The 72089-nt window shown below is 43.1% G+C and overlaps 1 protein-coding gene across 1 annotated transcript; it reads right to left on the reverse strand.

The window, feature by feature from the left end:
* Positions 1 to 28080: 28080 nt before the first annotated feature.
* On the reverse strand, positions 28081 to 50981 carry RUBCNL (rubicon like autophagy enhancer). Its single transcript, XM_072850196.1, has 16 exons — positions 50872 to 50981; positions 50120 to 50228; positions 47813 to 47921; positions 44813 to 45481; positions 40432 to 40517; positions 37088 to 37295; positions 36116 to 36220; positions 34778 to 34820; positions 34281 to 34413; positions 33747 to 33892; positions 32866 to 32930; positions 31526 to 31764; positions 30704 to 30765; positions 29268 to 29421; positions 29052 to 29142; positions 28081 to 28523 (listed from the first exon to the last, which is right to left on the reverse strand). Exons 2-16 carry the CDS (start codon positions 50189 to 50191, stop codon positions 28411 to 28413), a joined length of 2295 nt encoding a protein of 764 aa, XP_072706297.1. The 5' UTR covers positions 50192 to 50228; positions 50872 to 50981; the 3' UTR covers positions 28081 to 28410.
* Between the last annotated feature and the right edge of the window lie 21108 nt (positions 50982 to 72089).

The following is a 72089-nucleotide window of genomic DNA, read 5'->3' on the forward strand; positions in this document are numbered from 1 at the left end:
TATACATTACTTAAAGCTACCTGAACCTGAAAGAGAAGAAGGACCCTTTACAGGTAGGATCAAGAAGTACATGTCACTTTTGAGAGAGAAACTAGATGGATGACATGGGTTGACAATCATAAAATGGCATTATGGGAAACGAGATCCTCAGAAACACAGCATGCCACTTGTAGCCTCTGGAGGACTACAACGGCTACATCCTGTTGCATTAGCGAAATAGTGGAATTATAATGTAACAAATTAATCTGCAATCTTGATTTGGCATTGAAGTGACAGTGAAGTTGAAGGTACAAGACCTAAAGCACTCAGGAGAAGGATGCTGCTTCTGAACAGTTTTGGGTTGAGTACACTCCAGCACAATGAGAAGCCTGTAGTCTCTGTACTGCAAATGGTAGCTATGGAAGAAGGCAAACTACTGCCATTATTGTAGGCCATAATCCAGTTCTACTCACAGGCCCCTTTTTTCTGTACGTGAAGATTTACTCTTCTCCCATCAAAGGAAAAAGAAAGGAAGTGTTTGTAAAGAACCTGCAATCTTTATATCTTTATGCAGATATTCATGAGTTAATTGATTACTGTGTGAGAGCTTTGTCTGAGTATGGCAACAGAGGATCTCAAGGATTAGATGTAGGAGGTTTGCAGAACACTTCTCATTCAGTCTCTATTTTCCAAAGTTGCTTTCCCCTAAGAAGTTCTGTAATGCCTGACATCCTTTTTTTATATCATAGATTCTAATGATGCCCCTGATGGCAATAGTGTGGAGGATGCTTGGGAAACTAATTTCCATTTTATAGCAAGCAAGCAAGATGAAGAGGAAAAACTGATGTCTGGGTCCCAAGTGGAAGTATTATGTTGCTTCTTGTGCCAGAAGATTGCTCTTAGCCTTCAGGTATATCCTTTAAAGATGCATTACTCATGTTGCTGTGTTTAATAGTCAATAGCAGCTTTCATTCAAAGTATCTTTTGGCTTTGTAACCTCATCCACGGAAAAATGATCTTAAATTTCTTACTGAACCACTGCATGAAAAAGAAGTGCTTAGAATTATTTAAAACTCTTTTGTTAACGTTAGAGTAGCTGTAGGGATAACTGATTTACGTTATTTTCTTCTACAGTTCCCTTGCCTTAAATTCTCCATTGTTTATTTCTTCTTTTCTTTTGTCCCACCTTGTTTCACCATTTCCTCTGTACTTTTGCTGTGTCTCATTTTCTTTCTGATGCATCTTGCATAATTTTCAGGTCACTTGCTCAGCACCGTACCTCTTGCCAAAGTGTAATTCAACCCAAATTATGTCAGCACCATACAAAGTAGTTGTCAGATGTGGAAAATGAGAGAAGGTGCCTCTTGCTTTTGGTAAGGAACCAGAGATTTAATATTTCATGGTTTCTGGGAATTTGCCTGTTGATCTAAACTTTCTCCGTTGGTGGGTCTGAACCAGCAGTTTAGTCTCCTAGCTGAACAAGAGGAAGCTTCACCCGAACTCCCATTCTCTGCCAGAATTTATGTTTCTGCCTTCAAGGAGGACAAAAATCCCTGGCAGCTGGCATGAGGAAACGGTTTTCTAAGCCACCTTTATATAAATGGTTTGTAGGCTTCACCCAACTGTCTGCTGCAGGCTGCCATTGGAATAGGAGTTGCTATCTGGATAAACAAGCTCCTCCTCAGAGGTAGATAGTGGATTTCAGGTATGGACTTTAATGTCTCAGAATAAACATATCTAGTGAGAGGGTGGATGAGGAATAACTGATAAGGGATTTTGGGAATAATTCTAGCTGGATACATTCTGCTTTAAATGAACCTCAATCTTAAGCAAATGTTCTGTGTAAATTAACCGTAAATATTCCATTCCTTTTTCCATGACCTTGAAAGAATTGGTATTATTGTTCCCTTTCCTGTTCTATGATCTAGAAAACCTGTTGAAATGTCAGTATTCACAGTACCTGAAATGTTATGCTGTGATATGGCTGTGTTTGGAAGCTGTGATAAGAGGTATCCCATGTTGTTGTAGCAATATGGCACAAATTCTCTCTGATACCTATTTATTTTGAGGTTCTTTGGTACCATATGTGTTAGAAGTTTAATTATCAAATCAAACAGATTATGTCACTTTATTATCCATTTCTACAAGTGTGACCAAAATGGAAACTGGCAATGACAGAGATGGAAATACCAGAACCATCATCACAAGCAAACAGTGCTGGGAGTTCTCTTTCTTGGTACTACAAAAAACAATTATTGATTTTTCACGTTCTTGCCAGCAATATCCTTATGTGGGTGTAGAGAAAAGTATTTATAGGTCTTTTTTCCCTTTGCTGAAAAGTGTACAGTATATCAATTACTCAGCTGTATAAATCATTCCCAAAGCATCCAAATCAATGGAGCTACTCCCCACTTTACCAGCTGAGATCCTCAAACGACCCCCCCTCCTTATTTTATTCAACTTCTCTACACTTTGCCTACTGTTTATTAAGAGAATTATTTGCTAACACTACTATCATTTTGCTGGCTTTTTGAGAGGGGAAAGACTAGTCAAGTCATTTTTAGTAGACAATCAGGTCTTGCCACATGCTAAAAAGATTCTTGGTTCATGGTCATCACTGGTGAAATCTTCTTTGCTGTGCTGCATCCATTCTTCTTTTGAGGCAAGCTACTTAAATTATTTTAAATTACTTAAAAGTATTTAAATACCACAGCATTGCCGCAGCCTTATGAGGGCCTATTCACCTTTTGCATGTTGCAGAGAGCTCGAGGCTAGCCTTGAGTGGGCTGACACCTCCACACAGTGAGATGCAGCTACATGCAGTCAGTGCAGCCTTGCCTCTCAGCTCATGTGCAGCCCTGCACTGTCATGGTTGTGCTGCGTCCTTTTCTGGAGCAGGCTGACTTCAGTTGTTCCTAGAGTCTCCCCACTGCTGCCTGAGGTCTGAGATACTTTATTACGAAGTATACATGTCTTATAACTTTATGCAGCATCTAAACGCAATGACCTCTGCAGCTTTGCTAAGGCTTCCAATAAGGGAAATAAAGGTTTGTCATACTGCATTTTTTTTTGTCTATGGGAGAACTGAGAGACCTGATGGTTTGCTGAGGTTGGGGTTCTGTTCCTGAAAATCCACCATGTCCAGAAACTCCAGAAGTCTGTGTCACTGTGTGCTGCTCTGCTGTACAGCAGTGAAAATCTGTGCATAAAGAAATTTCAGAGTCATGTGTACAGAAATTAGCAGAGTCATGGCAAACATTAATAGAAAAATTAAAACTGGGGAGGGACCTCATTTCAGAGCAGTATTCTGGTGTTCCAGATACTTCTTGGCCACCATTAAAAACTGGTCCAAAATTTTCCAATTAAATTTAATTATAAAAGTGGTCAACACTTTCAATTTTCTTTTAAATGTCTGTCTTCATTTATATTTTGCAAAACACATTTTTTATTTGTCTAAGGCACATTGCCTTTGAAATGTCAGCTTATTTATTAAAGCAGAAGTGTAGATTCATAAAAAGATTAAATAACAATAATATCTTCCTAAGTCATCAAGACATTTCAATTTGCTCAATACAAAACAATCCTAAATGTTATTGACATTGCTTTCTTTAGGGAACAGGAAATAGTTTTCAGCATCTTAGAAACATGTTAGATATGAAGATAGGTTTTCATGCAACTGTAGAGTAAGTCTTGCTTTTGTGCTTTTGCAAAAGCAAAAGCAATACTTTAAGTAAGTGATATATGACCATAGTTTGTTGTTGCTAAAGAAACACCACCCTAAATTTGCCCTGCTTTTAAGCTTTTATGATCCCATCAGCAGACTAGGACCAAAACATCCAGCCCACTATCTTGCCCTTGGAGGAATCAAAGAAAGATATCTGTCTGAATGGGGAATGTGACCAAAGAGCCAAATTCCCCCTTGTACACAGGGCCCAGAAGCTGCTGCCTCCAGAGCACTCTCTGGAGAGGGGAGGAAGGCCAGAGATGCACCTCTTCTCCAGAAACACTGACTGCCAGCCCTCCTGCCTAGGCCCACCAAGGAATCCCAATGCCATCGTCTGCTTTAAGCCAAAACAGGACAGATTTCCAGGGTTCAGCTGCTGTTTCAGGTACTCTGACCATTCACACACTTAGAAACAGAAATGATGTGAACTGAAAAAGGGAAGGGCTTGCACATGAAGCAGAGCCACCACAATTCACACAGCTCAGTAAATATCTTGTCAAGATATTTGTTCTCGGGGTTATCATATTGCTTAGAAGACAAAGTACTTCTGGTTTTGCTTCTACATCCCCAAAGGTAGTTATTTAAAATCAGAAGGAATTGTTGCAGCTGTTTGCTAAATTAGTGAACTTTGTTCCATATGAGGCACAGACACTTGAGAACTCTTATCTGTTGTTCATGAATGACACAAGTTTGAAACAATTCATCAGCATAACAAATTTGAACTCCATGACAAAATCCTTCAAGTATCTCAGGCTGTCTTGTTCATACTACATCTCTTGAATGTTTCACAGCTACCAATGAGAACACCTGCACTGGATTTTCATTTTTGCTGGAAATATTTTTCATCTTTAGAACCACATTTTGTGGATTTTTGTTTACATCCAGAAGAATTTTCATTTTGGTTTTTAATTTTAATGAAGTATCGACAATGCTCTTTGACTACAGTCATCTGCTGCTACCCTGGGAAATCTTCAGCACTGAAGCATTGTTTTTCTTGCAAAACAGATTCCAGGAATCTAAGAAAATTCTGAACTCCAATGCAGTATATAAATTCTCTTTCATTATAATAATCTTCATTATTTACATTCATGTACCTATTTATTGTAACTCTTAGATTTTATGATAGTGTATTGGAACCCTTAGATTTAGATTTGATGACAGGCAATTTAATAGGTAGTGTATGTTGTATAGATACACTTTATTGTGTATCTGTTGTGAAAATTATTAAGTCTGGTTTACAAGGAACTAGATGCTAGATTATCTATATTAAAGTGTATTTGAGATTATATGTGACAATATTTAAAATATTATCTCAACATCTATGTCTTTTGAGACGATGTGTGTAACAAGAAGTGTATACTTTCCGGATGAGTCATAATAATGCAGAAGCAGTGTTCTCCTAGCAGAGTTTGTATAAAATTTCCTAGGTTAGAAATGAAAGAAAGAGTTTAATAAAGGAGCAACAAAATGAAAATGAGTTTCACCGCCTGGGCTCTGGAGACGTTTTGGATTGCATGTTTGGATGGTTTGGATCCTCTCTAGAGGGTAAGTATAGTCCAGAACTTGACCAGGCTGCCTGAGCTAATATATCCAGTATGCCTTAGGAAGGTTACAAAGGGAAGTCTTAACACAGTTTGAACAACATGGGAGAGTGGGATAAAAAGAAAATGCAAGCCAAAAATGACAGAGCTTAGAGGCAGCCACAGAACCGGGCCACTTATTTCATGGCATGATTAGGAAAGCTTGCACCAGGGCACTGATAAGAGAGAAGACCTTGCTGCTGTCAATGATTGCAGGTGTAGAGCTTGTGTGTCAGTATCTGCTTTATTACATGTTGGTTCCCTGATCATCTACGTTGCAAAAAAATTCATTCATCGCCAGTTTTTCTTGGTGTGAGCAAACAGCTTCCTCTACAACAAAACTCTACTGTAGTGCTGCAGGTGGTTCATTGCAGGATCCCAACCTAGTAAGCAGTACAGACAAGACTGCACATGATTTGCCCCCCTTTTCCACATTAATTGAATGCTTTAGGGCTTGTCGCCCTCTACCCTCCTGTATGCTATTGTATACACTATAAAGACATCAGTAGGGTAGGCTTCAGGAAGTGTCCTCACTTTATTTCAGGCTCTGCAATCTGAAAAGAACCCTGCCTTGCAAAATCATAATTATGCATGAAAGCAGAGAGGATACCATGGCCCAGTGCTGTGCAGTATAGGTGCAGTCTGCTCTCAAGCAGGTAAGCAGTCAGTGTGCACATATGCCACTCTTGTACCTCATGACCTGTGGCCAGGGATTGCTCCTTGAGTGGATAAATTTAGCAGAAGGATCAATTCTGGACTGTGTCCACCCTGAAAAAGAGAACAGGTTATTTGGATTTGATGGAAGGGAGTAGGAATGACAGTGAAGGATTTTGTGGCAAGGGGCAGGGTGGGCTGGGCTTTGAGATGCTAATATGGACTTCAGGCATATCTTTGACACTGCTTAAGCTGACTCCATCCACAGAGGAATCAAACTCTATATTTCTGGCTTTGTTCCATGATAAATCTGTGAGCCCTGAGGAATTGTTCTTAAGGATATTATGTTTTTGCATTTAAATGAAAAGGCTGAGAGGTTTCTTTATGCAGCTGGTCCATTTTTTATGGATCTTTTAGGCATACTTTTTGTCTCACCTTCCAGACCTGACCCCTTTAATGGATGCCTTGTTCTACCTAACTTGTCATTCAATAATTAACTCTTCTTTCCTACAGAGGTATGTGCTGCTTATTTTCCATTACTTCACTAAAATGACGTAAGGCTGAAATTTTACAGTTTAAATACAAAAAATAACTTTCAAAGAGTCACGATTTAATCAGTGAGGCAAATGGCATAGCACAGATACTTAAAAGAAATGAAAAATAATAATTTACAATATTCAACTTCTTTACCTTTTTGGTTATTTGTAATTTAGTAAGAATCACGGGAAGAATCACCGAAGTCTTCATGGCTGCCCTCCCAGGCTCATATTTGCTCGCATGGGTCTTCCTGTCCCTTACCCACAATCTTCCCCCAGAACTGAGCAACCTGTAGCTACAATTCCCAGTGACCTCAGTCTGGCCAGCTCGCTTAAGGTATCCAGACGTGATCTGCAGCAGCTAAACACCTTCAGTTACTGGGGAAATCTAAATTAGATCAGGCTTAGTGTAAACAGAATCACTAGGAATGAGTAGCTACTAAAATCTAGAAAAGCTTTAGTGAACACAGGCTGACTATATATTTTGCAAACACTTGGCAGTTTAAGCAAATTCCTGATGATGCCAACAGATACGTCCATTTTAGGGGACTGTGGACATTTCCCTGCTCCTTCTTTTTACAAGCCTGGGATAGCACACACTGTGGTGCTATCTGATACAGTGGTAGGTAGCTGCGTGGTTACGTGGTCGCCCCTGTTCAGGCCCAGGGCTGTGTCTGCCTTGGCAAAGGCTGTCCTTGGACAACTTACAGTTGTAGATGCAGGCTGGAAGGGAGCTCTGGAGGTCATCTAGTCCAAAGCCCAGCACCAGTGTAGACCTTCACATGTCTCCCTCAGGAGCACAGGGCTCTTGAGCTAAGGAGCTAAACGAGTATTTTTCAAACTTTTCTAAAATGTGATCCTCCCGCTCCCTGCCTTTCTGACTCACCATCTGTATGCTGCCAACTATATAAGACCTTAAAAAGTCAGACGAGTAACTTAAATGAAGGTGCTTTTAATAGTCAAACCTCTCTTTTGAAAACTTTCACTACTTCTTTCGTGGGTTTGATCCATGATTTGAAAAACACTGCCCTTTCAAAAGCAGGAAATATTACCAGGTTGTTTTTTCAGGTCTTTTTTAAATGCTGACCAAACAAAATATTTTTCTGATTTCCTTTAATATGGTTTTAGCAAAAACATTCTTCAAGCAGACATTATAGAAATGGAGAATTTAATCTAAAAAAGTTAGGATGTGACACCAGGAACAAAACCAAGGCTTATAAAGGGAAATGCTGGACAGTCTTTACACCCAGCAGCCCTAGCAGCTCTGCTTTGCAATTCCAAATCACACTGTTGTAAGTGATACAGTAAGTGATTGGCAATTGTATCTCACACTGTATCTGCAGTAATGCTTACAGTAGTTAGCTATATCTATGTATACACTATTTGTACTAGCTAATCTTACAATATTTATTTCCCAGTTCTTCCCGACATAGTTTACTGATACTAGGAATACAGAATACTTAGAACTGTGACATGCTTTGTGATGGACAGACATTGTTTTTTCCACTCACTGTCCCCTTCCCTCCTCAGGTGTTTAATATTAAAACCTTACAAGTCCTGGTGCTCCGGAACAACTCCGTCAGATAAATCCCTAATGACATTCACACACTGAAGTCACTGAAGAAATGTACGGTTTCCTTCAATTTGCTAGCACATCTTCCATCTGGGTAAGATACTTTTTATTAACTGAGAGGATTGCAGCATTTATAAGCACAAACAAGGATTTCTATCTTGACCTACATTATAATCATTCACTAATTTCCATTCTAGCCATACAATTAACCCAAACAAAAAAGACTTTCTCATAGCAGTAGAAGACAGAAGTACTGAAAGTTAATTATAATGCTGGCTAAAATACCTTGCCATATTTAATCTTCACTACATAAATGTGTTAGTCAGCTGTGGCTCATTTTCAGTAAATAGACATTCTAGCTGAAAACATTTTGAGAAGGAATGGTCTTGTGGCTTACATTCTTAACTCTACTGTCTGCCTTTGTGTAGGTAGGTAGCATTTTAAAACTTAGTCAATACATTAAAATTTGACTGTCCTGTGGAGATTCTGGAGTACAGAAGCAAAAGTCCCTTTTTAGAGTATTTTGGAATGCTAAGACCTACCTTCATCCTCCTGCCTTTAGATATTTAATTGAGGCACCCATCTCAACATCCACACTGAGTGGAGAGAATACCTCTAGAGGTCATCTCAGCTCATGTAAGAGCTGAACTAGTTTTGGATGCTGAAAATAGGCTAAGCCAACATACTTTTCCATACTAGGTAAAAACCATAGAGGCCTACACACTGTGCAGCAGTTAGAAATGGTTTGAGCTGCAGGGTTGGACTAGATGACCTCCAGAGGTCTCCTTCAGCCTAAATTATTCTGGCTCCATGATTCTCTGTCATTTGTGTTTCTAATTCATCATTCTGTTTTCTTTCATTGTAGGTTGTTTTTATTAGAAGATCTCTAGTATCTGGACATTGCCTCTAATGATATTAGCTTTATTCCTAATGACATCAAGAACCTTGGGTATATAAGCAACATAAAATGAAACCAGACTGTACATCGTAATGCTGTGGACCATACTTGGATATTAATTGTGTTGCTGAATACATGAGGAAGATTCACTGCAGCCTCTCTCCCCCTTCTTAATCCTATCCTGTGTGAGAGGCTCATTTAAACAAAAACAGTAAATGATAATTGCATACCTGAAATAGCTGTGGACAGAGTAGAACCAGCCACTATTTGCAAGCATCTTGATGATAGCCGTAAGTCAAATATCCCTATGCAAAATACGATCATTCTCCCATTGGGACCATATATGTGCACATACACTTGATTTGTATGATAAGGAAAGAGAAAATGTGTTTCTAAACCACGTGTGGTTGTTTTCGAGCAGTGTGAAGTCTTGGTGAGGTAAGAATTAAAATGTAGCTCTGTGGAACCCCCCCAATAGAAACTGTAGAAAAGGAATTATTCATACATGAGACTGTCTTGCTCTTTGTTGCCCTTAATGTTGATGTTCTCTGTGTACATGTCTAATGCATTCAGATACACCCATCCCTGTCTTTCTAGATAACCCAGGTGTTTAAATTATAATTAGGAAAGTATTGTATATACAATTGTGTCTTGAATGTAAAGTGCACTGTGAGAAACACATAGCATTTTATATATAAATGCCATCTTGTTTTATTAATTCATCAAATGGGAATTAGGACATTATATAACTGTGGTCAAGGTAGGATATGGCGTGAACAGCCTGTAAATGCCTGGTGGTCCTTAAAATTCCAGAAAGCTCCAATGTTTGAACATTGAAGAGAACCAGCTCTCTGCTTTGCCATCTGGGATTTTGAATCTTCCACTAAAATTCCTCAGAATAGATAATAACTTCATACACCCCCTGTTGTGGAATGCAAAGATTCAGAACCAACCTCAGAAGCTCGCTCATCTGGCTGCCTTTTGCTTCTCCAGAAATAACCTAAAGGAAAGATACATAGACATCATGGAAGATATTAAAAAAATATTGGATGAGTAAGTGATAAAGAAATATGTCCTGTTCCCTTGCCCCCCCGAGGAGTATTGTGAGCAAGAAATATGCACAGATGGTCTAATCAGTGATTGTACAAGCATTAGGAGAGTGGAAGTTCATACTTGGTCTACTCTTTCACATGAAATTAAAGTTGATCAAAGGTTGCTATTACATAATATGGGGTATGTCATGGTTTCCATGCAGGTATGCTCAATTCAGATTTTGAGTGTATCTGAGTGAACGTGAAACTACTTTTAAGGGAGATTTATCAGGCATGCAAATACTTTATTGTATTTAAGGTTCCCAGGATTTTACACTGTCACCCTGTGACAGGTACGCTCCGCCCCCCGATAAAGCTCGGGGCTTTTGGAATGGTGACCACCGGCTTTTCCCGCCTCATTTTTGCACCTTTTGTGCTCTGCCGTGCCCCAGGCACGTACCCACCTCGGCAGGGGAGCAGGAGAGGTGGGACCCCTCGGTCACCAGACGGGGTCCACAGCCAATGAGGTGCCCTGGGTCGGGGAAGCTTCTAGATCGTGACCAATTATGACCACAGCTCAGATCGACCCAGGGTATAAACGGGGCACTGCTGGAGACCCCCTTTGAACGGTCTTCTCAGAGCAGCCGGGCTGTGTTTGGGACCTGTCCCCTCGGGTTGGGACGCTGCCTGAGGAAACTTCCCGGGACTGAGTGCCCTCACCTCCTGTGGTGAGTGATTTCTTCTTTGGATCGTCATTCTTGTGTGTATTGTCGTGTAGTAACAATCCCCCGACTGTGATGGGTTTGGATCTCGAAGCTGTTACGTGTTGTTAAATGTTATCGGAGTGTTGATTGATTTCAGTTTACCCCTGTTTCTTACTGGTTTCTGTTGTGTGGTTTTGGCTGTTTTGTGAAGTAAAGTTGTTCAAACTTGTCCCTTGTTCGAGTTAATTTTAGTGTACCTCCGTGACACGCCTGTCCTCGAGACAAAATGTGTGTTGCAGCTTCATGTTGTGGCTGCGTGTCAAGCCAGTCAGTTCAGAAGGGAGATGGACCTGAAGCTCACAGCTGAGACAAAAATGGTATCAGCTCCATTTCTGGGAACTGCAGAATCACTTTCTTCCCTCTCTCTCCACCCCACTCCACTGTACAGTACATCTTTCTATTTTTGACTTGTCTGTCTCGTTCTTCCTCACGGGAGCCATGCAGACTGTGCATTAAGGCTAGAGTAATTACTTCTTTGCAATAGTGTGGGCCTCTGCTAAAATGGAGCTGAGGAAGTTTAAGCACCTTCTCCAGTGATGAACCATAGTCATTTTGAGGCCAAATAATTTCTTTAATTTGCATTTGTGAGTGAGGAAGTTGAACTGCTGTGGGTGTGTATATAGTCTTAGAGGGGTGACGCAAAGTTTTTGACACAGTTTCTTCCCCGTTGTAGTTTTACTGTCTGTGATTGCTGCAGTGGATCTCGGTATGGCAAAGGACTTTGGCTTGTCTGACGTTACAGGAACATACTTAGATTTGGAAGGCTTCACTTTTCTTCCATGCCTGCATGCCATAGAAACTTCATGTCTCAGACTGAGGCTTGACTCCAGTACTTTGTGGAAAGTCATCTGGATTACAGCAGAGGAACTGCGAATGGGATAAAATAGTTAAGAAATACAAGGTCTTGTGTTACGTTATTCTGTTGGACCACCTGGGACTCGGCTGGAGTGATGGGATCACTTGCTCTCTACTGTAGCCATATCTTTCTTAAAGTGCTTTCAGCTCTGAATGGTCTGTTTCGTACCAATGAATATATAGTGGAATCAAAATGAAAGGCAGACTCAGCCCTATGTAAAATCAATGAAGTTATATGCTGACCCTGTGTTTCCTCCAGTGATACCTGGCAAGGGATCAGTTTCTTCCCCACTGATAGCAATATGTCATTTTACATCATAATACTTGTCACTGCTTTAAAAAAAAGGATGACTTTATTCCTGGACTACAAATTACATCTAGGACTGATTCATCAAAACTGCAACATTTTTGCAAGCTATACAAAGTTTTATAAATACATTTTGGTATTTCTTGTAAATATGGTTTTTTATACATAGGAAATTTATACGTTTAAATATGTAGGTAAAAAAAATAATATTTTTTAATGAGTTCCAGTCCCCAAATCTGAAATGCCTGATGTTTTTCTAAACATAAAAATCAAACAAACAAAAACCCCTTGCCTAAGTGACTACATGATGAAGACAGCCTGCAACAGAACGGGGATCAGAGCTCCAACTTCTGATTTGGTACCCCTTAACCACAGTACTGTTCAGTAAGGGCTTAGTTGATGCTCTGTGTTGTTTCCCACATCGTATTGGTGTTAAGTGATACAACATAGCAAAACAGTGAAACTCAACTGCCATTTTAATAAACAAAACTCAAAACCCCAAACCCTGGATTTTATTATCATTCACGTAACAACACAGATGCAGAATAATCAAGTGCAACAGATTTTCATCTTTTGGTTATATGACAAAAATCTAGCATTTTTTCATGGCTACGCTTCAAGGGTTTTGTTCTGATCTCTGTAACAACCATTGTACTTGTGCCTATTCCAAGGCAAACATTTTTTATGTTCAAGGACTTTTATCACAGGTCTGTAACGGACTTTGGACACTGATGCACTGAAGTCAGTGCCTGAGTCTTCCCTGAGTGTGGAACGCCTGCAGCTACAGCCGGGACCAAACAGGGGAAAGGGACTCTTGCCTTATCTTTCTGGTATGGCCCCATGGGACTTGCCCAAAACCTGGTGTTTTCCCAACCTTGAGCTGGAAGCGCCTTGGGTTTGTTGTGTGTCTTAAGAGCCATTCAATATTGTGTGACTTGAGGTTGGAAAGACTGGTAATGGCTTTTCATAGAAGTTGTATACACAACATATAAAGGCAGTTGGGATGCAGAGACAGAAAAGGGAAATGCTAAGGGAGAGATGAAAAACTGATGACACAGGCCTTCTTTGTACCCAAGCACTCCTATGGACAGATGGACATCTCTGCTCCAGTGATGAGAACACAGAGTTTGTCCCAAAATAATTGTTGGATAAATTGCACCAGTAGCATCAAGGGCAGGGCTCAACACATGGGCCTCCTGCTCCTATGAGCATTGGGCCACAAAGGCAAGCGCCTTCTGCTGACTTCTCACTCTGGCCCCATGAATCTTGCATGCCTGATGACAGCTATGTAGCTGTAGTAGTCCCCCTTTCCCTCCCCATCACCTCTTCTGCTTTCCACCACACATCACTTTATTCCTATTGACTTGTGGCTGGTGAGATCTGCTGCAATATGGTTACAAGGAGTTGAAAGCACCTCAGCCGAAGAAGGAATGCTTTTCACCTCCTGGTAAGTGCTCCAACCTCTGCACGGTTGTGCAGACACAGCTTCCCTTCTCCCCTCCTCGTCGGCAATTTCAGGTGAACTCAGTGTTGTTTTTGTGTGGTTCCCACAGAATGGTGACCGATCAAGTGTGTGCAGCAATGAGGCGTCAAGTGCCTCGGGGAGCTGCAAGGAGAATTTAGGTGCCCGTGGACAAAGGCCAAACCAAGGATGCAGCTAGGGTTCACACAGTTAGCTCAACGCACCTGAAATCTTGTTTCTGTGGAGCTGAAGGATGAAAGTAACTTTGTGACTCTGCACTTGCTATACTAATTATAGTAGAAAACTTGAACCGCTTTGTCTCTGCTGGGATTTTCACTGGAGTCAGTTAATTCAGCCGAATGTTCTCTCAGTGCAAGTACCCAGCTACAGGCTGCCAGAAATGGGGATAGGCAGCAGTGTGGACTGGGAGCGAAGTCAGAGAAATATAAATGCAGAAGTAGAAATGGATGTAGCAGAAAGAGAACTGAAAGAGGGAATTCAGAGGTTTAGTAGAACTCATTGAAAAGAGAAGATATGAGTGAGTTTATGCAAATGATAATAAGCATTATTCAAACACAGAAAACAGGGAAATGTGTCACTTGCATGAAGATTGCCAGTAGCCAAGTGTTAAACCTTCACATACAGAGTAGAACATTGATTTAGACACCACAGCAGTTTCAATGCCTACTGTGGAGCAGGTGATCTGAACAACCACCCCATCATTTTGAGAGGAGCAGGAAGGGAAAAGCTCCATGATACAGAAGGAAGGGAAATTTTTATTTTTCTTTAAAGTTGTTTGGGACTGATGTAGTCCAGAGGATTTGTGCACGCTGAAGAGCCCATGGCTGAAATTCAAAATAATTTCAAAGCATCACCAGATCCAGGAACTAGCAAGATCCTCAGTAAACTTACCAGCAGCCCTTGGCTTTCTCTCACCTGTTCCTGGCTGCTCACGGCGAGGAAAATGAACTCTGGCACTGCAGAATACAGTAGGTGCTTCTGCAAAGGGGGATGCAGGCACAGATAAACATGGACACATACCTCCTGTGCTCTGGGCTTGGAGTTGGCTGGCAGAGGAGGAGCTGTGAGCTGCAGTTACATTGTCTTCCATGCAAATTGATATTATTATTATTATTATTATTATTATTATTATTATTATTATTATTATCTCAAGTGCAGCAGTGCTTCACGCTCTGGCTTCCAAATGAGAGCTGGGCTGTGCCAGGCTAGCATGGAGGAGGTGGTATGTGTCAGTTCCTGCCTGAATAGATAGGCCTTTGTCCTGGTTTTGGCTGGGATAGAGTTAATTTTCTTCCTAGTAGCTGGCATAGTGCTGTGTTTTGGATTTAGGATGAGAATAATGTTGATAACACACTGATGTTTTAGTTGTTGCTAAGTAGTGCTTACACTGGTCAAGGACTTTTCAGCTTCCCATGCTCTGCCAGGTGCACAAGAAGCTGGGAGGGGGCACAGCCAGGACAGCTGACCCAAACTGGCCACAGGGCTATTCCATACCATATGGCATCATGCTCAGTATATAAAATGGGGGGAGTTGGGCTTGGGGCAGCGATTGCTGCTTGGGGACGGGCTGGGCGTCAGTCGGCGGGTGGTGAGCGGTTGCCTCACTTGTTTTTTTTTCCTGGCTTTTGTTCCTCTCTCTCTCGTTTTCCTTTACATTACAATTTTTTTTCCAATTATTAAACTGTTCTATCTCAACCCACGAGTTTTCTTACTTTTGCTCTTCAGATTCTCTCCCCCATCCCACCATGGGGGAGGGTGAGCGAGTGGCTGTGTGGTCCTTAATTGCCAAATGAAGTTAAACCATGACAGCCTTTAAGGAACAGTAGTCCTGTGCCTTACAAAGAAAAAATGTTCACTAACGTTGAGCTGCTCTAGGGATATCTTCAAGCAATTTCTTCCATTATTTTAGGAATGGTTGTAAAGCTTCCCAGGACTAATTAATAGAAAGCATCTCCAGACTGAAAGAGCTCCAAATGCATTCAGGATTTCTGGACGAGACTCACAGCCTCTCCGCCAGGCTCCGGGCGCAGAAGGCTGTACTCTGCATTGCTAACTTGGCAGCAGCAGAGAGAGCTGGCGCGCGGTGTGTCTTTCACAAAACGTGAATAGTAAAAGGAGCTAAAGGAATATAGGAATAGAGGTGGGCAAGCTTGGAGATGGGAGAATGAGGAGCTAGAGCTTGAAGCAAACACATGGTGCAGCTGTGTTCTTCAGACACGAGAACTGCTGGTGTGTGTGAGCACTGCTTCCCCGGGATGAACGTTTTCTCATCTCCAGCTTGGGGTGGCTCTGCAGACTCACCTTTGGAGCAGAGAGCAGCACGAACACAGCAGTGCAGCATTGCCGAGGTTAGCACTCTGGGTTCTGCCCCTGGTTCTGGGCAGGTTTTGCAGTTTATGGGGCTACAGCTACACTGAGGCGTGTTTGCACAGGCTGGTGGTGTCCGTTAGGGCTGCATGGGCCACGTACCTGCAGGGGTACTGAAGCACCAAGACAGCGGTCACTGTACCTTACCGTGCAGTGCGGAAACCTAAATTGAATTATGTACAACCAGCCCCCTCTAGTGGTACTTTTCCTGTGACGTTTTAATGCTTTGTGAAACTGGGTTGGGTTTTTAGTTTATTTTATAGCTATAGCATGGTGTGACGAGATAGTGACATGATCGAGGTTTAAACTGTTTGAATCGCTTATAGTTTCTCTTACGTGGCAGAGCAAGGCATGCAGACCAAGTCACTTTCTGAAGTTTCTGTGACGGAGTCAAATGAAAATTATGATCAAACCGTTCAAACGTGAACAAAGCTGTTGCTTGGGAATACACAGCTTTTCAGTTCAACACTAATGCTTCTCTCATCTCCTCTGTGAAAGTCTTCAAGCCTCATTTGCCTTCGTCTTCACCCAGGGCACTTCCAAACACACCTTTAAATGTAAAGCTAGCGTTAGAGGAGATCTACCCCTAAAACTATACTTGAGCGTTTTACTAGCAGTATTTATTGCAGCTGTTGTGGTTTAGGCCCAGCTGGCAACTATGCACCACACAGCCACTCGCTCACTCCCCTTCCAGTGGGATGGGGGAGAGAATCAGAAGGGTAAAAGTGAGAAAACTCGTGGGTTGAGATAAAGACAGTTTAACAGGTAAAGCAAAAGCTGCGCACGCAAGCAAAGCAAAGCAAGGAATTCATTCACTCCTTCCCATGGGCAGGCAGGTGTTCAGCCACCTCCAGGAAAGCAGGGCTCCATCAGCGTAATGGTGACTTGGGAAGACAAACGCCATCACTCCGAACGTGTCCCCCTTCCTTCTTCTTCCCCAGCTTTATATACTGAGCATGACGTCGTATGGTATGGAATAGCCCTTTGGTCAGTTTGGATCAACTATGCTGGCTGTGTCCCCTCCCAGCTTTTTGTGCACCTGGCAGAGCATGGGAAGCTGAAAGGTCCTTGACTGGTGCAGCAACAACTAAAACATCTCTGTATTATCAACACTGTTTTCAGCACAGATCCAAACCACAGTCCCATACCAGCCACTATAAAGAAAATTAACTCTATCTCAGCTGAAACCAGGACAGCAGCGTAACTTAAAGCATCTGACCCACATGCTGGAGCACAGGCATCATATTTTACATGTGATGGCCTACATACAAAGCTCATGCTTACACAGTTCCTCAAAGAGAGGACTGGAAAAGCTTAAGATTACAGCCAGCTCATGCTGGGGGCCTCAGTTTGATCTTCCCACTAACTCAGGATTTTGAAATTGTGTAGCCTGGAGGCAGAGGACAAAGTTTCGGTGAGGTTAGAAGAAAAATCATTACCTTGTTTTATCAAAAGATCATTAAAAATATAACTCTGACTTTTACATCGTGTTTAGATGATAGCGCAGCAATGCCTTATTACCGGGTAATCAGTACACAGCATTCCTGCTTCTCAGATGTGGCCCAATTTGGAGACGAGAGGTTGTAATTCAGCCAAAGTTAAACTTGGCATTTCTTGATGGTTTTGCATTGGGCCCTGCTCCTTTCAACATGTACATGTGTCTGTGCATGTGTGTGTGTGTACCAGGAGGTGTGTGTGGACATACCTGTATGTTAGAGGCAGGGTTAGAGGGGACGGAACCTTATTATTGCAAGTCCTTTCTCAATTCACTGCTCCAGTCAGCTGGAAGGTGGCTTAAGGGTGCAGGTAATATGGATGGTGTAGTGAGACACTCCGAGAACTCTTCCCTTTGCATGCAGAGGATAAGGTAGCTGTGAGCGACATAATACACCCATGCACTGATTTTGCACAGCCGGTGGGGAGGATTTGGGCCACAGATAATAACTGACAGGCATGTTCTCTCCCATTGCTTAAGGAGGAAAAGCCAATGCTTGAGGACTGCGTACTGCATTCCTTGGTTGTGTGGCTACACCTGTGGCATTTTGTACCTGTAAAATACAGACAGGTTCCTAGGCCAACACACAGGGCTGGGTGTTGGACCAGCTGCAGCGCACGGTGCAGTTGCCTGGTCCGTTCTGGGTTCTGGAGCGTGCCCTCCTCCCAGGAAGCCACCACTTGCCGCAGCCCAGTTGTGCGTTAGGCAAGCACAGGAAAGATGTGTGCGCAGGGAGAGCGAAATAAAGCTTACAACAGGAAAAACTGCAACGATCTGTGCTTAACAGCACCGTACTGTTGCCCCATCAGATTTACAAAACTCCCAACAGATGCTTCTGCTGTTCCAAGCTTTGGCTTTTCACTCTTATTTGCTCCTCATTTTGTCCTCTCACTGATCTCAGCACACTTAGCTATTTTCTCGGCTATTCCTGTCGCCTGCAATAGCCCCATCTCTATGCCATCTACGCTGAGCTGTCTCTTGGAGTCCAGCTGAGCAAGCATCTCACACCTCTCACAATGAGGAAAACTGAGGTTTCTGCTGTATTGATTGAGGCTGCGGAGGGAAGGGAGGTGGTGAACAGATGGTGGTGACAGAACAAGTCACTGCTCTCCTTGGTCTTCCTGCCTGTGAACTGTGCCAAATCCCTTTGGAGGTCAAGGCACATCTTTCTGATCAACATGTGAAACACACCCCTCTTCATTCCTTTCTTACCTTTCATCTTGGCTTAGGGCAAAGTCCTCAGGCAGTACACAGGGCAAAATTTAAGTGATGTCTTATTTTTCAGTGTCCCGTTGCCTGTGGCTGAGAAACCCAGGACCAGGCATGATGACATACCTACTTGTGCAGGCACATAGCTGACCATTAAATACCAGACTGGCCACCTGGGGTTTCTACAAGCAGCTTACAACCATCACATGTAACTAGAAGCTCAAGCTTACGTATAAATTTCACAATTTCCTACAGCACCAGTGCGTGAACCGCCACATGGTGGGTCATATGCCATGGCAGAGCTTCTTGCTTGAGTGGCACCGTGGCACCCTCACCACTCAGCCTCAGTGCAGCCCTGGGACCTCTGTCTCACTCTGTGACTCCCAGGTGCCAAATGCCGTAGCACTGCATGTCATTGTGCAAATGCAGGGATCACACACACACACACATACACACACACACACACACACACACACACACACACCCCCCCCCGATGCCTGCTTAGCTGAGAGGCGGGAGGGGACAAAGATTTTTTTGCAAAAAGCAGGAAATCCCTGGATCAGCTTTTATTTCACTAGGGTAGAAAGAGAAATGATTCAGTGTCAGCAACTTTCCTCTTGTTCCTCCTTCCCCTGACTCAGGCAGAACTCTGGAGAGAAGTCCAGAAGTCCTGTGTAGCCACAAGTCACCTATTCATTAGACAGGGTTTTGTAAAACGTCCTTGGTCAGTCAGGATGAGTTAGCAGCGAACAGTAAATACCAGCTGCCCCCGGTCCCTGCATGAGCAGTTCTTGAAATGATCTATGACACAGCAGAGTGGCAGGACCAGCAGGTAAGTTTCATGCCATCTGCTGTCAAATTTGGATTATAGGTTTTGTTTGAGAAATCTGCCCTTAGGCACTGCCATGGTTTCAGCATTTGTTTTCTTGGTAAGACCCAGTGCACATAGAAGACTGGAAGCACCAATGGACTTGTGGACTTGTAGGCGCCCTACGGACAGTCAGATATTACAGCACATGTGGTCACAGCCCACCTTTGAAGACAAAGCAGTGTCATTTTTTTCATGACACACGGTAAATGGCATTTATAGATCTAGAGCAGATGTGACTCCTTGGATGATAAAATCTGAGGACTTACAATCAATTCCTTTTTCTGAGAAAAAAGCATGTGCTTGTGGTCTGTCCTCAGTAGGATGTGGGAAGCAAAAGTGTGAGCTAGCTCAGTCTTACACCATCAGAAAGAGTTTTTTTCTTGTAAGCTTGACTAGAATTCTGACTTCCTTGGACTGGGAAGTTATGTCGGTGAACAAGGGTCAATGGGAAGCAGAGTCATAGTTAAGTTGTTGAAAGGTGTTTCAGGCTTCACTGGCAGTCAGGTCAAGTTGGAAGAAAGGATGAGTCGTGAAAAGGTATTTGCCAGATAGCGGTGGGGATTTCAGTCATGGAGAAAGTGAACTCTCTTAATAATAGTCAAAGGCTAATTCATGTGATATGTACTGGAAAATTAGAGTTCTTCGGGTTGCTCCTCTGGAGGAGGAACAGGGATAGAGAGCAGGGGAGTACTTGGGCCTGAGATGAGTGCCCAGGAGAGACAGTGGCTGGAGGCAATAAGCTGCAGGCACCAAGGTACACACCTTCTTGGCAGGTAAGGTGTGAAGGAAGGAATGCTGAAGGCTCCGGACAAACACTGGTGGCAGATGCCAGAGGAAGAGGGGAGGACATGCTAGAGGGAAAAGGTGTGGCTGTGGAAACTAGGAACCCTCGGGAAGGTAGGAATTGAACGATGTGTCCGCAGGAACTCAGAGAGGAAAGGATGGGGTAGGATGGTCTGAAGAGTTTCCCTGTGGAAAGGAGATCTGGGAAGACAAAAACGTGAGGAAAATTGCTGGGAAAATATGAGAGTAAGGTCATCATATTCCTTTGGTGAGTACTCGGCATGTGGAGACCGTCATGGAGACAGGCCCTGGACCCAGCATCAGAGGCCAGATCCAGAACCAGTAGATGGGCTGTTTGTGGATTTCCCCATCTCCTGGCAGGAGCAACTGGAAGGTTGACTTGGGGAAGTGTCTTGGCCATCTCCAGCCAGCACTTGCTGGAGCAGCAGTTGCACACATTTGCTCTGTAAAAGGGGAAGCGCATGTGTTAACTAGCCAGAAAGCAGCATATCCTACACACTTCCTATTTTGAAATAGGAAGTGTGTAGGATATGCTGGTAGTTATTTCTGCTTTCCCATCAGTCTGTCAAGTACAGAAATCCTGGGGATCGGGGTCAGGGGAGTCCAGCCTGTCTAACTCTGGTACAGGCCTTGGGGCTGATCACTGGGACCTACTGAAGGAGCCCTACTATAGTGAACGCAGTGCTATTCAACAAGGAGAGTGATCCAGGTGTCTTCAAAGGCATTTAGAGGGGAGTCTGGGGCAACCAGATCCTCCACGTTAAGCAGACTCTGAGAGGGAAGGTTGATGAGTGGTGCTGTTAACATGTTGACTAATAAATTGATGAAACATAAGAGAATCGAATTTTTCTTCACTATGGGGGACAGGGCCTCTTCACCCTTCTCTGTGCATTTCATCCTTCCTGAGAAAGTCTGTCTCCATCACTGTTGTGTCTCTCAAGGTTAGAGAAGAAAGATGCTCCTCTGCCCAGGATGCTGGTCTAGATCTGGGGTCTGCTTCCATCTGTACCATCAGCTTCCTCAGGGGTGTTTCAGACTTGGCTCGCCTGCATTTTGCTATCCACAAAACGATGCAAACACTTTTCTCCAGTTGCTCATCATATCGTCTCATCATATTTTCCTACTTCAGTGAGTTCTCAATCGTTTGTTACACTTCTACATAGCCCTGGGGCTCTGCTTCAGTCATAGGCCCACAAACTTTTTTTCTAGCATGACACAGCACAACATGCTGGCCATGTTAGTGCTGTGCTGGCACAGGAAAATGCTGTGCCAAAGCATTTTCCTGTGAGAGGAATGTTGCTATTGCAGCCAGATGTTACCAGGGTCTGAGTTAGCTTAGGAAATCCGCTGTTACAGGAGAAGCATGGATATATCCTCTGTGCTGTGTTAGCACATAAACTACTACCCACATTCTTTTGTCTCATCCATGAAATGTGTAGGAGGCCTGAAAACATACCCTATTCCAGTAAAACCATTCCCACTTTGATTTAGTTTCACCTTCTGAGAACCCAGGGAGCGGGAACTTGATTTACAGTAAGTGTTGGACTGAGATGAGAGCACAGTAAAATGGCTCCCAGTTCCAGGTGAGGCAAATAAATTCACTTTTCCCACACCACACTCCTTGATGCACAATAGCAGCATTTCATCAGAGTCACTGACTTGCTTTGAAGTGACCACAACACCACATTCCTTCTGCTTTATGCAAGCCACTGTGATTTCTTCCAGGGAATGCTTCTTGGTGTTGTCTCCTAAGGCAATAGGCAGGTTTCCAAGGACCTATCTGTGCTACTCTACAGCACTTTTTCTTTTCTTCAGGCTGACAACACCTCAATGAATTTGCTTCCCTTTTTTTTGCTAACATCCTCTTCAGTGTCATCCTCAGGTAACGGAATAGTGAAAGTATTTTATTATATTATTTGTTTTATCATAAGGAGCACATCTCATAAATAAATTCATCTGGGCTGTAAAGAGGTATAAATGGTTTAGAAAATGAATAAAACAGGCCTAGGAGAAGAGGGGCTGGTAATATTGGAGGTTTACCTCTCAGTTTCGTTTTGCCTCTGTGGACAACTGGAAAGGCCCTAACTAAGAGAGCAGAGAAAGGAATCCAAGAGGAACTGCTGCTGCTGCTGCTTGGGGAAGTAAGGTAAGTCAGATAATTTCAGGTAAGTGACACAGGGACAGCGGGAGGAGCTGTCAAATATCAGTCCAGCTCAGCTCCTACAAATGTCCATTGTCCAAACAGCTCTGGGTGCGTCCAGATCCTGCACCATTCGCAGCATCAGCAACACAGTGCTGGGGCACAAGACAGGCACTTCATTAAAATTGTTTCCAGCTAAGAGCTGACATTGAAAGATGCTCCACAAGCATTTCGTCCTGTTCCCTGAGCTCTCTCTTATAGCAAGCATCTGTCCATCATTCAGGCAGAATTCCCCATTTCCAAATCCCAGGCAGGAAACTAGAATCAAGCTGCTCAGACTAGGGCAATTATGGGCCTGAGGAGGAGAAGACCTCCAGGCAATGGAAAAATTTTTACTGGAAAGGACCATTGAATTAAGGCCTCCATAAGACTGCAATTTTTTACTCTGTTCCTCCTTAATCTTGATTTCAGCACTCTTTATGGGATCCAGGCCATTGGTATCTGGCTTCCTTTGCACTGCACCAGGAGGCAGGTGCCCACCTCAGGTGCATGGAATGGGCACTGTCGCCACAAAAATCCGTGCCATGGATATAGCCCCTATAGCTGGACACTCGATTACTTTGATGTCCAGCTCTTGCTGCCTTCTTGTGTCAGATTTCCCAGTCTATGTGGTGATGTGCTCATACCATCTGTGCCTGCACCTACACAGGTACTCCATGGTATTTCCACAGATACTCGCCCTTAGGTCCTTGAAGGTCATAGAGAATCTGGCTCTTGCTCACCAGAACCAGTTGGGCAATTCCTCAACTGCTTACAATTCTGTATAAACCAGCTGGTTTTTCAGGCAGAAGGTGCTTTGGTACTCTTTCCCCTGTATATCCAGCACACTCAGGGAACTTATTTGGCCCCCAAGTCCCACCCTTGGAGCCGTCGTTATTTGGCTGGCACTGGGTTTGGTTGCAAATAAATGAACCTTGAATGATACACTGAGGGGAAATCTGCATAGCGGGGAGAAAGAAAAAATACTTCCTTTATCTTCTGCCTTAAGGCATACTCTGTCAAAAGCCCCAAAATAACAAACTTTCAGCAATTTGGTGGGGAAAAATAAATTTAGTGAGATGCCATCATTTTGTGGAAGGTGAGCAATTGGCAGCTACCAAGCTGTAAACTTGCTCAAGCATATGAGTGGTTACACCAACCAATGACAGCCATAGCGGTTTTTTCTAATTAAATCATGGATGTCTACACTGGCAAACTGTTAAGACTAAACGTGGCACAATTCTGGCCAATGACAGCAAATACAGATCAGGAGTCAGCATGGACATGGAGCCCTTCACAACAGGCACGTTGGATGTGGCGACCCCACAGTGAACAAAAGCATGGAGTATTTGAACTTGGCCCATCTTGCACCATCTGCCCTCAGTACCAGAGACCAGTCCTGGGCAAGTTTAATTTACTGATAACAGATTTAACCTGCATTTTTATTTTTAATCTAGTCAAATGTAAAATATTGTCATCCTTTCTAGACAGGAGGGATGATTTATTCAGTGCAGAGCTGCACTGAAGCTCAGATGATTTATTCAGTGCAGAGCTGCACAGAGCTACTGTTGCCAGTCTTGCTCAGCTCTCTCCACGTTCCACTGAAGTGTACACTATCCAAAGCCTTTCTTGTAAATCTATTCCCTACCTCTCCTTTCCCTCCTTTACTGATTAGATTTCCCTTAATGACCTCCTGGTTTTGCAATCTTTGGAAGACTTTTCAGTCTGTGGTCAGACAGACACACAATGTGTGATCAAATACGGCACTTACATGTACAAAATGAAAGGGTCGTGTAGCTTTGTTCAGAATCGCAAGGGAGTGCAAATACTCTAAGACCAAAGGATACCAATGGTTATGTCAATGCTAAGTACACTTAAGTACAACTTAAGTACCACATAAGTACAACTGATATCTTAGAAAGAAGACTTCAGGTGTTTTTCAGAGTATTCAGATTGCTGGCCTAAAAGAAAACTTATCAAGCAGCAGTCACAGAGCAAATGTGGGGAAATAGTGGTGAATTTCCTTTAAAAAAGTTAAAAAACCGTGAAAATAAGTACATCAAGAGGTGAAAGACTTCTGCTGAAGGAGTTTGTGTACTCTGTGTGCAAAACCAGACAAAAATATCATTTCTCATAAAACACAGATATTTTCTTCTCTTAAGGTAAATGGGTGTGACAGACATCCCTGGAATTATATGGTCCCATAAAACTACTTAATTACTTGACATACTTGCTTACAGTTGCAACAAGACCTGTATTCATGAGTCCATACTACACCTGGCAATTAGTTTTATTCTATTATTTACAGTAACAGCTGTATGATGTATCATCAAAGATCCTGGCTGCAACGCACTGTACAAAATCTTAGCAAAGCACTTCCACCTCCAGACAACTCACAACTGAAACTAAGAGGAAAAACACAACAAATCAGTATAAAGAAATAACTAGTGGAAAGGCAGGTAAACTTGTTAGCAGCAAGAGTGAGATAATTGGTATTGTGTTCCTTTGAAAACCTGCTCCTATGGAAATGACTAATAAAACTGTCTTGACCTGAATTCTGCCTGTGGAGTGAGGCAGGCAGTTAACTAGGAAGAGGTTTCTCTGCGTCTTATGTCCCTAAGAGTGCTCCTCCTAGTAGGGTCCTCAGAGGTGCTCCTCTTGTATCCACATGGCATCATGGAAACCCACTGTTAAGAATGAGCATTGGTCCTCATTGCTCAGGCAAACAGAAAGGTGCAACAATTCCCTTTCTTTCCCTAGCTGAAGAGTCATGTCTCTTGTCACTGTCCTCTGTGAAACATATTCAGCTTTCTAGCTAGCAGATGGCTTATTTTGAACTGGCCCAACTCTTTGGTAAGACAGCCTAACCTTTCTATGTCTTCTCCTCTCAAAGAATTCAGAGCTTTCCACCTGTAGGATTTTACATCCTGCAAAGAAGTTCACTGTAGCCATATAGCTTTTGTTTCTTAAAAAGTTCTTAATCTTGGATCTGCCTCATCATCTGGTTTAACCTCAGAAATGGTCAAACTCAGTACTTATCCATAGAGATATGCTCAGGAAGAGCACAGTATTGATCTAAGAAGCCTAAAGAGTCTCAAAACTTGATTCAAAGAACACAGCTACGCCCTAAAGACACCTAGAGGGTTTGTAGCACAGAAGTCACCTCTTCCTATCCAAGCCACTTTATCACCAAATACAGAAACATACAGTGCATGCTTTCAGTTTTATTGTGGTTGCTTTATGCTATCCCAAGGATAGCAGCTGATAAGAAGAAACTCTCACCTCAGCAACACTGAGAACACCTTGTGACTACAGGTCTAGTCACCCGTGCCTTGCTTCTCACCAGAGAAGAGGTTCAGGGTGAATGGCCTCAGCATGTTCCTGTGGTATCTTGTGCTGACACCAGCACGCAAGAATGTCATTTTGGTATGACCCTCCTCCTGACCTAACAGTCAAGAGCACCGTCCCCTCAAAAGCAGCAAATAGTGGCCTCTGTTATTCCTTCCAACTTGTGACCAACCTGTTGGCACCTCACAACTTGGTCCTTCTTACTTTAGCTTCAGCAGCAGAACGTTTTAACTAGCTTTACTTGGATTATAGGCATGCTGATCCTCGTGGGTCTTCCACTTTCTGCCAGCTACTCAAACTCATGGAGGATCTTCTCTTGCTGCGATATTCGTTGTGGTACGTAGCAATAATTAGTCAGAATAAGCTGTACAGGCTCTATGGAGACCTCGACCGAACTGAGTGGATGTAAAGTATCAACACTTGATGCATGAAACTCACTCTCTGACTCCCACCCCCACCCCCCCCATACCACTGCTGGTTAGTGAGGCTTGAACATTTGTGATAAGCACAGCCAGAAACCAGATCAGCTCTTCTAAATTCATGAATAATGAAAAAGATGTATTCAGTTGCCCTGCAGGTTATTCCACAGAAGGATTTTTCAAGTGAGCTCCTTTGTAAGCAGAAAATCCCTACAGCAAGGCCTTTCATGTGATTCAGTTAGTTGTGCACCCAACTTAAATGAGAATTTACTCTTGCATAACATTAAATACAGTCAGCTGCATAAGCAGGCTCTTTCTCACTGTGTCTTACCCTACGTCAGTATCCATATGGTGATCTTGAGTAAGAGACGATAATCTTGCTTCTGAGCAGTAAGTAGGTAAGCTGTTTTCGGCCACAGAAAAAAATAGCAAAGTGGAAGAGTTAGTGAGCTTACTAGTACTGCGAGCATTAGCATGGAGGTGAACCTACACAGACCCTGGTAACAGACAGCTGATCTTTTCCTTGCTAAAAGCTGGAGCTAACAGGTGAGGAGAGGAAGAACAAAGTACAAAATGAGAACAACAAATTCAAAATATTAAGAGCACCCCACTGGAGAGATGAGAACTTTGGTACGTGCTTTCAGGTTCTGGGGTTTCTCTGTTCATTGGTACTTAATATGTGGCACAAACAGAAAAATGGTTTTACAGGTTCAAGCAGCTGCTCTGGGTTTCTGAAGGCAGGGGCTGCTTCCTCAGCCAGTTTCATCAGAAGTAACCAACCAGGCTGGGAAAGAAAGCTGCTTTCAACTTCCAGCACTTCACCTTTAGGCAAGGACTCAGCCTGCAAGCATGAGGGTGGATTTAAACAGGAGCATTTCTCCTGCTTGCTCACTGCCTCTCCTCATGTTTCTAAGTGCTCTGGAAAGAAACTTCTAGCATGGTGTGCTGGGTGTAGGTGGCAAGGTGTTGGCAGTGGGGGGCTGCAGGGTGGCCTCTCTGTGAAGAGGCCGGGACTGCCCCATGACAGACACGACTGCTTCCAGCCAGCTCCGATGGACCCACCGCAGGACACAGCTGAGCACCTCAGCCAAGATGGTGGTACCTCTGAGAAAACGTATTTAAGAAAGGGCAAAACACCACATAGGCTGGCAGGGGGGGAAACACCAGTACAAACACCAAAGTCAGTGAAGGAGGGGGAAGAGGTGCTCCAGGCACCAGAGCAGAGATTCCCCTGCAGCCTGTGGAAAGGACCCCACTGGAGTACATGGATATTTCCTGAAGGAACTACATCTCCTGGACAGCCCATACAGGAGCAGGTTCATCCTGAAGGACTGCAGTCAATATGAAGGACCCACAGTGGAGCAGGGGAACAGTGTGAGGAGGAAGGAACAGCAGAGAGGAACTGTTATGGACTGACTGCAACCCCCATTCCCCATCCCCCTGCATCACTTGGGGCAGGGAAGAAGGTAGAAGAGCTGGGAATGAAAAGGGAAGTTGAGCCTGGGAAAAAGGGTGAGTGAGGTAGGGGGAAGAAGTTGTTTTAGTTTTTGTCTTTGTTTTTCACCACCCTACTCAATTTCTAATTGGTAATAAATTTAATTTTCCCCAATTCGAGTCTGTTTTGCCTGTGACAGTAGTTGGTAAGTGATCTCCCTGTCTTTATCTCAACCTATGAGCTCTTCCATCTTATTTTCTCCCCCTGTCCTGTTTAGGAAGGGGAGTGAGAGAGCAGCTAGGTGGGCATCTAGCAGCAGGCCAAGGTCAACCCACCACAAGCTGTTGCATATATCTGTTTAAAAGAAACTTAAAATCTACTGGTTCACATTAAGTATTTGCCACAACAGAATTTCAGATCAGCATCTGCCTAAAGCTTGCAGACAAGGTTTTTCTGTTGTAGAGCTTTTGAGAGAATTATTTTGTACTTTATCATTTTTTCCTATTTTCAAAATCCAACACAGGTAAGTATTTCCAACACTTATTTATTATCTATACATTATTTGCAGAATTACAGAGAATAATAGTTTTTATATGGAAAAATATAATATTAAAAATCTTACATACAAAGACAAAACATAGCAACAAAAGGCTGCTCACAGAATTAGCATCCAGTCTTTCTGTCACCAGTTAAGATGAAACTCTGTTAGGGTGAGTTTTCAACAATGATATTAAAGTCTTCTTTTTCTCTTTTTTCTTTTTTCTTTTTTAACCCCCATAAAGGAGACACACATTAAAAATAGTAATGTCTAAAACAACATTATTTAATTCTTAGTCAGGCACCTGAAGATTTGGCTTTGAGCATCTTCTGCAATCAGCATTCATCAGAGGAATCCAGTTTCATGGAGGCACCAGTGACGGAGTTTCCGAAAGCGTCCTCCGAGCTGCAATCCGCAGACATTTGGGGCAGCCTCCAGACTTGAAGCATGCTTTGTGAAAGCATGTTTTGCACTCTGTTTATATATACAAGCAGTTTAACATTCAGGAAAACACAAATTAAAAAATGAATCAATAGCTGCGTTCCTTGAAGTATGTTCTATCTAGTTCACCCAAGTATAAAAGTGAACAGAAGCAGTGCAAGGCCGGACAACAACCACTACTGTAATAACTATGACTAAACATTTTGGTAAGATTCGCAGGATTTACAATGAATGTTGGCAAGATCTGATATAGCAGCAGTATAGCACTGTCCCAGGCTCGCACTCATGCATAGAACCAAAAAATAGCTTCCCCCTGCAGCCATAATTATGTTAGGCAAGTCCCTGGTTTTGCTCTCTGAATTCACTGATGCAAGACAGCTGCCAGAGGCTGGTTTTCAAAGATACATGCTATCCATGGTTTTCAAATACACATGCAGGTTTTTCAAATATACATGCTTTCAGTGAAGCAAGTGCTCAATGTTTTCCTAAAATAAGTCTGAACAGTTTTACACACCAACATCCCCCCGAGGAAGAAAGAAAAATGTTTGGTCTGGAACATACCTGTGCACCTTTTGCATTTGGCAATCTGATATGGAAAGAGCAGATCCGCGCTCTGACAGAATTCACAGATAAACCCCTTCGCTTGACAGAGCTACAAGGACAGCAAAAAGAGTTGATTTGCTTTTAGTCCAAGAAAAAAATTATTTGGGAATGTCAGCACGGATATTCCTCACACTAGCAGCTGCAAGGACGCTAAGAGCCCTGGCTTTTCCATACCTCGCAACCATCCACGTGGGAGGTGGAGCTCTTCAGAATATCTTTAAGAAGGGGCAGTAACTGCCCTCGTTTGATCTTCACCAGATCATCCAGTGAAAAGAGATGCAGCTCCTCTGTCAGATGGCTGGGGACCCGTTCAAATTCTTTCAGTACGCTGCAGAGAGAAAGAAAAAACAAATCACGTTACAAAACGTTGTTTTTCAAGTATATTTGAAGAATAAGCCTCTTTCACTTCTCTAGTCACCCAGGGATCATACAAGGCAAGTTCATGCTAAATCCTACCTCCCCTCCCAATTTGAGATCACATTAACAAAAACTGGAGGGTTTGGGATTTAGAATAAAACGTCTGTTTTAAATGTGCATTCCTCAGGCATTGGAGTTGCCATGTGCAGTTATCCCAGCAATTCTTAAGTAATGTGTAAAGGGCTCTCTCCTACCTCAGGAACAGTAGGTAAAATCCCATATAGTATCTAATGCAGTAAGCTAGGGTTATTTACTTTTTTTTTTTTGGCAAAGAGAACTTTGAGGGTTTTTATCTTGCATAGGTCACTACTGGGTGAAACTATGCTTGCACTAAGCAGGTAAACACTGAAAACATAGCTATTACTTTTAAAATATCACCGATGTAGAAGGTACAGTGAGGATCCTAATGCTTATTTCTATAATAGAATCACAGGTGGTTGTCCAGAAGAGAGACATTAAAATACATTTCTATTTAATTTTGGTGAACAGCATATAATTGATGCATAGAAGAGATCCATATCAAAGCGAGAACAGAACCTACTTTTAAAGCTTATTTTGCTTATGTCTGTTTTTAAAAAGGTCAGCAATTCTGTAGTGAATGTTTTATCATTCACATGTCTACCTGTTAGTTATGCCCATAGTTTGGGAAGGTGAATACAAAAAAAAAAAAAAAAATCTTTAATTTGCAGCAACAAGCAAGGTCATGTTTTTGTATTTATCACTTTTGGTTACTACTTTCATCTTAGTATGCTTATAAAATAAACTGAATTGAGCATTATCACAGATTTCTGGAAGAAATCTTTAAACCCTCAAGGAACAAATTTGTTAATTTTTTTTAATTTTATTTTTTAAGACAAATAATCTCAGAGATATACATAAGTATCTTTGACCTTTTAAGAACAAGTGAGAACCTAAGAGAGACAGTAGGAAAAGATATACACCTAACAAAAATCATTCAACATTTAAAACCAAATGTCTAAGTACGTTTCAAGAAACAGAAAGCTACCACATAAAACCTGTTCTTCACTCAACATTTGCAGTGCAAGAGAAGGAAGTTTTGTTATCAGAATTTTCTCTAATGATCATATTAACTCATTTAAAACTGCACTCAAATGTCTATAGAGAAGGTGGCTCTATAAGCACCTTAGATACATTTTAATAAGCTATTTTTCATGCATGATCATGGCCCATACCTTTCACCAAACCTGCAGGTTTTCAAAAGCTTTTTTAAATGAAAAAGCTGCTCCTGCGCCTCCTAAAAGAGAAGGGGAAAAACAAAACAATTTTCAAATGAAAAGCAATTGCATTTATATATTCATAGGTGAGGAACACCATTTGAGTCAGCAACCCTTGTCAGTACATCAAGCCACACCTAAAAGTAGGAACTTCACACTCAGCACAGAATTAAACAAATGGATTTTCTAATGCACAGAAGGCCAAGGAAGGCAAAGGCTACTTTTATTCACTGACAAGGGACGCAACTCCTAACACTACAAACGGCTCCATGTCAGCACACCAAGATGCTAGACCCAAACCTGTGTAAAAACAGGTAAGTGTCTCCTCAGCCAAGAAGGGAGCGCATGGCAACTTTTAATCTTCGGCAGAGCACCCTTCCTCAAGCTGTAGGAGATACAGCCCTTAGATGAGCCAAGGGTGTTTTCTCTAACAGCCCACAAAATTAAGGAGTCATTCAAAACTTCCGGAGCTTTCCAACAGCCAATTGCCAAACAGGTAAATATTCACTGCAGGAGCCCAGCTCCCCCCCATGAACTAAAACTGGAAACAAATAAAGAAACACCTCCCAAAGACAAGGGGGGAAATTAGACTGCTGGCATAGGTTGGAAACTCCTCCCTCCTCCCCGTTCATCTGAGGGGAGAGGGGACAAGTCTAAGTGCGGAGAAACAAACTCTGCCTCCTTCCCACATACGCACATGGCAAAGGACAACTTGCCCTAAGGAGTTCTTCCCAAAAGTCTCAGACCCACAAACTCCCAATAAAAAGAGGCCACACTTACCCTCACCCTGTCCATTTCTTTACTTTTCGTGTAGAGAGCTTTGTTAATACATGACACATTGAAGATTGGGTGCTGCCATACGCTGTCCAGAAGGTGTTTGGAGAAGTTGCATACGTAGTATTTTTTGAAGTCCCACTTCAGCAGTATTCGGGCAGGAATGGAAGACTGGGCATAGCTGTGGCAGCAGTCACAAAAGTATTTCCCCAGGTAGTCACAATAGCGGAGTCTCCCGATATATTCTGCAGGTAGATAGCAATGAAATTGTATTTATGGGATGTATCTCTTGTCTGTACGCCTATTCTGTCTAAGTAACTCAGATCTACTGGAGTTTGTTTGTTCTTCAGGCTTCACTGGACAAAGGAATTTGTTTGGTTTTTAGGCAGGGGGTTTTATTATTGTGGTAAACTCATGCACAAGGTCTGTACTTTGCATTAGAAGAGAAAGCTTTCCTCATTTCCACATTTGTCAAACTGAACTGGTTATATTTATCACCATGAGATCTTAAGAGAAACCATTGTTGCTTTACCTGCAAAAAAGAGACACAAGATAACACACACACAACAAAATACTTCCACCAAATGGAAAGACAAGCTGATCTTGGAGTCACATTTGTATAATGCTTTTTCATATAAAGAGGTTTGTGGGGTTTTCCAGCTATCTCAGCATCTCAGGTTTGCTCAGGTTAATGTGCCACCACAGATTGTTGATACTTTACAGGCCATCACAAATGCTGCTATTTTGTGAGCAGACCCAGAACAAGTCTTGAAAGCCACTTCAAAGATTTCTTAGGTAAGGTCTGGTTGTCAGACCTGTAAATCATCGTGCTTTCAAGCAGGTCTCACAAAGTATCACAAATAAAACACAAGCAGGATTTTGTGATCAACATTTAAATAAAGTTTTAAAAAGACACCCCAAATGAGCAAAACCACACATTCCATAAGCTTGCATAAAGCTTCCATTAAGTGTCTTTTTAGAGACTTTTGGAAATGTGTAAACTGGCACAAAGAATTATTGAAAGAAACTATTGGAAGATGTAAAACCAGCACTTTGCACCCTGGAAGCTTGATTTTTTTAATAGCTTTTCCTGTTTTGTTGTTGACTGTCATGAATTTTTACTGTGTATGAGAAGCACATCTATCAAGTATTGTATTCTGTCCGCAATGAGAAATACCAGGCAGTGGTAAGATCCCACTGCCTGTTTTATTGTTGCAGGCACATCCAACAATGAGATTTTCCTTCTATCTCAGATAATTTTAGAATTATGGTACAGATTGGTGAAGATTATAGCCTGATTACTAGTAATGGGTTTATTAGGTTTTTCCCCTTTTGGTAATACTTACTGCTTTCAATCGGGGTTCCACAACCAACACACGTGAAGTTTTGGGCAGCCACCACTGCATCTCTCCTGCATACAGAGGCAAATAGTTACACCTTTCAGCATCCAAAACAGAGTTTAGTTAACATTCTCCCAAAGTGCAAGAGAGCTACACTGGCGCTAGTGAAAATGCCTAAATTAGGAGCTGACTTCTACTCCTCCACATGAACAAGGGGGTTCTGGAAGGAGGTGCAGATTATTATTTTAGTGAGAGTCTCTAAGCTATTCTGTGGAGAATATACCATTGATTACTGCTTCTAAATACGGCTTGTTGCAAGAATTAAATTATTTTCCATTTCTTCAGGTGGCATCAATATCAAGGGGGAGGGGGGAGGAGGGAAATCCACATCTGCAACTGAAAAAGCAACTGGACCTGCAACAACACAGGGAATTAGCCAGTTTGCCCACCGTGTGGATTTAACAGTGCTTTATGCAAAGTGAGACAGTAGTTTCCTCAAACACGACCTGTTTTCTCCCCTCTTTCTGAAAACCTACTACCCATAAAATACCAGCAGGGAAGTGGGGAAACCTCTTAAAAACATTCGCCAGGTAGTCTCACAAAATGAAATTTTTAGGAGTCCAGCTAAGCATGCTGCCACCATAACACCAAACAGTATGTGTGTTATCACATGTAAAAGTGCATGTGCCACATTAATCAGGAGGTGCCAACAGAGGGAAAAAGATGCCATCTGCCTTCTAGTGAAGCTGGCGACAGACACTGCAGAAGGCTGCGCCATGCACTAGCTCTAACCTTAGGTTCTGTTAAATCACCCAAGCTCCTTTCATCAACTTCAGCAGGCTTTAGACAAATCCCCAAACAACAATGCTCAGATCCCTTAGACTTACTTGACTGAAGGGTGAATATTAAATATAATCTGTGATCTTGGTGGGGCCCAGCCAGAAGATCCTCTTAATTTGGACACGATCTTTATTTCTTCAGCCAGACTCAAACTGGACTCAAGCTCTCTTGGAATCTCTTCTTTCAGCACAGACTATTGGGAAAGACAAACTCATGAAGATGAACAGCCCATCAGCTGGACATCTCCCTTTATACTCCAGGATTTTAAAGTTCAGTTTTCACCTGTGTGTAGTCCCCCCTCAGTTAAACGCCCTCATATCAGTCCCAGAAGAAAGTACATCCTGATTGTTCACAACTGCACATCTTAAATGTGCTGAAAATTGCTAAAGAGAGAAGACATTTTCTAAAAATGTATCTAAAGTGAACTTGTAAACTCTAAGTACTTGTCTGTATTTATTTTCTTTTTTTTTTTTTTTTTTTAATGCAGCTTCCCCCTTTCTCTAACAGTGAAGCAGCTGCAGTGAGACAATGATTATTTGGGGAGCCAAATAAAGAGCCTGCTGTTTTCGGCTCAGACTCACTCTCCACTTAGATGAGCTCAGGCAACCAGACAGTTGAACTGCAGAGTCTGCCTGCAACCAGTGTTTTCGGAAAGCTCTGCACAACTCCTGGGCTGTTGCTTCAGCAGAATTGCTGCCTCGTTCAAAAGACGATCTGAAAGTTAAGCAATACAGACAGTGAAAAATAGCAGCATGTCATCAGCAGCTCCACTGCCTCTTCTGCATCCCTGAAAAGTTTTCTGCCATCCCTTCATTCCTATCCCCTTGCTCTGATACACCCAGGCCCTCGCAGAGCCACAGCCACCACCCTCCAGCAAGACTCCAGGACCAGAGAAATGCTCTGCTAAGCCAAGCGCCACAGACATTTGCTGTCAAGCAGCATTCCTTCCCCTTCCTTGGGAGGACCAAATTTATCACTCCCACATCTTTCCCCACCCTGACCAGAAGAGTCACCAGAAAGCTGGTCAGCAGAAAAGGTAGTGCCACCAGGCTGTTATGGTAAAGACACACAGCATTACCTTTCATCTGAGGCAACAGACAGATTTTCAAGGTCTTCAAGTTCTGCGGTAAAGGAGAAAATTTTATCAAGCCATCTAAGAAACAAAGCTTCTGTTACTCAGCACTGTTTTAAATCTCCCTTGTGTGTTACCACGGTGTCAGTTTCAAATACATTCATCATACATTCAAATACATACAACACCCTTCCTAGATGTGCAAAATAACCTCAGCCCTGGTTGTAAAACAGGCGTAAGGAGTCTTATCTCCTCTGCAGATCTCTGACATCCAATCATGAAGAGTACTCCCTAACAGCTATGCATCATATCTTCACCATCAGCCTCCCTTCAAGAGCAGGAGAATCGGTAAGGAGAGACTAAGTGCCTGCTAGTCCAAGTCCAGCCAGAAGGCCCGAGACATAAATTATAATATACAGAACCAACAGACTGCACATTATTTTTTTCGGACACTGACAGATATTTGGAGACACTGATCACAGACATGCCAGCTAATGCTATGAATAAGTTAGTAACAGGTGAGATGAATGGAATTAAAGCACACACTTCTTCATTACGTTTATATGGACAAAATATGCTTATGCAGACAAGGTGTTCTCATTGGTAGCATTAATTTTGACCATGCATATTGTTGTGAAGACCAATGCTTCCCCATTCATACATGTCAAAATAACTCTTGCTACTAGTTCTGTGAGCTAGTTCTTCATTCTTAGGGAGAGAGGTGGTGAAAAAAAAAAAAAAATCAGTCAATCTCTAAAACCAAAGGGAGCAATAAAAAAAGCATTTGTTAAGAGGAAAAAATAAGGCAGAGGTTAAATGTTGCTTGGGCTACTTTTAAGGGTTTCCATTTCTGTATATGTAAAAACCAGAAGGCAACCAAAGCAGCTCAGGATGTCCTGAAGAGAAGCAGAGCACTGGTGACTAAGGGGACAGTCTGCTCTAGTCCTGAAGCAGAGGGAGGGCTGCCTAAAACATAATCAACCTCTTTAATTAGGAAATCATCATGTCCTAAATTCTTTCAAACAACACTGCTATAGTTGGCTGAGGCTGTGCCAGCTTCACATTTCGCTCACCCACATTCATTGGGTTTAATCCTTAGGCATAATTTCAGTCCCTCAAGCCAGCAAATGTATTATTTTGTAGAAAGGAAATCCTGCACCACTCTTATTTCTGCATGTATTCTAATAAAGAGTCATGCATACATTGCTTTTTCCATTTTCTCATGTTATTTCTCCTGCGATAACATCTACTAAGCCAACAGATTTTCCAAACTATGCAATAGATTCAGCTGAACAATAGAGCTGTTTCTATTTTTAAAATTAAAAAATTATTTTAAAGTCTTACCAATAATTACATATTCATCCTCTGAGTCACTGTGGCAATGAAATCTGGTAACCTCATGATGTGATGGTAGATGCACTGGGGAGCTGACAGGCGGCAGAGCACAGCCTGTCCGGAACAAAGACAACACCAGTTAAACTCTTCCAGCACTTATAGAGTAGCTGCAATTATATTTTTCTTCACTTACCAAAACTTTAGCACACAGCCTGTATTTACAGAGCAATTTTATTTATTTATTTTTATACACACACAGAAAGCCAGTTCTTGGGAGGCTGTCATACAACATGTCCCTCAGTTTCTTAGGAAGAAGCTTCTAGAGACTAAAACAAAAGGTTTTGTACTGTCAGTGGTCTCTCCCCTTCTCACGTGCAAGCACACCATTCGTTTTTCCCCACAAGTTATGCCATTTAGACTTTAGACTTAAGTCCCATCCCTAAGATCCGTATTACTCAAGAAACTAAAATCTACTTTAAAATGCATGTGCTGACTCAAGCATTATAGTCCCAGCAGCACTTATTATCTTGCCTCAAAACTATACATGAATAAATACTCTGGGCAGTTTCACTCAAATCAATTGCATGGCCTGATCTGCATACTGCAGAAGTAAGTACAGAAGGAAAGAACAAGGCTTCAAATCCTCCAAAAAAGGATTTAAGCAGAGAGAAAACTAGCCAACTACAGGTGCACTCTATGGAGAGTTGTGCTTGGCATGTGGCACTTCAACTTTATATTTTCTTTTTCATGCAAAAGAGAAAAAAAGTTATAATAAAACACCAATGTGAGCATTTCCCTGACCCACAGGGAAAACACTTGCGGCATAATGATCCTCAGGGAACACAGCTCTGTTGAGAGACTCAAAGAAGGTAACAGAGGATTTGGTTCCAAGCAATGCCCAAATTAATTTAGTATTTTCTTGCACAAAAATAAATGGCAAAGGCTGTCAGACAAGGTTGCATTATAGACTAAGTAACTTGCCTTCATAACCACTGTCTGAAGAGGCAACAGAAGAATCAGACTTCTTCACTCCAGGGTAAGAAGATAACTCTGAATCAGTGTGATAGCTGCCATCTGATCCACTTGTTTCCTCCACACCCCAGGACTCTGCTTGTTGGCTTAGGATATTACACTTCATTTTTTCTAGCGATGCTATAATCATATCTGCGACAAAAAAGTGCGCGTTTTCCTGGACGCAAGATTGGAACACTCATTAGTACACAGCATATTTTGTATTTACTTGAGATGAAGTGAAATATATAATTTCCCCCCGTACTTTTTCAACTCAAGAAATGAAAATGGAAGCCTATCTCACCTTTAATTTAAACACCAAAAAAAAAACACCCCAAGGGCAATTTGGAGACAACATGCAAAAGGCAACTGCCCAGATAATTGTCTCACCCTTGATTAAAACATACAATTTACTTTTATCTTACCCATCTATTAGATAAAACCAAACTTGATTACATGCCTAATTGATGAATATGTATGCATTTTAGGGACATAGTCTTCTAGTTACACTGCATTATTTAGTATGCAAGTGTGACATGTAACCTACTTAATAGGATTTAATTTCAAGTCAGTGTGTACAAGCAGTTTTGCATGCATGCTAACTTGGATGGGGCCAGAAGAGGCGGGTTTTGAAGGGACTGTAGATCTTCAGGTGGTGGTAGTACAGATGCTAGTAAAATGCCTTCATGTATTAAGAGTTAAGGCAGTGAAGTAGGGAATACGCAGTGAGATTAGTTTACATGGTCAACTCAAGGCTGTATCAAAAGTTTGTGATAAGGGTAAGTGGTAACCTAGCTCCCCTGGTGTTCACGCTGCCTTAAATAAAAGGTAGTCATTTCAAAGCTTCACTGTGGCATTTCCCAGCCAGACAACCCCTCCCCATGACGTCCCTTACCATCTTGCCCGCCCAGGTCACCCATCCTCCAGGAAAAGGGAATTTGTAAAGCCACCTCTGGCACCACTGAGACATCCAGACAAACCTGGGGCTCCCTGCCCCAATGTCACTGCTGTATCCCGTGCTTCCTGTGGTTTAATGGAGCATACCACCAGCCCCACCTGCGCTACTGCTGCTGGCCTGGGCACAGCCTCCTAGCCCAGCTCAGCTCAAAAGTGGATGCACCGTGAAGGGTCAGGTGCTCTCAGGTGTGTGGGTGGACACTCAGAGATGCCCAAGATACTCCCCCCCCTCTGCCCAACTGCACATGTTCGCACTGTGCAAGGCTAAACCTCTGTCTAAATTACCATGGCAGTACCTAAGGCTAGAGATTCTGAGTGCAGAATAATTAAAGCTTTTTAGAAAGTGGCTTATGCTCAGAAAATTGTACCACTCGCATCAGTATTCATGACATCCCCTACAACCTGTACAGGAAGCATGAAGAAAGGCATCAGTGTTTAGAAATAGCTAAATCTTAAGCAGTACAACAGACATCACTGCTTTCTTGTTGTCCACAGCCAAATGCATTTAAAAGAGATTAGTCTCAACATTAGAAAGAGCCCACAAGTCCCTGAGGGTGTTTGAACAGTTTTATCTTTTCCCCAACACTGATTAACATCACTTGCTTGGTGCACAGTTTCTCCAGAGACAACTTTCAGTGAATTTCAGGACACACCATCAGCTAAGGAAAGAATTAAACAGCCCTTTTGCTTTCAGGAGATAAAGAGGACATCTGCTACTATGAGATTCAAAAAGCCTGTGTGGAAATGGTTAACCCCAGGTCAGTGGCAGAGCACAGCACATCAGCATGTCCTGCTGCTAAAAACAATTATGAGCGAATGTGAGAGTTGCAAAAAGATGGAACAGGATACAGGCACTCCTGTACTCAGCATGACTTGTATCAGCCTTCAGTTCTGCCTCCTGCTAGGTCCGTCACCCTAGGAAGCAGTCCCAACTCAGCTGTGACACACCAGCCTTCTCATTTCTCTTCCCTCCTACTCGCATCAGTGGAAAGTCCCTCTAGATTATCTGGCCCATCTCCTTCCTGGAACACAACTACAACTCTCAAGACTTGCTGACACTACAAGTACCTTAGTTTTCAGCTTCCTAAATTTCAAAGAGTATTTCACTACCTAAAAATGTTTGGGGTTTTGGTTTGGGTTTAGTTTAGGTTTTTTTAAGGCAGCCTCAGTCATAATGGACTGGGCTCTCGATATCTTTTAATCTGTAATTGCATCAGCCCCCAGTCATCTGCACAGGAGAAGTAGCTGATGCGATCTTGCCTCACTCCATAGTTCTCAGACTGTGGTTTCTAATCCAGATTATCTACTCACTGGTCTCCTGGTGACTAAAAGCAAATTACTTTGGTTTTGGTTCCCACATTACAGACTGAGAAACATCATCTCCTGTCTGAAACACCTTTCACAAAAAGCAACAAGTTTGTTGGGTTTTAGTATGTGATTTATTGGGTGGTTTTTATTTTTTTAAAATGCACCTTAGGGACACTGTCAGCTTCAAATCAAATGCAGAACTTACCACTCTAGTAAAAACAGTGCTGTGCACAAAGATGATTACCTCTTGGGCCCAGGACACAGGACCACATGCACCACCAGCAAAAAATCTCCTTTTCTAGGCGCATTTTTAAAGCTCCTTTGTATTAAATCCTACTCATTGCAATAATTAATTATAACATTAACCCCTCTTTTCCAATTGTTAAAAAAGATTAACATTTAGCACACAGAGTTATGTGTGACAGCATTATCTTCTCATCTTTATCTCTGTTTATAAGCTCAAATGGGCTGCCTACCTGACAACACACCTAAGACAGTTTGGGCCCCTTATGCAAATTAGAAACCATGAGAAACTGCTTAAATTACTGCAGATGTTACAGTTACTGTGTTTGTTATTCATATTGTAATTCTTTTACCGCAGTCTCACATGCTCATCATAATAAGCACACACAAAAAAACCTCAACCTCTCCCCCTGTCTCCCAATAGTAAAAGCATGAGGCAAATCCCATCCATATCCACGTAGCTGCAACAAATTCTACATAATGTATTCCAACAATAATCTAAAAGTTTGGTCTCAAGGAATGTGTGAGAAAATGATGGAATGACAATTGGAAAGGTATAGTATTCTAAAATATTTCCATTATTTTAAAATATTTAATTAATGGATTAAGAGTAAAAATAAATGAAGAAACGGGCATTTTAGGTTTGTAGGTTCACCCACAGAGGGGAAGAAGAGGGAAAATACAGTATTTGTAAAGATTAGGCTATCTATCAGAAAGTTCTGTTATTGAGAAACGCCTCCTGTCGTTTGGTTTTGCCGCTATAAAATGGAAAAAACCATTATGACAATAGTCTTTGTTGTCCTCACCTTCTCCACATCTTCTGGAAGTATGCAGATGTCCTGCAATGAACGATTCAAGGGTACAGCACTTATGTTCAAAGGAGAATTAGAACCTGTAGGTATAACAAGAACTTTTATTAGTTATTTCTTTCTCTGCAGCTCCCAGGATGTGTGCAGGGTTATTTCCAGAAAGCAAAGCAAATTTTCTTTCCCGAAAATGAACACCGTTAGGGCTGGAAGTTGTGGTGGAAGTTAAGGAGAAGGAGAGAGAAATGTGAGGAACACGCTGACATCTGAACTACCCTGGCAACCTGAAGCAGGAGTATCAGCTACCAGGGTACACAGTTTAAGTGCCATGCGGCGACAGCACCACTGCACTCCCAACACCAGCCCTCTCCCAGCCATAGCCGGAGCCACTGGGGACAACCACAGCCAGAACCTCGGGCTGGGATTACAGCGATGCTCTGCAGTTTGCGACACAGCCAGCTAACACTGCTCTCTGCTCATTCGCAATAGCTGGAAGAAAAAGAAATCTCACTGCTGGGCATGCAGAGAGATGCATCAGCCTTAAAAGACTCCCTGAATCACTGCTGGTATTGTGTGACTATAGCAAGTTTGGAAAAAACTTTGCCGTTACGTTTCCATACCTCAAGGAAATCTCCCTCCTGCTTCCAAATGCAACCCATACTGCACAGCAGTATGTACAACCGGGGCGGACGCATTAGCTGCAGGACTCTCTGCTTCCCAGAATAGCAGTTTTGTCTTCCTGGCATTCGTTGCTGAGTATGATGAGCATGTGAAACAAAATTCATCTCTTCTTCCCCATTAAGAATTTCTTACTATGCAGCAGAGCACACGTCTGGTTTTCTATAGATGTACCATGGATTGCTTTTTATATATAAATATATATAGTCACAATCTTCTTCCCCAGAGAATTGAAGGTGTGAGATCATGCCCTCATGTTTTGTTTTCAAAACACTCACAACCACTGCTACAAGACATTTGCTGGAAGGATGACGAAGATTATATATAATGTCTGTGAATGTACACACTAATGAGATATGAAAGGAAATGACTTGGGTTTTTTACACTGACTGGTGTTTGTTTACTATTTCTTCTTTGACCTTATAACCAAGCAATTTCTCTGTTTCACGGTGGTGATGTTTACAGGATAAAACAGACCATACCTAAAATGCTACCACCACACATGCCATTTAAAGCCATTGCAGATAACAGGGCTTAGTCAAAGGCTCTTTGTAAAATAATAATAATAAAAAAATACCACTCCTAAATTTGTTTAAAAGCCACAGAAAGGATAAAGAGGTCCCACAAAATATGAGAATAATTTATGAAAGCTTTTTCTCCAGCTAAAGGGCACTGACTCCCAGGCCTAGTTTAGATTCTTTATATTGCCTTATTTATAGAAACCATGTTATGCTTCCCTGACCATCGGTGACATCAGGCTGGAAAGTCAATACTGTGCTCAAGCGTAGTGAGACAGATGTAGTGTTTTTGTACAGAATTATTAATACCTCCATTGTGTATACCATAGATGAAAAATAGAAAGGCTGACGATCTGACTTTTCAAAACAGATTTAATTACCTAATTAGGTTATTTTCATCTCTATTTGATGATTCATCTTACTGGATAAACAGTGTGTGGGGAGTACAGGTAAGTGCTAAAGGCTCTACAGCTTGATAAAAGCCTACATTCTCATCAGTTAAGATAACAAACATTACTCTCTGAACTAAAAATAAGCTGAAATAAGGAAATGGGAAAATTATTCCTTTCTGTTTAAAGTATAAAATGCAATTCATCTTAAATATAATTTTGAAATCTAATGGGAGCTTTCTCTTTTGCTTACCTCTTGCATCCCACTTCCATCTTTAAGTGAAAAGGATGTGAAGTGGGAAGGAGCATGGGGAAGGAGCCCAGTGCATCCAGCAATGGGATGCAACTCTGGGCCTGATGCAGAAATAATCTGGTTGCCCTCCTGCTCCTGAGCACTGTTGCCTGGAGGCTGCCAGGGCTGGGGAAAGAGCCCTCAAGCGCCACAGAAGGAAGTGACCTTGATGCACACAGAGGTGAAACACAAGAACAAGCCCTGTGAACTGCCAGTGACACACCAGCCACAACAAAGCCTCCAGAAAACATCAAGTTCAGCCACAGGCTCTTCATTAGCAATGACGGAACCTTTTCAGAAGGTTGCATGAGGCCACTGGAGAATGGCCCTTAAAAGTATGAACAAAACCTAACAGGAGTCTCACAGGACCAGCTGAAAAAAAAAAATTGTTAAATCCCACTGAAAAAAATATTTATTTCAATTTAAGTCATCTTACGCCATTTTCTTACATCTTGTGCATCCCTCACTAATTCTCCTGCAAGAAACAAAAGTGAGAAACCACCACCTCTGAGATACAAATGGAAAAGACGGCAAGTCAGGAGACACTCTTGTATAATTCCTGCCTTCAAATTAGGCATTTTATTTCTTTTTCAGTTCGCCATTTGCTTTTTGCATCCTCATAGTCCTGCACAATGCAGGGGAGAATGAGACCTCACTCACCCCACCTCAGGCTACACAGTGGCGAGTTAAATGGCTGGAAGCAACAAAGAACGATGAAATACAGAAATTTCCACTTTGTACAGAACAGACTAAAGTCTAATGCAGACAGAGCCCACCACGTTGGGCAGTGTCTAACAGGATCCCAACTCCCGTGAGAAGTATTTGTTAGCAAAATCAAGGACCCTCCTTCTTCAGTCACCTGGCTGCCATATTCCTCCGTTTGCTTTCTGGAGAGCCAGCAGCATTACTATCCCAACACAAGTGCGTGACTCGATCATCTGGCACGAGCAGGATGAGTCACACACAATTTATTTGTTCTTACACACGTGCCTTGCGGTCCCTGCTGACACCGAGAGCCTGAGCTGTGTTTTCCAGACCCGGCTACCCAAACATGTGCAACTGGCCCCGGCCAGCTCCAACTGCCGGGTGTGGTTTCCTTCTCCCTGATGGGCACCTCTCAAACGCACGGGGCCAACAAAACACCCAGCAGAAGGAAACAGCCATCTTCGTCACCATACTAACTGTTGACAACATCCTATCCCAGATGACAGAGTTATTATTGTTAAAAGCTCCCAGCCCTGCAACAGCACGTGCCTATTTGAGATCTCCCTGCTGACTCGAGGCTTTGGAGGAGCTCTGGGTGAATAGCTAGGAAGGACCAGAGCTTGGAAGTGGAGCTCAACGGAGTGCCACCACTAGGACTACTAATGAGAAGAAAAAAAAAAAAAAGAAACAGCCTTTGCCATTTTTATTTATATTACAAAGGCAGGCTGAGTGCTCCCTGCCATTTGCCTTCTTCCCAGTAGAAAATTAGGCCTCAGTTGCACCATCTTGCCAGGGCTCAGTATCTAGTAAGAATAAGCCCTTAGATACCGATAAATAAAACAAAAATGCTTCATCTCACTGTAGCAAAGGCTGTTTGTATCAACATTAGGTATTAAACACAAGTGAATTGTTCTGCTGTCCCAGCCAAGGGGCAGGGGCCCTGGCCTGCAGCCCGGGCAAGCCGGCGCACCTCAGGGAGGCACACGCAGCCCGAGGCCAGGCCAGCCGCTCCACCAGCCATCTTGGGGGCACTGCACTGAACGTCCCGACTGAGCAGGTCCTGGCCCACGGGCCTGCGCTGCCCTGAGGCCCTGCTGCTGCAGGAACAGGGAGGCGGCCTTTGCTAGCAGCCCTCAGTCTGCGGCTCTTCACAGACAACACGCGGGATATCCATACGGTCAGAAACAGGTGATTGATCCTGATCTGTATCAGATGGGGCTATGTGTCTCTCAGGCGGCAGGTGCACTTGGAAAGGGGGAAGAGGAAAAATAGTCCCGCTCTGGCACAAGCCAATTTAGTCATAATGAGAATGGATGTTAATGCCCTGCCGCCAAAATCCCAGAATCAAAGGACTCCCTCTCCTCCAGTTCACATCGAACACAAGGAGAGATCCTAGGGAGCCCGCGCACACCAATGAATCACTACCAAACACCCAGATCCACCTGCTTTTGGGAGAAGGGTAACGGTGAAGACAAGACAAAGATGGTGGAAGCCTCATCCAGTGGATGTTCTACATTGCTCACAGCTCAGTGACTTTTACATTTTACCAAAGGCTGCGTATTACAGAAGCATTTCTGCACCACAAGACAGATGACTACTGCAAGCATGAGTGTCTCCCATTTCACCGAGTCCAACCCTCTGGTTTTCCTTCGTTTTTAAGCTTTCACTTTCTCCCCTCTCTCCTATTTTTAACGACAGCATTTGTCGAATTCACAATCACCATAAACAAGGCTCATTTCAATTATAGTTGTCTTTTCTAGCACAGAAAACTTAAAACAAAAATGGACCTGTAAAGTTACCTGTTTGATTGACTGGGTCCGACTGGGAAAGCCCACTGGGAGAATTGCTGTCACTGTTGCTGACAGGCGCAGGCTCCAAAGCATCAGGGTGTTTCAACAGATCTGCTGGCTTACCAACAGTTGAATCAGGAAGAAACCTTGTGAAAGTCAAGTCTTGTTCAGGGGAGGTATAACGTTCTTTTCCAGAATGCACAACAGCCGATGTGACAGTGCCTCCTGTTAACGTCACCTGGGTAAAGCAGTCCCGCTTCAAAGGAGATAGGTCCGAAAGAGTGAAACCATTCAAGGAGGAAGCAGCAGGATCCCCATCAGAGTAACGGGGATGGAAGAAAGTATCCAGCGAAGGTTTAGAGGAATCGCAGCTCGTGTTGTCCCAACACGCCCGGTGCCTTGTAAACCGAATGTCTGTTTGTGTACAGGTAGCGCTGTGATGTGCAGAATCGCTGTCGCTGTCATCATGGCTATCCCCGTCGCTGCTTTCTTCCCACCGTTCCACATCACTGTCCAGATGCTCAGCTCCCTGCATTGTGGTCTGCTCCAGCACCACCGAAGGCTTCAAACCAGATGCATTTAAAACAGACACGAGAATGTCTTTGATAGCTTCAGCACTGTCTGGGTACGATCCAAAACTTCCAGCATGTCCAATCACTGCTGGCCTTGAGTATTCGTCTGTTCAGAAAAGGGAAGAAACCGAGAAGTTAGGAAACAATCCTAAAAAAAAATTAAAATTTTAATTTACAACATGAATAAAATGCATATTATTTTTTAACATGGGTGAGAAGAAAGGGAAAAACCGAATTCACGCACCACTCTCTGCTGCCTCTTCCTGCAAGAAAGCTCTTGCTTTCTGCAGTCAGGAAGCAATTCTGTCGTTGATAAGGCTAGGTAATAAACCAACAGTAAAGTATGCTGCTGCTAGCCAAACACAATTAGCTAGGACTTTAATGATGACTGATTGTCAGCGTGCTCAAAAACATCATTGTTCTACAAAACTGGATGAGGTACGGTTACTAGTACAGGTACTGGTTCTATTGCCAGTAAAAGAGAAGGTCACATTATAGCAAGACATATGGAGTATCAATACAGCAGGAAGAAAAAAAAAAAAATACACACTTAGTAATAAAAGGTCATGTGTTTGCGTGTTTCAGTTCAGTCAGGCACTTGTCCTCATGTGGAAAAGGCTAAAGTAAAGTAACCTTCAGTCCATTATTTATCAGGGTGGCAACATTTACGTGAACCCACAGAGAAAATTAGCTCTGTCACAGCAAGTTCATTATAATGCCTCTGAAGGAATCAAAAGTACTGCCTGCCAAGGTCCTATGTGATCTACTGCAAAACTGGAGTTCAACAGAAAAATGGAAAAACCGCTTTTAGTGGTGAACATGGCAACGTTAGCGTGATGTAGAAGTGCGCACTGCAACCAGTAGCTATTCAATAATAAACTGGAGTCCTATACCTTGAACAAAAAGCCTCTCAGGAACTGCCATCACCCAAGCAATGGAGAAATTAGACACAAAGGCTACGGTCAAGAAGAAACTATCGACCACATCATGACAAAGAAGTTAACTGTCTCCTTTGGGGAAGATAAGTCAGTTGTAAAATTCTAAGAATAGACACAATCAAGAAGATTCATTTCCAGGGCAAAGAACTCTTAGTTAGGACCATGAGGAATGTTAAACACCGCTGGTGAAAAAAGCAGCAAGTCTTGCAGACTTTGCCCAGAGGTTGCTCTCCTTGGACATATCCCAATAGAAAACAGTAAATCTCTCCACAAGTCACTCACCTGGAAGCCAACATGCACTCAAACTGCATGATAAGAAAGTTTACTAGTGAAGGGATCAAAACCAAAACAAAAACCCCCATGTACTTTGGAAAAGCAAGTCTATATAAAGAGCAGTCCTCATCAAGAGAGACCTGAAAATATTATTAAGAACATCACGTATAAGCTATCCTGCAAGAGCTGCTAGCAATGCTGTCCTAGTAAAGCCAGGTCAAAATTAGCTGAAGAGTTCATCAGTGATTGGGACCAGCCACCTGCCACTTATCAGGACAAAGATCTTACAGAAATAGCAGCAAAACCGCACATTTTACCGGCTGCACTTGCAAAGAAACACCTTGCCAACATACCCAGCCATGGCAGTGTAAGGGCAGGAACGGTAAAATAAAAGCTAGCTGACTTTCAAACAAACATATTTCAATCTTTCCAGGAAGAGAGAGCAATTTTGGTAACTATTGATGTTTCACTTGCACAGGAATACCTTAATATGGGTTGAAAACAGCATCTTTTCTGTGTAAGACAAACATTTAGTCTTACTGTCTTCAAGTATTCTGCTCTGCTCTCCTATTGCAAAGCCCATCCTGACAGCCTTTCCATCCCCTCATCCTTCATCATCTTCAGTACTCCAGCATCATGGAGCATCTCTAGCATTAATCATATAACCATGCAGACTTACTCTGCTAAATACTTGATCTTAGTGCATTGTAAGAGAAAAAAAGAAATTTTAAAAATTTAACTCATGCTTCTGCTCTGCCAAGCTTAAAAAAATAAAAAACACAACAACAACAAACCCCACATTTTAAGCTACTACCAGAAATAGGTTAGTTCCAATAAAAAAACCCAAAAATCTCAAATTCAGTTTTGCAACCGATACTCATGTGAGTAATTATGGTAATCTGTTAAAATCTCAGAAACTATTTCTTGAATGAACAAGGAGTTAACCTGCCAAGAATCATCTGAACAGTTCAAGTATTTTGCTCTTGAGCACTCAAAACGCCAGCGTAACTAAATGGCCAAACTACCATTTAAAAGGCAAAAAACCCCATACTTTCAAATTGTGTAATATACTTTATTGTTGTCCCATCTTCAAAGCCAATAAGCAAGGTTCCCTCTCCAACCAGACTATACTTGTTTAGTACACACAAACATGGATAGGTTTTGCTAGCCCTACAAGCACCAGCAAAGCTCCCCAGAGGGAGGCATTTTAGAACAAATTGGCATACCTGAGAGAACGGAGATTTGAGGTGTCAGAGCAAGGCAGCTAATCCTCACTGAGGGATTTGAAGAATACGCTGACTCAGTGTGAGCCACCTTTAGGCTTTCGTGGTTTAACTAGAACAAGAACACACAGACAGACAATTTGGTTATAAGACAACAGTACTCTAGTAATGATACCTCCAGTCTCACACTCATCCCAGCAGGAAGAACACCATGCTAAGGCCCGCCGACAGTCACCTAACCACTGCCTATATTTCTGGTTGTCTGAAAATCTCCCCAGAAGCATGCACTGTCTGAAAAGCATCTCAAGTCTGCATCTTACATTTCACTCCAGAAGGCAGGTGACCAAAAGAAACTCTCCACAGTATAATTAAACATGTGCATAAGGCATATACGAGACAAAATACTGAATCAGATCTTTATATATCTGTCAAAACAACAGCAATGAAGTGGAAAAGAAATCAAGAAACCACCAATCTGTAGCTGGAAGCATGGGCCTGTTTAGATGTATACAAGCTAAGAGCTAAATCTATGAGGCCCCGACTCCACAAGCACCTGATGCATGTGCTGCCTGATCTCCCAGCTGTATCGACACACAATCACATCTGCTTAATTTGATACAACATAGTACATGTGGCTCACGTCAGCAACGTGGTTGGCCCAGCATAAAGCGAGAAGCGACACAAGTAGATAATACTTGACCTGGCATACAGCCTGCCAGTGTAAGCTGACAAAAATTTTGAATGCATTTGAACTGACTGAGCAGGTTTATACCAGATCAGCATTTCTCTTTGTGCGGTCATGACGCTTCTGATTTGGTATTCCGAACCCCAAAGCCGGATTTACCATATTGTCAAAGCAGCGTAAGCTAAACCAGGGCAAGCAGTTTAGCGCAGATACCGAGGGCCTAATTCCACAAGGGACTAAGATACACTCAGGACAGCAAAGCAACAGGTCTCCTCCCCGAGCTCACAAATTCCTTCTGAGGGTCACACATTCATCTCCCGCTCCCTCTCCACTGCCTCAAGTATGTCATGGACCTGCAGGGAACGTCACAGAAACCAGGGAAATCAAAGGGGTGCCCTGCTCTGACAGGTGCATCATTAAGAGGCACTTAACCAAGGTGCACCTCGTGCCTTCTCCCCGCTCAGAGACCTTGGTGAGATGTCTCCACACAGAAATATCCCCAGGATGCCTCTCGCCCTCCCCTGCACCCTGTCATCCCATACAAAGAGAAGGGAGTTAAAAGGTGTGCTGTCCTCTGCCACGCTGTGTTGACCTCTACGTTCCCCATGTGGTCCCGCGGGAGAGTGAGCTGACTCAGAGAGCAGATCTAGTCGAGACATCCCTCAGACTCATGGAAAGCAGAAGGAATTAAAACCCACAAAGAATTTCCCTTTTAACTGAAGAATAACATTTCGGGCCAAAAATAGTGTGCTGAATTTCAAATATTTAGTGTTTGATTATGCCAGTGCTTAGAAAAATACTCTTTTCAGTATCTGGTAGTGCTTTCTTTGCCCCCCCCCCGCCCCCCCCCGCACTAATTTAGATAAATTAGTGCATTATATTTAGAAATTATAAAGCCTGTAGGCAGGCTTTATACATATAAATATCATATTGTAAATATTACTGGATAAAGTAGTTCTTACAGGAACTCATTTTTTTATTAATTACTTTTATTTTTAAAAAATTGCTTTTAATATCAGCAATTAACAGACTCTACCTCTTAGGATGCAAGTATCACAACTGCCAGACACCAGGGTGAATGCAAGTACTTTATCAGTACGCATAAGCATTAAGAGTGATAAGTTTTAAGATTTTATCTTTTTTTAAACAACCCTCCCATCTCTTAGATCTTATCAGAAGCAACCGGTATTCTGAGAATTCGAATAAAATATTTCCATTTACTTTCAAGATGTTACAATTTCAACTAGATCACAGATCAGGAAAGAGATCCTTCAGTATTTAACTACCAAAATTAAAAAAAAAATTAAAAAAAGCAATTAAAAGAGCACTTATAAGGAAATATGACAACAAGGGTGCCACATGCGGCACATGAAAAGTACCACAACACGCTGCCATAACCAATAAAAACCACGGAGGGTTTGACATCTTCCATAGCATAAATGAGTCAGCCTTCCCCCGCCCAATATTGGGGCTGTATTTCCAAAAGTAACTCCGTAATGAAACCGCCAGCATTTAAAAATAAAGTGTTTACCACAACCACTGACAACTAAAAGCTATTTTTTGAAAAAAGTCCCCCCAGCTAACGAAAACACTGAGCCAACACGTAGATGCCTTCCTTGCCTTACCTTTTTAGAGCTGGGGTGCTTGAAGACTTCTCTTCTGCTGTAGCTGGCTAGAGCTACTGCATGGACAGACATGATGGGAAAACATTCATTTTTTGTTCTTGTCAAGTACCTGGAAGCAACAGAGAAAGAATTACAATCGCCACCACGTTAACCGCGATTCTCCGTGTGTTTTGCAGACTCTACGTTTTAATATTCTGACCTGTTTTCGGTCTTGACTGTGCACGCTTATAAGCTTACCGAAAAGGAGAGCTCAGCAACAATGGCAATCTGTGTTAGAAAGAGCCCAATTTGGAATTTTTTTAAAAGACAACACAACGGGAATGCCTACCAGAGGCATAAGAGGAATGTATGGATCTGCTGTACCCCGCAGCTCGTTGTAAAAGGAGGAAGAGACGGAGCGGGCTCGGCAGCAAGGAAGCCCCGCGCTGCGGCTCGGCAGCAGAGGCAGCTCTCCCCCCGCTGCCGGGCAGGGGAAAGCACCGGCACTGAATAAAACCCGGCGTTGTCCCCCCGGCACGGCGCTGGAAAGCCGCGCAGCCCTTCACACGGAAGCGCTCAGCCTGCCGGACAGCTCTGGAAAGCATTTAATCCGGAGAGAGGCACCGAAACATCCCGCCGCCCGAGCGCCTCCCGCCCCAGCAACGCGCACCGTGCGCCCTGCAAGACACCGACCGACCGCCCGGCCTGGCCTGCCCTCCGCCCGGCCCCGGCCGCCCGGCCCCGGCCGCCCGGCCCCGGCTCCCCGTCCCCACCTGCAGCGAGCAGCGCTCCTGCCCGCCGGGGCACAGCGCGGGTGCCGCCACCTCCCGCGCTGCAGCGGCGGCGGCCGCCGGCCCTCCCGCTGCGGAGGAGCTGAGCTCCGCCCCGGGGCGGGGCCGCCCGCGGGAGGGCGGCGCTGACCGGCGGCGCGGGGCCCCGCCCGAAGCCTCGGCCGCGGCGGGGGGCGGCACGGCCGGCCCGCGCCGGGGGTGGGATCCTCAGCCGGCGTGCCGCGGCCCGGCTCTCTGAAGACCAGCCCTCGGTGCCGCGGCACAGCTCGGAGAAAACAAAACCCAACAAAACCAACCCAAACAAATCCAAACAACAACAAAAACCACCCATGAGGAGCGGCTCAGGACTCCGGGTTTGCCTGGTTTGGAGAAAAGGAGGCTGAGGGGCGACCTCATTGCTCTCTACAGCTTCCTGAGGAGGGGAAGTGGAGAGGGAGGTGCTGATCTCTTCTCCCTGGTATCCAGGGATAGGACGCGTGGGAATGGTTCAAAGCTCCACCAGGGGAGGTTCAGACTGGACATTAGGAAGCATTTCTTTACCAAGAGGGTGGTCAAACACTGCAACAGGCTTCCTAGAGAGGTGGTCGATGCCCCAAGCCTACCAGTGTTTAAGAGGCATTTGGACAATGCTCTTAGTAACATGCTTTAACTTTTGGTCAGCCCTGAAGTGGTCAGGCAGTTGGCCTAGATGATCATTGTAGGTCCCTTCCAACTGAAATAGTCTGTTCTATTCTATCCTATTCTAAAACCAAACAAAACCAAGATAAGTCAACTGGGAGTGAATGGAGGGTGTTTTCTCAGTCAGGGTGGGGTGGGGAATGCTGAGGCCCGCAGGCAACACATGCAGACACACCTCGAGGATCTGCTGTATTCGAGGATTTGCAACCAGCTGGTGTGTTAGAAATGACAAAGATCCATTCCCGCTTAGCTTTAGAAAGGGATTGAGCCATCTGCCAGGCCAGTCTCTGAGTCAGCTGCCTTAGCGGGCTCAAAGCTAGCAAACTGCAGTTCTCTAGTAGCCAGTTTGGGCTAAAAATAAAGTGAAGGAATGCTGAGCTATATTTGTGGAGTTAAAAAATTGCTGATTGTCCATAAAACACAAAAAATATGTGCAGGAACTTAGGAAATTGCAAACCATGAGGAAGTGGAAAGGAGGCAGAATCCAGATGGTACCGTGCAGAAATAAGTAGAAGCAGTAAACAGAATGCAAAACAGAGCTACATTTGAAAATGCGTCTTTCAGATGCTCTGGAGTAATTGCCTCCCTTTTTAAGCACAGGTGATGACTTGGCCAGTAAATAGGGCAGTGGAAACTTAGGGGTAGCCACTGGCCAAGCTGCACGGTTGTCTGAACTTGTTCTGGATGTTATCCTATGGTGTGTGTTTCAAATTCCCAGCTATAAAATGGTAATTTCACATGGCTATGTGGAAAAATAAATTCTACTTTTGAGAAACTTATATATTCAGGTGGGGAAGAACAGGTAGAAAGGTGGGAAAGGCTATAGTTTTATTTGTAGTTCTGCTGGATTTCTTACTAAAGTCTGGCAAAAATCAGCTAGGGAATTTGTGCTTCATTGCCATAAAGTTTTCCAAAATTCTTACATGAAAAGCGTTATACAAATGCAAAATACTAAATATGTCTGAAAGTAATACTGCGCAAGAGTGTGGTAGCATTTCAAAGATTTTCATATCCATTTGGTGCTTTTTTTTTCCTCTCCATGCTGCTCTCTTTATGTATATGTGTATTGTTTGGAACGCTTGTATTGTGTCAGACCTTTTGCTTGGGATGTGATTAAAAGCCTCTCTACTTTTTGCAGATGTATTATAGACAGAAATATTAGAAAACTGGACAGATGCAGAACCACAAGAAGAAAGAGGAAGGAAATGCCCACCTCTTTTTAAAGTTGACAAGGTGGAAACTCAACAAGACCAGAGTGCACCCAACTGGCATCTTGTCCTAATACCAGAATGACCCGCATTGGTTTAGGAAGAGGAAAAAAACAAGCTGTTTTGTCTAGTGTATATGCCAAAATGAAAAGCAGCAGCAAAAACCTGCCCAAAACCTGCCAGCAGTATGTCAAAAACCAGAAGAATGAGGTTGGGAGCAGAGATGGTGGATTAAGAGCTCAGATCGATGGGCTTCTGTAGAGGAATCTTCCTACTTTCCACATCTTGGGCGTGGAATTAAGTGGATTGTAAACTTCAGCAGTAGCCAAGATATATACCACAGTGAGATCTTTGAGCTACAAAAGGGTACACTGGGGAGAACTGAAAGCAGATATCCCTGGTGTCTCCCATACAGTTTATTTAAACACGTTCAAGGCATTGTTCCTGATGGGCCCAAGACAGCGCTGACTCCATAATGTTTGCATCAAATTGTGTGAAAGAAACAGGCCTGCTTTTTAAATCAGGGAAAGGAGTATTTTTAATCACACAACTAAAATAGCTGAACCTTGGCAATTATTTGGCAGACTTCTACAGAGAAGTCCCAAAGGCTTTTTTTTTAAAGTTTTAAGGCTAATGCTGCAGAATGACTGAATTCTACCTTTTGTAAAGAATCATTATTCCTAATTCTCCAGGGAAGAGCTACCTGGAATAGGCTTAAAGTTAAAAATATCAGCAATATGCTAAAAGAAGGAAGTATACAAATAATTGCACGTAAAACCAAAATAATTACAAGGATAGGGTAACGATCCCAAGCCAAACATACACCCAGGAAATTGGTGGTCAGCTGACCCTCTAAAGAATTCCAGACATGCTGATTTACAAGCATCCAGTCAAAATACAAAATATGTCTGAGGATGCTGATACCCTGGCAGAAGACGACAGCTTGCGACAGTGTCCTCAGCTTTCCACCCAGCTGCTGGGTGGCTGGCCACGCTGCTCCTGAGCGAGCTACCATAGCCTCAGTTTGCTGGTAGGCCTCACAGTGCTGTGGCACATCTCCATCAGATCAATGCACATCCTGCTTTGTTCTGGTGGATATTTCTTTACAAATATGTAGTCAGTGCTAATACAGCCAAAAAGCATAATTTCTATGACAACATCATTTAATCCTAGTAGTTTGACAGCTGTTTTAGGAGTGGCTCAGTCACCCAAGTTGGAAGGGCAAGGAGACTGAAGGCACCTTAGCCATTCCTGCTCGGGAACTCTGACTCTGTGCATTACTGGTACTATGCAACTGCCACAATTAACACACATTCATGTTTTAGATGAGATTAAGCCTGTTTTAAAGACCCTGTAGCGAGTTAAATGATTGTCATTAGAAGACAGTATCAAGTGTGTGTCCACACATCCTTTTAACCAGTGGAAATCATGGAGCGGAGAAAAGGACAGAGTGGAACTGATCTCAGGAGGAGTAGAGCTGGACTTAGGAGGTCAAGGAAAGAAAAATGAAAAGATCTTGCAGTTTTCCATTAAAATCAGGCTGTAAAGGCTTTCCAGTATTGTCCATTTCAAGGCAGATGGGAAAACTTGGCATCTTGGGAAAAGGCTAATCCTCATAGCTATGAACTGAACATCAGAAACAGTTGAAAAAACATCACTTTTGGATGTTTTTAATAGAAAATTCTGTACCAATACAACTGCTGAGGCAAGGATTATACAGTGTCTTTAAAGTCAGTAAAATACCATATGTACATGCATATTTAAGTAACTTCTGTTTTTAACCTGTTGCGTAGCTCGGGACGCAACCATTCCTTATGAGTACAACTAAAAAAACCCCAATAATTTAGAAACATGATTTGCATAGCAATTTCTGAAGTGAAGCATGTGGGGAAGGGCGGATTAAGTGGAAAAAGGGAGGAGGGTGAATCACACTGGAGGTTAAAGACGCAGGAAATGGAGACATTTAAGAACTCACTCTTGACTGCGTTAGGTCCTCTTTACGTGGGGTAAAGAGTAGAGCTCACACACTGCTTGCTGATGACGGTGGAGTTTCTTGTCACGAATGTGTGACAGAGAGAGAACAGATACTGTTAACATGGACTGTACTTCTCCATATCCCATTTGGGTAGATACAGCATATATTTTCTCAGATGGCAAAACTGGCTGAAGAAGTTCTTGTCCTTGCTGCCACGTATCATGTCTCATAGCTGTGTGTTCCCACATCTACTCTGCAGTTTATTGCTCGTTCAGTTGCCAGTGCCACTGTAATTCAGACTATACATTAAAAGGAAAAATATTAAAGAGGTATTATAGCTTTTTATTAAATTTCATTATTTGGCAATCCAACGTACAGCACAGCTCCACAAGACTGATACAGATGAGGAAGTGTGTGTGTGTGTGTGTGAGAAGAAAAAGCAGATGGGAGCAAAGAATGGGGCTGGTTGCTTGTTAAACCAGCTTTGTCACAAAAGAAAATGGATCAAGAAGCTACAGCTATATTGCTAGACTAGTCACTTCTAGAAAGATGGTTTTTGCTTTTTTGTTTTGCCCATCACAGATGATGAATAACTTACTACCAGTAAAGAATTTGTTCTTCTGACAAAAGTTCTGTAGAAAATCAAATTATTTCACCTGCATTAAATAATGCTGCATTAAATAATGCTGCATTAATTACATTAAATAATGCAGGAAGGCACCCAAAATAAAAATGCTGAGAACCATAGTTGCAAATCGATAAAGTAAAAGATCAAGCAGGATTAGTCACTGCAAGTTATTAAAGTAGGTGAGCCTGATAGACGCAGCTTCTTTTCTGCCAGTCTTTGCTGGGACATTCAGTAAAACTATGTGAGTCAAATGAAAATGTGAAGTTGATGCACTAAATTTATATTAAGGTCTCTCCTTCATTTAAATGGAACAAAAGGGCTCTTTTCTATTCAAGTGTTCAGCACCCAACTGATAAGTGATAAATGTTTTATTCCCAGAATCACAAGTTTGACTTCTGACGTCTGAACTGTGTAACTGCTGCACTGGAGAGCTGCATGATGAGGAAGTGACGCTTCATCTGTTCTGGCGAGAAGCAGTTCCCAGGCAACATGCTGGAAGAAGTGAGTATTTTCACAGGCTGTCTTACCCTGCGAAATATTAGAGCGGCTGCTGAGAGAGGTCCACTTGTCAGAGACAGACCCTCGAGAGCTTCCATATCCTAATGCTGGAGAGCATTCTGTAGTGTCTTCTCATGCCATTTCCTAAGCCTGCAGGGCCGCTGCTTTAAAAGATCAATTTCTAAGATAAGTCCTGGTGACATCTGCTGTTTGTAATAAAAAAAAAAAGTATGAAAGCATCATGAAAAAAAAAAATTACTGCTGAATGATTGAGCAGCAGAAGCGAGAAAAGTGACATCAGATTACAAAATATTTTCAGTTGCTTCAAGATAATTGCTGTTGCCTCTGTCATCAAGCTTCTAGGTCATTATCTACATAGAAAAGTACACAAAATGTGTACCAGTTCAACAAAAAAGTTCTTTTTTCCTCCAAGCATTTTGTCTTCATGGTAGATGGTAAAGTAATTACAGTCGGCACATTTCATCAGGGTTAACAATGTTGATGGAAATGCAGATGTTCGCAGTTCAGCATCTTTGAAACAGATGACTAGTCATTCGCTTACTTCTGCCTTCCATTTTTAAACAGGAGTTCTGCTATTTAGACATCCACTGTCCTTTCAACTGTAACATGAACCAATCCGTGTGCTGATGTTATTTTATTAACTTCTGCTTTTCAGTATTTGCAACACTAAATTATTTAACTAAACAAATCTTGCTAAAGCAGTTGAACTTTATCTCCAGGACAGTCTTGCATTTGTTTAATTAGACTGACTTACGAACTGGTGTGGTGTTTGTATTGCAGGCAGAGCCAAAAGTCTTATTTTTGGAATGGTGTTCATGCACACAGAGTCCCTGGGAAATGGTGAGGAGTGTACAGAGGCATGGCTGTCCACCCAGGCAAACCCGGTGGGAGCAATCCAGTCAAAGGCTCCTTCCTGGAGAAGTTTTCTTGTTGTGATAGAACAGTCTTATTCATATACTGGACATATTCTACTCACACACTATTCTGGTGATAGAGAACATAGAAATGTCAAGATGCTCTTTCAGAGAGGGAAACTTTTGAACTGTCAAGTGCTTAAAAGAGAGGCAATGCCTACAGTGAGAGGTAATATCTTTTATTAGACCATATGATGCGGTGGTGAAGAACAGGCTGGCTTTCATGAAGACAAGAAGCCCTTCATCTTATTGAGGGTGGTGGCCCAGTTCATGGAGCCTGAATTCCATACAAGGCTGCGGTTCCACAAGATCAGAAACAGGGTCCTAGAGCACAAAGCACTGGATCAAAAACACGGCAGTTACTTCACACAAAGTGGTACAAACTCGTAATGCCAGCTGAAGTGTAATACATATTTTGCAGAGACAATTTTGTCCAAGCAGATTTTACAGTGGATCAGATATCATCTGCCAGCCCCCAGGGACCACAATACTAGTGTAAACACCATCTCCTGTGCTCTAACATGACAGAAGTGATACTGTGTGCTCGCACTTCATATGGATGAAATTTGTACTCTTAGGTGATGCTGTGGCACAAATCTGGTACCAATGAATGAGAAAACACAGTCTAAACCAAAAGCTCTTGTTTTAAATTACCTGTTATTTATGAAAGGTTTTCCATTCTAACACAGATGAAATGTGCACACACACACACACTGAAATCCTGTGATACTTCTCAGTGAAGTGCTGGTTTAAAAAAAAAAAACCTGTCAGTAATATGCTGAAACTTCGTAGTTCTAACAAGAAATGGAAAAACAGCCTTGTGACCATCATTGAATTTAGTAATGATGGAGAAAGCCAGGTTTTGTCACGAAACAAAAGAAACACATTTAGTGGAATTCACATCTGATATTGATACTTTCCTACATGGGAAAAATTATCAGAACATCCAAACTGGCCTATTACTACAAATATAGAGGGGAAAATGCAGTAGAATAGTATTATAGGCATTGTTATGGAGCTACATTCCTCCCACATAGGCACATTCATGTGATCTAAGCTAATGAATGTGCTCCTGTCTGCCTTGAATGACAATGAAATGCTGCTGGAGGAGAAAAAGAAGAAAAATCCAGAATTATCAAGGAATTCAGAATTCCAGAAGGGTTGTTTCAGGGAGGAACTGTATGAATACACCCGCATTTAAAGTTTTTCAGCCTTACTTCCACTCCAGTCTGTATTTTTGCCAGTGGGAGAAGGGTAAAATTTGCTAGTTCCTGTCACAGGGAAAAACTGCTCACCCCCTCTGGTTTTAATCACAGGGATTCGTTAATAATTGATCATTGATTTATTAATGTCACATTATAATCTGATGATCAGCGTGCTACACATGCAGGATCAGTATCAGCAATACAACAGATAACCCAGAATGTTAACAAACACCTACAAATGCCTGAACACCCTTCTATGAGTAATCCCCCAAATTTCAACCCCCTCCTGCATGCACAGAGCTACAGGCACCCATAACTCACGTACCCCATGCTAATGGGGTGATGTCTCACATTGTCAGGCCAGGTTTCTCTTCCTTCACCACGAACTTGTGTGCTTTGTTTAGACCTCTTTTGAAGCTGACTCCCTTTTTCTTTTTTTTTTTTTTTCCAGAAGTCTCTTGGTAATTTCCTGGTTACTATTTAATCCAGCTGATGGCCATCTCTTAAGCAAACTTCATTATTGTTATTTTCCTCTTTAGCGTGACCTGCTGTGGGGCAAACACCCTTGCAGGTGGTTTTGGGAAGTCTGTTCACTCGCACTTTTCCCACTCGCATCCTGTCACATCAGTGACTTTTACCCACCCCACAGCACCAAGATGGGGTCCATGCACATTGACATCATCTCCCAGATGAGGAGCCACACGTTTCACCCAATACCTCCATCCCCGCTTCTGAGCCGGTCATCCTCAGCCAGGCTGGTGCTCATGCACACCTAGGATGTGATTCAGCTCCTCCTAAGAGGAAACAGCTAAAAGAGATCAGAAACCTACACAGTAGACATCTAAATTAGGGTCCCAGCTCCAGCCTTTAAAGAATGAATACTTTGTTTAAAACTTTTTACTAAACGGGAAAGTAAAAATGAGGCTGGCCTGGCTTGTCATGCACGGATAAAGCTAATTGCAAGAAGCGTGTGAGCTGCAGGCTTTATGCTGTCTCTCCCTTACCAAGATACATCATGAGAACTTCCCTTCCTGAAGTCACTTATATGGTGACCTAACTTCACCGAGTTTAGTTATGGCTCTGATTTCCTCCCACTCTTCTTTGTGTGGCCCAAGGACTTCTGCAACAGCTATGTGAGGGATTTGGTGTTTGGCCTTAAACTGTCCTGCACATGGTTGAGTCTGTGCCAGAGGTTTGTAAGCCAGCACTTGTTCGCACGCTATTGTGGCTCCCTTCATTTCCCTGCAACACATACAGCGTCAGACCCTAGTTTCACATTTGGTGTTAGTGCTGCCTAAGCTGCTTTACCAGCTCGATTCTCACCTCCCCGTTCATCACTACATGTTCCCATCGCCTCCCTGAACCACCCTTGCAGCAGCTTGCACAGCTAGGTGGTAAACCAAGCTGTGGAACGGAGACAGCTTGGAATGATTCAGAAAAAAAGAGGTTGCTTTCCAGCCAGATCAGTTTACCACATGTCTGCACACACACACCTGATTTGCCTCTGTAAAGGGACAACACAGGTGTGAGAATTTGCAAGGGGAATGGGAGCTCCATAACGCACTATTGCTGTTCAAAACAATGTCTGCGTAACCATGTCCTCCAAGGCCATAAATTCACTTAAATGTATGAGAAAATCTTGCTAGGGGGATCTCTCACGCACTGCATACCTGTTGTTGAAGCTCCAGCCATGCCTGTAGGATGAACTGCACAGTATTTTTCAACTCCCAAACATTTGGAAGGGCCACTGGAGAGGTCTGGCCCTGCATGGCTCTGGAGCTTCTCAGTCCTGCTGCTTTCAGGAGGAACTGAGATTTTGCAGTACTTCGCGTATGGTAGCTATCTTCTCAGAGATCAGATGCTAAACTAAAACCTGGGAGTGCACAGCCACCGGGTAGCATGCTGCAAACCTGGTTCATGTGCTCTGGAAAAAGGGGATGTAGTGGTATACAGCAAACGACCTTTGCAGCAGCCATACACTTGCATAAGCAACCTGGTGCCTGAGCCTTTATTGTTTCAACTGCTTCTTCCAAGACACAGTTTGTAACTGTTGTCTTGTATTTACTCTTGTTTAACCCCATTAAATCTATTGGAGAGCTGAGCTGTAACTCAAAATCTTCACGTGCCCTGTAAGGGTAGATCACTTCTTTTCATGTATCACTGACACTTTCTCTTAAATTCAGAGCTAAATGTCAGTGGATAAATATTTTGCAGCAGCAGCCTTCTGCTTTCCTCCCTTAAATATATATATATCATCCTCCCTTAAATGTCTATAAAATCTTGTTGCTAATTTGACCACATCAGAGTGATTTTCCATTTGTATTCTTTTCTTTCAAAAATGCCCTCTGTTGAAACAAAAACATTTCCATGAAATCATGGCAATTTTGCTAACAAATTAGTTGCCTTTTTTCTTGTGGAAGGAAAAAGAATGACAAGGAATGTCAAAATTTCAATTTAATAGTATTGAGATAGCATATTAGGTACTACTATACATAGTACCACATCAAATTATTTTCTTTTTCTTTTACTGCATAAATGAGAATATCAGCTGTTTCTAATATTGTTGCATGAGACTACATTACTTTTCCAAGATATTAAAACCAGCTGTTTTTCAGGCCAGGTCTGTAGCTGAAAATTTTTGCTGAAATATTAGATGGGTACGGTTAAACTGAAAAAAAATTCCTACTGTATGTGCAGCTTGTACCAGTGAAACCAAATCCTAGCACGCACCACCTATTTCAGACCCCAGAAATTACAGAACCATTTACATGCTGACCTGGAACAAACTAAATTTAAGAATTAAGAATTAAGGTTTCGGACTAGCCCACCTTGGTATTTTCACTCTGCGTGTTAAACTCTGTGAGTCTTGCTAGATATCACTGCAATATCTCCTACCACTCTCCATGGCTGCTTCAAGGTACCTTTCTGGGCAGCTTTTCAAAACCACCAGCAAAAACCTGTGCTAGCAGGACTTCAGCTGGCAAAATCCTTTAGTCCAGATAAAATCTAAAGTGCCTGTAAGATGTAGGGCAACTGGTTATGAGAAAGGCAGTTTCTTTCACAACACAGAGGAGAGGATCCAGGTGTCTACTTATTTATTTGTCAAAGACACCAATTTGTAAATCCACAGTGGGCGGTGAGTGGCAGAAGTTGGACGATGAGTAAAATACCGGGTGTGCCCAGGTTGCCAGATGAGTTTAGGCTTGAAGTTCTTTTCAAGTCCAGACTTGTCACTGTGCTTCACTCTGTGCACACAAGTACAGAGTTTATCCTGGCTCTGGAGTCTGCTGGAAACAGAGTTTAAATAGATCCAAACTCTCATTAATAAGATCTATGCAAATGGCCAAAAGCCAAACCAAATCAGCTCTTCATTTCACAGTGTCAACCAGCAGTCAGGCTTGCTATGAGTTTCATCTTATGGGGGCTGGGGAACATGTGCAAATAAAAATGCATAATGAGCAGCTGATAGCTCTTCAGGGGGAAGCTTCATTCAAAATATGTGTCTTGCAGCATGGTTCTCTCCTTATTTACACTAGCTTAACCCATGTATAGGTTCACTGAGAAAGCCAGACCTGTAGGGGTTGTAGTACTGCAAAGCGACACCACTAAATAGGGAAGAAAGCTTTGTGAAGGAGGGCTTGAGGTTGTGTTATTTTTAGAGCGTTTAACATTTAGAGTGTGTGAATTATGTTGGAGCTTGGGCTACTGGTAGGATGTCGTAGAATCACAGAATCACAGAATGGTTTGGGTCGGAGGGGACCTTTAAAGATCATCTAGTCCAAACCCCCTGCCATGGGCAGGGACATCTTTCACTGGATCAGGTTGCTCAAAGCCCTGTCCAGCCTGGCCTTGAACACTTCCAGGGATGGGGCATCCACAACTTCTCTGGGCAACCTGTGCCAGTGTCTCACCATCCTCATTGTAAAAAATTTCTTTCTTATGTCCAATCTAAACCTACCCTCTTTCAGTTTAAAACCACTGCCCCTTGCCCTGTCACTACAGGCCCTGGTGAACAGTCTCTGTCTTTTTTATAAGCCCCTTTATATACTGAAAGGCTGCAATAAGATCTCCCTCGAGCCTTCTCTTCTTCCAGGCTGAACAACCCCAACTCTCTCAGCCTTTCTTTTTAGGAGAGCTGTTCCAGCCCTCTGACCATTTTCGTGGCCCTCCTCTGGACCCGCTCCAACAGGTCCATGTCTTTCCTGTGCTGGGAACCCCAGAGCTGGATGCAGTACTCCAGGTGGGGTCCCACCAGAGTGGAGTAGAGGGGGAGCATCACCTCCCTCAACCTGCTGGCCACACTTCTTGTTATGCAGCCCAGGATACGACTGGCTTTCTGGGCTGCAAGCGCACATTGACAGAACATGTCAAATTTTTCACCCACCAGCACCCCCAAGTCCTTCTCTGCAGGGCTGCTCTCAATCCATCCATCCTCCAGTCTGTATTGATACTAGGATTGCCCTGACCCTGGTGCAGGACCTTGCACTTGGCCTTGTTGAACTTTATGAAGTTCGCACAGGCCCACTCCTTGCCCCAACACTTGTCTTCCATGAAGTTTAGTTAAGTTTTCACATCATTCTTAAAAATGAGTTCATAATGAAGGTAAATTACGGCACTAGATAATGGAAGCTATTTACTGGGGAGGGAGGGGACACCACCTCTCTATGCAAGGTGTGGTTATATTTGAAACTTAACAGTGTATGTATTCTCTAAAATGAGCTGTTAGCAGCTACTAAGAAGCTCCAAATTTTGGAAAAGGCAAGGTTGAAGGGAAAGGCAAGTTTCCTGGACCGTTAGGACAACTGGCATTAGCTGGAGAGAAAACAGGGAACCTTTTGCATTTGCAGCCTTTTATCAGTTCTTAGAAATATACTGCAACACATATTGAATACATTAACCACAAGTGGTTTTGTGTCAATAACTGAAACCTTTGAATCTACCAATTCACCGCTAATTGACACCTGGGTAGGACTATTTGAAAAAGTAATATTTTCATTTGGCTGCCCATCTGAACAGCTGAAAAAACAAGAGCAACAGTCATGCCTTTTTTGTCAAAATCGTAAACGTTCATAATTCAGTTTTGCTTTGCTTTTTTTGCCCCCTGGGAATTGGAGAAAATGCTACCTTTCAGTTGCAGGGAAGCAAAGAGCTAGGCTCTGTGAAGGAGGCTATGTTCTCTGGTACAGTTCTTACTGAGAAGTCTGTGGGTTTCATAGGTGCAGTTCCTTCCTCCTTGTGAGAGGTCTCGCACGCTGTGCTCAGCTTTGAGTGGAGGGCTTCCAGCACCAGGGTCTATTCTGTGTTCTGTGTAGGTCTATTCTACTATTCTGTCTTTATAATGCTGACCTGTTAGGACAGCTGCCTCTCCTCGTCCATCTTTCCCTCTCTGTCTCATTCCAGTTTTGTTTTCTTTTGTTTTGTTTTTCTTCCTGATTATGTCTGCAGTGCTTTTGAACTGTTCTGATGTGCAGACATCCTACATGCTTTTCAAAGGAGGAGTAAATTTATGTGGCGGATGGAAGCCTACTGTCCATACCCTTGCTTCTCTTAGTTACCTTTCAAGACTAAAATAGTCCACAGACCCCTCAAAGAAAATTAGCGATCTAATTTGAATGCAGAGATCTTGACAGGCATAAATGAGCCTTGACTTAGCTGTGAAGAGAGAAGCTACTGTGTTTTGTTATGACTTCAGTGACCATTGAAGTCCTTGAAGCTGGATGAAGTCCTGGAGATTGCTGTGTCCCTTGAAGAGACAGGCATCGTGGTGGCATCAGAAACACGGGAGGATTGCATGGGTCACCAAACATCCCTGAAGTACAGTTCTGAAACCACAGACCCGCCGTGTGATAGAGAAATCGTCAATAAGCAGAAGCTATGAAAGTGAGAAGTACTGAATTTTCAGTATGCAGGGGTTATTCCAGATGGAGAACATAGATATCCTTTCTTGCAATCTGACAGGCATCAAGCCAAGGTATGATTCTGCTCTGAATGAAATCAGTGAATTTTTTTTCTCTATTTGAATACCACAAGTAAATGCACGGTTTGTTCTTTTGCTTCAGGCATACAGTGTTTGTTACATCCTCTTTTGCCTATTTTTTCTATTCACTTTCTATTCTCTTTTTAAATGATTTATATTTGTTTTCTTTCTTCCCTTTGCTTGACATTTTGCTTCCTTTTTATAAAAGCTAATGACATATGGGAGCATACAAAAGAGTCACTCTGACTTTATGGGATCTGAGCCTTGGGTTACGAATCTTGCCGTACTGAATGAAATGACTATTCTGCAGAGCGCTGCAGAGGCCAGCCTTGTGGGGCGATTTGGTAACCCTGCCCTTGGCCAAGGCTTCCTGCTATTTTGGTGCTTCTGCAGTGGTGAACCACCCACAGCAGACCAATATTTCAGGAAATGAAGTTGTCGTATATTGAGATAAAAGAGACCAACCTTGTGGCTGCCCTGCCTGTGCAAATGTCACCCCTCGCTCCTACCTCATACCCTGTGGAAAACCCCCACATGTGGGTCCATGACAGGTATGTCAGGCCACCTCGAGACCTGCTGGTTTCTCTGATCCCCATCAGTTGTCACTGATGGCCAAAGACAGAAAGGCTCATAGGCTCCATGGGAACAAAAGCCATTGTGCAATACTGAATGGTTCGCGTTATCAGATGAGACCCTGAATGAAGGAAATCACTGGGAATAATTAATAATGGAAGCACTGGCAACAATGTGGGCTTCTTCTTGTTGTGGAGGTAAATGAGTCCCCCCATCAACTCTCAGCATTGCTTAGCAGCAGTGAGATACGTGTTAATAGCTGAGAAAGAATGTGCTAGATTTAAGGAGCTGATAATTAAGGTGTTTTAGGCATTTATAGCAGTGAAAGGAGGAATTAACCTTTGAATATTAAAATGAACTAGATAGCTGTTTAAAATAGGATTTCCAATTACTGCTTTTCCAGAAAAAGGGTAATGAGTTCTCCAAAAGGTTCTTTGTTCTATTTTTTATAAGACCCACTTTGTACAGGTCAATTGACTTAGGTGATTTAATCAATCTGTGCAATAAAATGCACTGGGATCCTGAGAATAGAAGGTATGCCAGTGTTTCTGATTTTATTTAGGAAAAGTACTAACTTAATCAGAAAGCACATAAAGGGAGTGGTGTGCAAGGTTTTCCTGGTAGTTGCAGATAAGTTGGTTGTAGGTGCAGATGCCCGATGTCCATGGGATTAGTGTGAGATCATTAGACCATCCACATAAAAAAGCATAAAACCAAATTGTACAAAAGCACTGTCAAAACATCACAGAGATTTTCCTTAGGGTTTTTGGGTGGTCTTGAGGAGGGGATGGTGTTTATTTTTGGAGACCCAGTGGGTAGCTCCCAGTGCAATCTGATTTCTTTCAGTGTTAGCAAGAAAAACAGTTTCTAGCTCCTGAAAAAACAGATAATTCATGCTAAAAGTACAACTGCGGTATGTCATAGAATGCCTCTGCTTTTGCTACAGTCCCCCAATTTAACAGGCTATCTGAAATAACTTCAGTCTGTTGTTGGAAGGCAGGGGACATGGTGGTAGTATAATAGTATGCCCAGAAGCTGTTCAGGGACATCTCTAAACTAAACCATCCCTGGAAGTATTTAAAAGACGTCTGGATGAGGTGCTTAGGGACATGGTATAGTGGTGGTCTTGGTAGTGTTAGGTTTACGGTTGGACTCGATGATCTTAAAGGTCTTTTCCAACCTATACGATTCTGTGATTCTGTGATTTTGTAAACTGATACCCTCCTCAGCCTCAGCTGGGCGACATATGTCAGCTTCTGGGAGGGAAGGCAAAGAGGGAGATGACCATGGTAGCCTCAGATGAGACAGGTTTAAGCCATCACAGACAGAATAGTCGCTTTTTATTTCACGCTGTGTCCGCTTGCTTTGGTGGGTGCGTGGCTGGGAGTGCACGGCTGTGGGGTCTGGTCCCATGTTATGGGACCTGTGCACAGACTTCCCAAAATTAGAGTTTCGAGGCTGAGAAAGGGGAAACATCTATGGAGGAATCCCCATACAGACATCTTTGTTTATAGGTTATTAAATAACAGCAAATGCTTTCAGTTCCAGCAGCGCACGCAGAGTCTGCAAATATTGCTCTCCGGTACTTCACAGTATTTTGTTTGTTGTACATTTCATACCTTACATTTTAGGAGGACAACTTTTGTTTTGATGAAAAATGCTGGTGTCTGCTTTTTCAAAAACGGACATTGGATATTCATTTTCCCCAGAGCGGCTACTGGAATTACGATCCCGATGATTGTACTCGTGCTGGTATTACATAGCCGCCCGTGGCTGGCGAGCAGGCGGGGACCGGTGTTGGGTGGGCGGCTGGAGGCCGCCGGTCTGCGGTGGGTTTACGCCACCGTTAGTTACAGAAGGATGAGAGGCAGCGCCCTGACCCGTGCCATTGAACCAAATCAGCTCCTATTGCTCTCAGGTGCTTATGGCATCACCGCACGGGTTAGCAACGAGCAGATCTGCATTGTGTTTTCCTTACATCCTCTTAAAACACCCAGAAATACGCACAACCGGCGTATTTCCCCACATTGGATGGCTGGAGGAGGAAACCTAAAAGCTTTAGCAAGTCCCTGAAGAGACACGCTGCCGGCGGATACTCGCACTAAAGACCATGACGTAGTTATTACGCCAGAAAACGACACCCAGGGCCGGTGCGAGGCGGGTTTGGCTGGCGGCAGGGCCGCGCTTGCGGCGGGAGAGCGCCCAGCAGAGGGAGGCAGAGCCCGCCCGTGCCGCGCCCGCCTCAGGCGGCCCCGCCTTGAAGGCGCTCCAGCGAAGAGCTTTGCTCCCTCAGAGCTCTCCTAATAAATGTCTGTCTCCATCGGCTCAGCGTTTTGAGGCTTCCCCCTCAAACCCGGGTAAGGGAAGTGGTGGAGTCGGTGGTGCTTCGTCACGTCCTGCAAACCAGCCTGGCCTCAAAATGTAGGGCTTGGCCTCGGCCTCGTCCTGTGGTGGGCCGAGGCCCTCGGGCCTGTTTAAACCATCGTGGAGACCTTTTCTGGTCGCTGAGAAAGAGGGATGTGTTTGCCTAGGCTCAGTTTCGCCAGCCAGTATAGTTGTCTCATGCCAGTTCAGCTTATTTCATTATATGCAAAGATCTGCACAAAGCCACTTGTCTTCAGAAGTTTTGAATCTATCTGCAAGATAAGAAAAGGGAGACTCCTAATACCTGCGATTTTTAAAGGCCAGCTAATAGCCTTTTTCCACTTTAGAGAAGAGGAGGAGGTACAAAGATCAAGATTCGGTACTAATATGGTCTGATACTGCAAGGGTGAATATACAAAAGCCCATAAGTAAGCAGAGGAATAATGAGCTATTGTGCTGATATTACTGGCAGGTAGGAAAGAAATGAGGTCAGCTGTTTCTCTTACCTCACCTGCCCTGGCACAGCTTGCTGGCATCATTGCCGGTTCTCAGTTAAAGCTGCAATTCACATTTAAAACTGGGATGTTGGCAGAAAATGTTACTGCCTCCAAATTTAGACTGTGTAACTTACCGAAATGCGTAGGAAATTTTGTTTCAGTCACAGAAATGTTAAACTGCCTCATGATGTCAGCCTTATCAATACTGGATTTCAGGGGAAAAAAACATCAGACAGAATTCAGATGGAGTAAAGGAGAACACCCATAGATAAATAGCAGATAAAATACTTTTCTGAGCTGACAATGGTGTAATAAAAAAATCTTGTCAAATAAGGAGAGTATTTCCCTGTCCTATGGGGAGTTATAAGGACAAACTCAACAAGTAGCATTCAGATCTTCCAAATCTGGTGCCTGCATTAAGCTCAAGGCTTAAAAATAATGTACCTGGCCTCAGCAGGGAGATCCAGAACTCCTTATTTACACTTCATAGACTTTAGAGTCCCTTTTACTGTTCATGGAGGATAACAGGTACCTCTGAAGCAATATCTAGAAGGCCCATGTGCAGGGGAACCCAAAGGAAAAGAATAGCTGGTAGGAAACGCTCATCACATCCCCCTTCTGCAATGTAAGAATCTAAGTCTTGGTGTCCCTTTGAGGAAGGTTTCCCCCCCCCCCCCCCAAAAAAAAAAAAAAAGAGAGAGAGAGATAAATAGAGAGATGCAGGTGGTGGCTGATGTTTTCTGACTAGTTGAAGAGTAATCATCCATTTTAACAAGTTCCCTTCCTGCTTAAATGCAGCGCCCAGGGTTATCTGCTAATGTTCATGTTAATGCTGTTGTCCCGCTCAACAGGGCAAAGCAACCAAGCTCAGGGCCTTCAGCTGAAAAAAGGCAGACGAAGTTTGGCTTCAGGCCAGTAATAATTTAAGGACTGCTTACACACAATGTCTCAGCCCCTTGCTTGGGTTGGATGGGACTGTGGTTAAAATAACCCACCCTCCTTAAGGTAGCCACAAGTTCCAGTAGAAATACAGCCTAAGCATCTGCCCCAGGGCAGTGTCCCTTAACTTCCTCAGGGTAAGCCACACCTTGAGTCAAAATAGTTAAAATCAGTATAAAAACTATGTGTGGAGCAGGCTGTGCTGTAGATCCAGCTTATAAATTTGCCTTGGCTGAGACTCAGATAGAAAGGCAGTGGCTACAATGACATTTTCAGGCAAATCAGGAAACGGCCATCCTTTGGTTAATCTTTGTTGCCTCCTTCATATGAACAGAGTTAGCTGAGTTCAATAAAGTACTTAACAAACTCAGTTATGTTTTGACTGGTAAAAAAAGGCACTTTTTTACAGCTTCTGTGGGAAAGAAATCCATTATTCATCCTCAGATTCATGGAAAGTAGACAGGGAAAAAGACCAGTGTGTTTATCTCTGTGTTTGTCTCATTTTCTGTGACAAATTATTCCTTGTGCTGCATTTTGATGATTTAATCCAATCTGTGTTGAATATAAGAAATGCAGGCTATTTCTCATGCAAGATAGTGCATAATCCAGCATATTTTACTGTTCTTATTGAATGTAAATTTTTCATTCTTTAGTTTCACTTCGTTGCCTTGAGTTATACTTGTCTCCACCACTGACAAATCCAAAACCATCCTGTGCTTCCATGGATGGTGTATGCGTGCATATAGTGCATTTATTTACATGTTCATGTGCCCTTCTAGTGACTAACCTTTGGATGGTTCAGCTGACATGTGCAGAAATGCCAGGTTGTGCGAGATATCTAAATTGAGATACGTTTGGCCTAGTTTTCACAGGCTTTGCATTATCATAGATCTCACTACTCAGCTCCAGCTGGAATGAATGAGAAGTCTCTGATCGTATGGGAGCTGGGCAAAGCAGGAGCGGCGGGTCCACGCAGTGCACTGGGGTTTATGAGCTTGACCGAGCATGCTCCACAGTGTTGTACCAAGATGCCCAAGCTCATTTCTCACAGAGCTAGCCTGGCTGCAATATGGTTTATCAGCTCTGCTTTACGCTAGAGCAGCTGTACGTCTTCCAGATCCAGGAATAGCTACATTTGCAGACATTGTGCATCTAAACCAGTAAAACTGACTGTACCTGAGCTGTTGCTGCGTGCAATCGAGCACAGTTAATCTGTGAACCAGATAAATCACGCAGGGGTGCACAACAGCTGAGGACTTCTAGTATTAAGACTATCAGCTAGATATGCACTTCTTTAGTTCAAGCTTGGTTTTATATGCAAGCTTTCATCTCCACCAGCACCTTCTGCACCACACACTATTCAACTAACACACTCAGTGGGCCCCAGACCATTTCCTTCCAGCTGTGACCTAAATGAACTGTTCTTCTCTTTCAGTAGTCTGTCAAGCAGCTCCTGCCTCCCCTGCTCTTCCCGTCTGTGTCCCACCATCTGAGATCAATCCTGTACTTCTGAGCTTAGTATTACATAGAGAAGGTCTGTGTGAGAGCTGCTCCTTCTCCTTCTCCTTCTCCTTCTCCTTCTCCTTCTCCTTCTCCTTCTCCTTCTCCTTCTCCTTCTCCTTCTCCTTCTCCTTCTCCTTGCCATTTCCATAGGCTGCTTCAGTTACAGCAAAAAGTCTTACTAGCACCTCTGGGCCTGACACTCAGGCACTTGAGCCTAACTAAGACTGGCATAGTCAAGCATGGGGTCCTCCCCCCTTATAGATGCACCAAAATAGAAGCCACCGGTGCAGAACAGCCATGAGTCTTCCAGTAGGGTCTCCTTCAAAAATGCTAGTAGTCTTTTTCAAAATACAGGCTTGATTGAAGTGCTTAATTCTGCTTATTGAACTTAATTCCAGACATGTGGGAATGTTGATGAGGTAACTTTGTCCTTGCAGTCTTTACATGGGGAAAGGTGTTGCTTTGCTTCCCGTAAGATAAGGCCAGCGTAGATTTTTAAAGATGACACAGTCCATAGTGCATTATCTCACAAATTCAGCAAACGTGCAATGGCGTGTCCATGTTTCACTGGGCATAAATTCACACTGCTGCCTGACCAAGTGTTGTACAGGTCAGTATTAATGACCAAAGAGCCCCATACACGCTGGAGTATCCAGGTCGTACTATAGGAACCTGATGGGGGAACAGGGCTGTACTTCAATGAAACAGTTCCTCAACCACAATTTCCCTTCCCAACACCACGTCTCTCTGCCCCCTCCATGGAGCAATGCAACAGCTTGTGCGGCTGGGCTGCAAAGTGGATTACTGAAATGATTTAAGCTAAAGAAGAAAATAAAAAAAAGGTTTATTTTTAAACCGAGATCATTGAACTGATCCTGTTTGCAGCACAGTCCCCAAAGCAGCTGCCTTGGCACGACTGAGGGGAGCATGAGCTGCAGCATGTGGGTGGGAAGGAAGGGGCAGAAACTTTTTTAACCGATTTCCCACTGGCAGAGATGGTTTTCCAGACCAAGCCTCTCAACTTCTAAGGGGCCAACTGTCTGCTCTGCACTGACGCCTCTAACTGATGACTCTCCCCTTCACAACCTTGATTATTGTGAATTTGAGGAGACCAGCTGAATGGTGCAGCGCTACCAGAGCAAGCCATTGCGTTCCTTTCTGGAAGAGGAGTATTTTGAAAGGGGGGTGAGAGAAAGGTGACCTGAGCTGCTGCATTCCTGTTATTCTCAGCTGTTGCAATGCCCTTGATGGGGGCTGCAGGGGGGCAGGGATGTGGCAGCTCCCTGCAGCTGAACACAAGTCATCGGAGAGCTGAAATTTTAGCTTGTGCACTGGTGACACTGGAGGCAGCCCAAGGGAGGAGAAAAAGGCCGTAAAGCCCTGTCTGTTCCCTGCCTCCTGTTCTGTGCTTGACCACAATCTGATTTAAAAAAACAGACAGGCCCAGGAAGCCTTGTGTTCACATTCCTTAACTTCAGGAAAAGCAAGTCTGCTGTAATTGCACCAAATGTTGTCTCTCAGCCTGGCCTTTTCAGAGCAGTACACGGTACTCTCACAGCGTAGAAGGGAAATGACTGAACAGGGAATTACAAATAAAGAGAGGATCAGGCTATGTGCACTAAATCCTGAATGCTGACGCTAAACACATTTTTCCTTAAATGGATCTCATCTGACTTTGCTGCCTGCAGGCAGAGCTCTGAGGGAGAAATTAAGAAATTAGGCAAAGTCTAGGATGCAACAATAAACTTTTCTTTCATGTTAGTGAGAATCATGTGGTTAAGCCTCTTTCCAAACTCACCCTCAGTAATTAAGAAACATACTTAGCCCATAATGGAGAGTTAATGGATTAAAGTGATGCCTTATTGCACAGTGGTTTGACTGTGCACGGCAGCTTTCATCATAAAACACTTCAAAATCCCTGGGCTCAGGCTTGTTGCTATTGCGATCAGTGCTGAAATTATGACTGACTGTCCATCAGCCTTGCAGAGAGACCTCACGCTGCCCAGTGTTGCTGAGGGGACCTCCCTTCAGGGATCCTCGCTCTCCTCCTCCAGCCCCATCAGGACTCATGCCTGAATGAAGAGTGTTACTTGCATGACAGTCCTTGTTCCACAGGCAGCTTACCTGTTTTGAATTCATTTGCATAAAAAGCTCTTGAAGTAGGGATTAAACCAGTTTTCTTCTCTCCTGGGTGAGTCCCTTAATCCTTGGACTACAGTT

Source organism: Ciconia boyciana, chromosome 1 (genome assembly GCF_034638445.1).
Source record: "Ciconia boyciana chromosome 1, ASM3463844v1, whole genome shotgun sequence".
Lineage (NCBI taxonomy): Eukaryota > Metazoa > Chordata > Aves > Ciconiiformes > Ciconiidae > Ciconia > Ciconia boyciana.

What these genes read in the sequence shown, in the direction of transcription:
- RUBCNL (XM_072850196.1), bottom strand. Translation starts at nt 50,191, where the DNA reads ATGTCTGTCCATGCAGTAGCTCTAGCCAGCTACAGCAGAAGAGAAGTC. An exon ending in GGATGAATATGTAATTATTG is followed by an intron (nt 34,821 to 36,115) that starts GTAAGACTTTAA and finishes CCTTTACCGCAG; the next exon opens with AACTTGAAGACCTTGAAAAT. An exon ending in TGGAACCCCGATTGAAAGCA is followed by an intron (nt 31,765 to 32,865) that starts GTAAGTATTACC and finishes ATCTACCTGCAG; the next exon opens with AATATATCGGGAGACTCCGC.